We start from the raw sequence: 70260 nt of genomic DNA, 5'->3' as shown, positions 1-70260 counted from the left end.
AGCTAATGTGCATCACTACGCTTATACCAAATGTAGCTAGAACGAGTTAGCACAAGTTTAAGATTGCCCTCTTATTTCCTCTGGTATTTGGATCAGAGACCACAACTATTCGTGATGATTTACCATCGAGACGAGAGGCCAAACGTTCATCTGCTCCTCACAGATGGAAGACACACACGCTCGTGTCCTTAACCAAAGTTCAGTCCGTCTTGAGCTCTCATGGGAGGGTTCTTGTCTTGTGTAACAGACCTTCAGGTAATCAAACCCCGACGGCACCGCCCACCGGTCCCAGGATGCCGACTGTACCGTGGGAACCGTCTCTGAGCAGAGGGGAGCATTGTGCCGCTCGATAAGCAATCGAGTTCATGGGTTTGGCAACGAGCGACTTGTTCGTGTAGCGTCGCCCTCACCGACTGAATCGGGGCTAGAAGCTTCTAATTGTCCCCTCTTTGGTGTCCAAAGGGAACCAAAGATTACTCAACGCTCCCGGCTACAGTGAAGCGTGAGCACAACGACGAGGGAGAATTCAGCTGAGCAATCTCAATTAAAGACCAGAACACAAAACCTACTAATGGCGCTGCTCCTTTGACCGAGAATCTCTTGGAAAAGTCACAACTAGGCTTTTCCTGCCTCCGTGCTGTCCTGCTTGTGCTGACGGCACATTTCTAGATATTCATGTAGTTCCCATGGCCATTCATTCCTTTTCTGTGCTGCTTGTTCCCTTATGGGGGAAGCGGTGGGATGGAGCTTATCACAGTTTCTTCAGGGGACACCCTGGACAGGACGCCACAGAGTATTCCTAACCACAATTTCCCCAAGTTCCCAATCAACCTCTGTATGTTTTTGGACTGTGGGAGAAAAAACCCATGCAACACGCGGAGAACATACAAACTCTACACAAGTTACCTGGAAGCGAACCGGCAACCTTCTTGCTGTGAGGTGATAACCACTGCGCCACCATGTGCCCTTGGCAATCTAGTTATTTATCAGTATGTGTTGGTATGAACCATTTTGCGAGAAGGTGTTCACACCAAATGCAACCTTTGACAGCTGCTGCTTGACGGACACCAACAGGTCGCTGGTTTTTCGGAGACAAATAGAATTCCGGGAAGTTACAAAAGAAGGGAAATCTGGGGAACGGGTTTAAAGTAAGCCGTAATTCAAAATGGCGGATCGGAGAGGCAGAATTGTCGATCTCTGATTAATGTGATGTACGAAAATAGCTCCTAAAGATTTGGACGTAGGCATCTCATGGCCAATCAGATCCTTCATTGGCGCCTCTAGATCTCTTCATACCTCACCCTAAAATGTGTGCTGTGATTGGTTGGTGCTAGCCAACTTGATGCTGATGTTTTTCTTACTCCATTTTGTGTACTTGAATTTCCAAGTATATGACAAACTGCTCCTCTTGGTGCTTCCTTTAAATCCTTTAAATAAGGCATGTCCAAAGTGTGGCCCGGGGGCCATTCGCGGCCTTTGAGCAAATTAAATTTGGCCTGTCGCCTCGGTCACTAAAAGTATTAACGAAACATAAAGTTGTAAAAATGAAAACTAAACGACAAAAAGTGTCATGTCATGATCATGATTCAAATAAAAAATGTTTTTAAAACAACCAAAGTGAAGCTTTTAATGCCGATTCCTCAATATACATTTTCTGTCTGTCCATGAAAAAGTTGATTTTGTTTTCGTAGTTTTTAAATCTGTGTTCTACTTTTCAAGTCTGCTTCTTTAGTTTGTAAATGTGTTTCCTACTTTTCAAATTTTGTTACAGTAGTTTTGAAATTTGTTTTCTACTCTGCAAATGTGTTTCCGACGTTTCACATTTGTTTTAGTAGTTTGTAAATGTGTTTTTACTTTTGAAATTTGTTTAAGTCGTTTGTAAATGTGTTTTTACTTTTGAAATTTGTTTAAGTAGTTTGTAAATGTGTTCCCTACTTTGCAGTTGTGTTCCTACTTTTCAAATTTGCAAGTTTGTATTGTTCTTTTGAAGTGATTACTACTCTGTAAATAGTTTAGGATACTTTGTAAATTGACATCAAGAGTTTGTGAATGTGTTTAAATAGTTATTAAATTTCCTTTAAGGTGTTTATTGATTTGTTTTTTTCTTTTACTGGTTCCCGTGGTTTAATTGGTTTTGGGGGTTTAATTGGTTAAATTGGCTAAATATATTTTTTCTCTCTGTGCATGAAAACGTTTTTTTATTTTGTGTTGAATTGGTAATCCTTTATATTGCTTTATATTGAACTCAATGAGATAACTTTTATAATGATCTTAGTGACATTTGGCCCCGAGTCCTTTCTTTCTGCATGGAAAATAGTTTGACACCCTGATTTGGAGCATATTACTTATATTCAGTTGGAATACTTAGAAAATAAATATAATAAACCATTTTTCAATCTAACACATTAAAAAAGTACCTTTTTTAGTGATCCTTAATCAAAGGCAACAACATTCTTTTCCTAAATGAGGACGAAAATGTGTTGCCTGGTTGGAAAAGTGAGGAAGTCAAGTTCGGCCTCTCAGAGGTTTCCTCTCGTTCTTAAAATAGCAACAACCGTTTGATTCACCAGATCAAAGCTCTTGCTCTCAAAAATTACAAAATGACTGTTTAGGCGAAATCGAGGCGTGTAAATAAAACCCACTTCTGTTTTCAGTTCCTTTTTTAAGTCGTCACACGAATGCAAATTCGAAACATTCCTGACAACGATCGATGTTTTGGTTTCATGGCACTGCTGAGTGTTAAAGAGAATGTGATGAGTCATGACTTTTCTTGTAAATTTGGGTTTTCAGCAGAACTCCTTTGTTGGACAAGAGGAACATGAAGTCATGTTCCTAAAAATAGGTGCTGGTCCTTTTAAGTGCACTTCTTATGTATAATAATAATAATATATCATGTTTTAAAATGTAAGTTATAAAGTCAGAAATGGTCTGTTTTTACTTACTTAACTTAAAATGACAGTTTTCAGTTTTCTGAAAGTCTCGAACTAATCACGACCCGACAGAGTTGATTTGTTCTCAACTTTATCAGCTAGTGAAACAAATTGACTTCTTTGTAAATTCTTTCAAAGTCCGAAACACATTTAAAAAACTCTTGAAACCAATTAAAATCTTGGAACCAAATAACAAACCCCTAAAACAAATGAAATCCCAGAAAGCAATTAAACCCCAGAAACAAGTTAAAAAAAAATAGGAAACAAATTAACAAACTGCTTATAGCAAATTAACAAACTATTTAAACACATTCACAAATTCTTGATGACAATTGACAAAATATTCAAAACTGTTTTCAAAGTAGTGAACAGATTGGAAAAGTAGTAAACACATTTGCAAACTATTGAAACACATTTACAAACTATTGAAACAAATTTGAAAAGTAGGAACAAAACTGCAAAGTAGGAAACTAATTTACAAACTACTGAAACAAATTTGAAAAGTAGGAACAAAACTGTAAAGTAGAAAACACGTTTACAAACTACTGAAACAAATTTGAAAAGTAGAAAACACATTTACAAACTACTGAAACAAATTTGAAAAGTAGAAAACACATTTACAAACTACTGAAACAAATTTGAAAGTAGGAACAAAACTACAAAGTAGGAAACACATTTACAAACTACTGAAACAAATTTGAAAGTAGGAACAAAACTACAAAGTAGGAAACACGTTTACAAACTACTGAAACAAAATTAACAACTCTTTAAGCTAATCTAGAAAATATTAAAAACTAATTTACAAACCAGCGGCACTCGTGGATTTTGTAAATGTGTTTCCAGACTTTGTAAACTCATATTTGACCTTCCCAGCCACCTTATTTCTCGATTAATAAATCAGGGAACTCTCTCATGATGCTGCAAACTTTACCGGCACAGCAGCAGCACATGCTACGATGACCATGTCAGGCGGAGATAGTGAAGTCACGCTCAGCCGAGACCCTCATAAGGAGAAGCCCAAACCAACAGTGACACGGTCACATTGAAGTCGGAAGGCCTTTGTTTGAGACGCTCTGATAATTGGAGCCGGCCCGACTGGTGGTTTATGTAAGAGAGGCCTGTTTATTCATAGGGAGTCCAGTTTGTGCGAAAGCAGTCGGGAGCTCAATGGTTCCATTATTTGGCAAGTGCTTAAAGCCTCTTTCAAAACTTCAAACATAAGAAGCCTCCCGCTCGGGAAAAGCCTGGTGATCTGCAGAAATGCGATCATGAAGTAATGTGCAGCCGGACGAGGGGACATAAAGTTTCCTATCAGGAGGTTTTTTGCGAGTCGTGTCCGGCCTGACACCTGAGTGACAGCAGCTGAGGATTCATAACTCCTTCCCCGACCCATTAAGTGAGTTCAGAATCTACTCCGGCGGGAGGGGTTTCCACACAGCTGGGTCATTGTTTACAAGCATGGGGTGGGGGGGATCTGGGTGTTCAAAGCCTCATTAGGAGCCTGTAAGCCTCTTTGACTGCTCTATCTGCACCGGTAGACACTGAGCCAGGTACAGCACATCTAGTACAGAAATTAAATCCTGGATAACAGACGGCACGGATGTATAATCGCTAACACCAGATCCATAGGTTGTTTCCTTTTAACGTCATTACATGTTTTTTTTAACCATTTCATAGGTAGGGCTGCAGTGAGAAGGTCCCTGGTTAAATTCCCACCCTGGGTTGAATCTGGCCCATTTATTTGTGGTGTTATTGTCTCCCTTTTTTAGACCAACTTCCTTTCAGTTTCTTCCTTAAGAATCAAAAATTAAAAGTTATCTTAAGACCTGCTACCTAAAGTGACACATTTGCAAAGTAGGAAACACATTTGCAAAGTATGAAACTAATTTGTAAAGAAGAAAACAATTTCAAAAACTACTGAAAAGAATTTTAAGATATTTGTAAAGTAGAAGACATAGTTAAAAACTACTGAAACAAATTTTAAAATTAGGAAACACATTCACATTGGTAGGATAGAAATTTGTAAATTAGAAAACAAAGTAGGAAACACATTGATGATTACAAAATGTGCTCATTTGTGCATCTGTGCTTTTGTGTTCCCGCAACTTTTGCCCGATGTTGATGGAAAAGTTTACAGGTTGAAGATTTAAGAGGGCAGAAGGCATGAGAATACAGTTACTCTGATTACGCAGACATTTAAATAAAAAATACATTCAAATGTACATGGTGAGTTGTGTGGGTCATTCTATGAAAGACATTTTGCGTCTATAGCATTAAAGCTAAATGTATTGTTATATTATTTTTTTATGTGTGCCAGCGTTTTGTAAATTTTCTTTAATATTTTTTAGATTAACTCCAAGAGTTAATATTTTTGTTCAGTATTTTGTAAATTGCTTTCAAGAGTTTTTTATTTCGTTTGGTTAGTTTGTAGTTTTGTTTTAGTAATTTTTTCTAGTTTGTAAATGTAAATCCTATTTTGCAAATGTATTTTTTCTACTTTGCAAATGATTTTTCCCTACTTTGCAAAGAAGTAGGAAGGAATAGAAATCATGCGTTTCTGCATACATTTTTTCTTTTGCTTAAATGGATGGAATCTCATGAATATGTTATAATTTATTCATTAAAAACTCAATGGTAAAATATTACTCTTATACTTACTTTGAAAAAACCCATAAACAATTTAAAAAATATATCCAAATTTCCCCAAAAAAATAATTTTCTTAAAGATAGAAGATAAACGGAAAGTGAAAATAGCACCAATTTCATAGAACCCGTCATACGATCTAAATTGCTCCACCGTCGACCTATAAGACGGAGGTTTACGAGCAAAGGTGCGCATTATTGTGTCATTTTCGATAAATCATACACTTCACGATGCGGATGCAGCAGACACTGGTGATTATAGTCGCCCCGCTGTGTGAATGAAGCATCTCTTTATGGCTTCTTGATTACGCTGATCTCACCGTCATGCTGGCTGAGTCACATGGTCCAGCGTATGTCAATCATGGGGTAGGTGACAATGACACCCGGCACTATTATTCTGCCAACTCTGCAAGCTCAAAGATCAGCGACAACAAAACCATTTAGAGATCAATGCCAGAGTTGAACAAAACATTGTCTAAACAGCCACCGAGCGTTAACACTCAAGTCGCTTTCTCGTTCTAAAGTAATACTTCAATGAATGCTACATTTGAGGGTCAGTAGATCAAATTTTAGTTGTTTTTTTAATTTAATTAGTCACTGGTTCTCGTGGAAATAGCTTAACTTGTTGCAGTGGATTGTGGGCCTTCTTGAACAAGCATGTGGGCCATTACAAAACTATCATTGTATTCTGGATTTGGGCCACTGGTTTGAAATACTTAACTGCTCGACGGCACCTCTAAGAAGGATCAGAGGGAAGCACTTTGGATCAGATCTGAGATTTCCTTTTCAATTTCTTGCAGCGGAGGACCATTCGGTGATAGCGAAGGTCACAATAGGCCAGTGCAACATCAGAAGTACATCCGTTTCTTCGCCATCAGACCTCAAACACCGCATATTGCTGACCTTTTTATAGTACAAAACACTTGTGCCGCAACTTTACTACTCACATTTGGCGGATTTTTAGCAAAATATCACAGCCCTGTTCCCAGTTTTACACAGATTACCAAATCAAAACTACATTTATGTCGTCCAGGGCCAAAACTTGGTTCATATGTTCAAGGGTTTTTGGGGAAAGACTCTGCGGACTAGTAACAGACCTAGCAAAAACTACTGTAGAGTTGTCAAGACATAACTGCACATCATTACTATTTAAAATACAATAAAAATAAAAACTGGTTGAGTGGAAAAACCAACAGTAATAAAGCAAAAAAGGCCTAATTTTTCGAAGACGGGACATATAGATAGTTTCGGGCCAAGTTTCAAGGTGTCTACCTTTGACCCTTCATTATAGAGAATTGTATCCTTGATCCTCTTTGTTTCCTGATGTAATTTGAGACTTTGGTGGTACAATAAAAAATAGTTTATTGGTGTAATAGAATGAACTTAACGCCCTTTGACTGTCGTGCCGCAATGTGTGGCTTCAAGATCTCATGCGCCGTTTGAGGTGAATCGCGGTGTGGTTTCACTTAAAAGTATACATCGGTGCGAAAACACCAAAGTGCTGACGCAGCTTTGGCAGCGATGACACGTGAAGAAGCAGACTTCAGACGCCTTAAATAAGCAGTATGTGAGCGTGATGCAAGAGACCTCGCTGTAAATCAGCAGTTTCACTGTCTGAAGGAAACGGCTGCTTCCTTAAAACCACCGGACTCTCGTGTCACCTGTGGCTTCACCTGTAACTCAGGTCTACACGCCAACTTTGACGCCAGTACAGAGTTAGGTTCCCAGCTTCTTGAAGGAAAAAAAAAAGCTTAAACTACTTTTACTACGATTTGACCTTTTACACAACAATGATCTTTTATTGAAAGGCCGGTTTGGATTTTTGCTCTCCCACGTCTCCGTTACTCATCTTGAAGTTTCTGGTTTCGCGCTTTTATTCGCTTCTTTCTCCTCGGTCTGCTCTCACACCCGAAGGAGAACAAGCGTAATCAGATCGCACCAACGGGGACAGCAGTGTTTGTGTCGTCTCAGGTCAGTACCTACCTTTGAAAGAACATAGTGTAGATGCGATAACTGGATTGTGAAAAAACATATTCACATTTCCACCGTCTTACATAAGGTATTTCGACTTTAAGGCCTGCGACTTAAAGGGTTAGTTCATCAAACATTCTACAATTCTTAATTTTCTACTGATTTCTCTACTTTTTAGAGTTATAGACAAAAACGTACAGTATCTTCATTTTAATGTAGCGAATGATGCTCACTTGTCTTAGTCTTCATCTTCATCCAAATACCTCAGACTCCAGTCTATGGTCTACACTGGAGTCGGTTGCGATGTTTACCCAGAGTACCTTCTGTCCCTGTAGGGTGTTGGCCTAGCAGCTAGCCTAGTAATGTCGGCTACAAACAAGCCTGAAAGCCTAAGTTTTTTTGGAACAATTCCTAATGTCGAGCCTTCGATACAAGACGGACATTACAGACGAGCAGTATGGAGGTATTTGGATGTTTTTTCAGACAAGTATGAAAAGGAATGAACATACATTTTTGTCTATAACTCTAAAAAGGAATGGATTCATCTGAAAATAAACCCTACTTTTGTCGACATGAGGCAGAGTAGAAAATGAGTTGATTTCAAATTTTGGGTGAACTGTCACTTTTGGTACCCCGTCTTAGCTCAGATGGTAGAGTGGTTGCTTGCGGTCTGAGAGGTTACGAGCTCAATCCCAGCTCCAGACGAGTTTGTGGCGTTGTGTCCCAGAGCTAGACACTTTAACCGGTTTGCTCCTGATGGCAGGGCTGGCACACTGCGTTGCAGCCTACTCCCATCAGTGTGTGTGAATGGGGGGGGGTCGCATGACTGTTAAAGGGCTTTGTGACCCTAGTCTAGAAAGGCGCTCTACAAATAACCATTCTTGTTCTTCTTCAGTAAAAGGCCACCATCAAACTACAGGTATGCACAGCAACAATTAATGCTTCTACAAACGTCTTTGCTGGTCGGCCTTCGCCACTTTAGTGTCTCACCGATTTTCAACCAACATCATCTCCTTTCTACATGTCCAACCCATCTGGCCTCCCTAATTTTCCCTCAGGAAATGTTTGGCTTTTCCCATTGTCAACGTTCTAGCCTACATTTGACAGTACTACCTTTATACCAATCCCGTTATTCGCCTCAGACAATGTAACTTCGTTTAAATGACGGGTCAGGTTCCGTTTGGTGAAACATTGGTTTGGGCTGTGGGGGTGTCACAACGTGACCATGTGTTGGAGCCAAAGGAACAATCAGTCCGGGTTAAAGGAGGGGTGAGGGGACAATACCGAGGCTGTCCCCCATAGGCCTCACGCCACATAAAGACCTGATTATCCCCCCCCTCCGCTCCCTGTTGGCCGACCCTGCAGAGTGGACACACAGTGAGCTCAGTATTTCCCCCTCCTCTGTTCACCAGTGAGGACTCTCCTCTAGTCCGAGCCAGGTCTCGCAATTTAAGGCAAGCCTTTTTATTGGAGAGCGGCTGTGGGAAAGTCATTAAAGTGTAAAGCATCTCGCTTTCTTTTCTTCGTACGGGAAGAAGTGGGATCCACTCGGGCGGTGGATGGTAATGAGCGCTGACACGGACTGGTCATCTCCAGATAGACGCCGCCACGGCGAACTATCTGTGTGTGGAGAAAATGATGTGGAAGACGCAGAGCAACAGGTGGTCCGTGTCCACCGGGGAGCTCCTAAATCAGGCCTTTTGTCTCGAAGGAAACACTCGAAAGTTAGTGACTGTTGGTTGTTTGGTGTGAAGTGGACATTTGTCTTGGGTCATAATGGGCCAGACATCATTGAACAAGCTTAGATTTGTGAGACTATCGTGTACTTAACTTACTAAAACTCTTCTGGATTGTCATTTATTAGATTAATTATGAGATTTTTAAACATGAAAACGTTTCAGACTTTGTTCTGAAATAACAATATTTAATTCTGGAAAATAAAATAAATAAATGTTTTGATGGGTAATGAAATTGGACATGACAAATAAAATTGAAATGTGAAGCAGCAACCAACTCAACTCATTTTGCAAAGAAATTTGCATTCTTTGTGTAACACCTGCCTAACAGAATATTAATAACATTGCATTGATCCAACACCAGGGGGAGACAGACAATATTTTCAATGTTGCATATTGCCGTTTTGAGCAAGAAAAACAGGATGCAGATCCTAGTTCAGGTCAAGATTAGATTTTTATTTAAAATAACCCTCAACATTTAGCAGACTAGCCAACTAATATGTAATAAAAAATGCCTGCCATTGAAAATAATGTTGTAATAAAACGGAATCTGGAACCCCGTTATGAGAAACCACAGACAGTCCTTTTAAAAAATATCTAAATAAATTTTCTCCTTGATATTCACTTTCTATTTTTATGTAACAGTTTACATTTGAAGCTGCTGTCCTCCTTTTTAATATTCATTTGCTTCGTGCTTGTTTTTTGTCAGCTATTCTTAGATTTAAGATAAGAATTCATTACTTTCATAAAGCCTTCTTGTTAAGCTCCGCAAACAGACTTATTTTATTGTTGCTTGTGAACATATTTATTCAACAGTACATATCAACTGTACATCTATCAATGTGTTCATCCCAGCGTAATGTTCTTCGAGTGTTGGTGCATCTTAATGTCCAGCCTTGATTCATACTCAAATTTCCCGTTCGGGCGTTAGTCAATAATCAAACTATAAACAACCCAGTCTGCATATGTAGAAGGCAGATGACAGCAGTCTAATGTCGTATTTCAGAAAGAGGAACAATCTTAATGTGGAACAAGAGGAACCGGTCTGAGGCAGATCTGCTGTGGAGCAATGTTTATCATTCATTGCACATCGCTTTATTTGAGAAACAGAGACCTCTGTCGGAGACTTTCGGTATGGCATGTTGTTTACCAAACCATCACCACCGTAGGAAATCCCAACACCCTGATCATCTGGGGATGCATGTTCCACAACTTCGAGTGCTTTTAAAAAAAATAATCTGCTAATGAAATCAATCAATTTACAAGTAACACTAAAAGATCAGCGATGGGGTCAAAGAGCATCAGAGAATGGACTTTCTGTGGATCAATGGATCAATAGATAACAAAAAAAATATATTCTTTTTTTCTCTCAGCCATGATGATGATGTTCCCATAATGGCTGCACGTATAGATGTGTGAGCATCGGAGGTTATGCAAGAATTGAATAAAGGAGAGGGTCGTGTTATTGTTAACAGCCCTTGGTATGCAGACCGTTGCACAAGTACAATTAGAAACCAGACCGATGAGAACCTAAGCTTTAGACCCTCGTGTTTGTGTGTAGCTGCAACTGAATCTTCCCCCGAAAAACAGCTGATAAGTGATCGATGTTACTCGTGGTCAATATTTAGGAGGACGGCGGATTTATCTGAACGCTTCAAAAAACGCTCCGGAGTGAGAAAGAAATTCTGCTTCTGTTCAGCAACATTCCAGAGTAAATGGAAAACACATTGACGGTCGAATCATATGAACATGAGACAGTCTTTACACCACGTCGCTCAGGGAACTCATAACCGTTAAGCTAGCTCAAACATTTTGATGAAAACATGACATTTTGCTCTATTATTTACCCTTAATATAACTAAAAACAATAGTTATACATATAGCTCTATTAACTTTATCTTATGTCATAACTATACTATATTTCCTTGTTGCTAATGTTAGTTTTCCCTATGAAATTAAGAATCTTTTTCATTGTCCCTTCTTTTTTTTGGCTAGCCAGCCCCTCGCAATAGTCACAGAATAAAATGTGGCCCCCGAAGAAGTTCACTTTCCCACCCCTGGTCTATACGATCCGTCTACCCCTGACCCTCCTTTAGCACGAAGTCTTAACTTAATGTGTGAACAGTCTCTTGTTGAATGCTAATGTTAGCTTAAAGAATTCCTGTGGTCCGCAACCAAGACGCAAAGAAAAAAAAAATCTTAGAGCAACTCATTGGATTCTCTTCCATTTGCATCAGTAAAAAAAAGTTTATTCAGGGTCTGTTAAAACAATCATTCAAATAGAAACGCTTGAGACTGATCTCAGTGGGTCGCGATAGATACAACTTTATTAATAATTTAGGGAAATTCCATTTGGGACATCTGAGGCTTTGGAATTATTTTGAAGGGTATGTATGTATGCTATGACAGTTTCATAATGTATTCAATATTTTTTGTGTACTATCCTATTTTTATCCTTAAATAATTAATATATTTGTATCAATTATTTAATCATTTTTTTTGTTTGTTTTTATGGTAATGTTCTCAACTCAGAAAATGGATGTTATTATTATAAAAGAAATCCAGCAAACTGACCATCACTACGTGTCATTATGTACTAATGGGTAAAAAAAAGAAAAAAAAAAGATTTCCAATCTGCCAATACAGTGAACAAAACTACGACCAACGTCAATAACTTCATTTAAGTCATTGAATGCAAACAAAGGAAAAATAATGTTGAACACGTCCCTTTAATGGTCGTCACACTGAGAGGCGGTTCAATAGTCAAGAATCCCGTCCTTCATCTCTTCACCTTCACTCTTCATGCTTCCACATCTCTTGGTTCGACCCATGGCTCCCTCCTATACATCAGCCTCACCGGTATGATTCCTATGCTAGCACATCCCACTTCTGACGCCATGTGACACAATCCGTTTATTGGTCCATGAGGGTTTATGATTATTAGTGCAATAAAAATACTTCTTTAAAATGTAACTTGTTCTGGGATTTATATTTGGGGGGTTTAAGGTTGACTTTCCTGCTCAAGTAAACAAAATATTACTTGAGAACGTGTAAGAAAAATCAACCATAAAAATGTATTTTATTGTTGAAGTTGTGTGTTTAAAATAAATTAAAATTCAGATGGACCAGTTCACATTCATTTCCCAGTGAAGCGGACTGAACTGGGTTAACGTTATATAACCAGTGTCTGCTCTGAAGCTCGTCTTAATCGTTTCAGCTTGATTGCACTCTTCTTGCTCGTCCCCTCCCCTGCTACTCATTCATCGCAGTTGGTTCACACACATACAGAGACACACACTCACACACACACACACACTGAGAAACACACTTACACACACACGGAGACACACACATACACACGAGCATCAGGATCCGCCACACTCCGGTTTGGAGCAGCTGAAAATCATCGCAGGTGTGCATGTATGTGCAATAATGATGTCATGATAAGCATGCTGGGTATTTTTTTTTTGTTCATTAACAAGTGTACGAGTGTCTTGTTGATGTCGATGGACGAAGATCATATTGAAGCTCCTTCAATCTATTGATCATTTTGATCATCTATCCTTAGTCAATTAAAAAAAAAACTTGTGACTATTTTTTACATTGGATGGTGGCGTCAATGGTAGCATAACCAGTCAATGCTTTTGTTTTATTTTTTTTACATCTAATAATGCAAAAATGTCATGAAAAGGGAAGTGATTTCAAAAAGAAATGCACAGTCCATTATCTCAGTGGTTCCCAACCACGGGGTTGGGGACCAATACTGGTCAACATGGCGGAAGTGTGAGTTCTTCTACTAGAGCGAGTCAGAAATTTCGCTCCAGAGTTTTGTATCAAACTGTTACAATAGTCTAAACGAAAAGACACAAACGCATGGATTATAAACTCCAGATCGTGTTGTGACATCAAGTATAGATTTCTCTCAGTTGAAAGAAACAGTTTCTGGTCAGTTTTCTGCAGTGTTGAACTAGAGACATGTCGTTGTCAAATACAACACCCAGGTCTCTCAGGCTCAGTTTGACAGACAAAATGGTGAAAAAAAAAAGTTTTTGATATTAGGTTTGCACAAATTACATTAACGTTGATATTGTGACCTATAAATATGCCATTGTTTAAGATAAGAAACGGAACATATTGGTGTTGAGTTCGACAGCCCTGGTCTAGAGAGAATAACGGTTAGTTCAAAGTAAAGATTTTATTGCTTTGAAAAGTCACATTATTTTGGGAAACCCTTTGATGGGGCAATTTCCCAGAAGGTCAAATGACTTTTAATGGTACTGTTGTTAAATTAGACCAATTCTCTTCTTTTTTTTACTGTCTGGGAGAAGAAAGAAAGTAGAAATTAGGAGCATTTACTAGTTTGGAAAACATTTGGGGGGCTTTCCAGATTTTTCTTCAATTAAAAAATAAAATAAAATTGTGTCAGAAAATATGATTCAGCAAAAACATGTGTTAAATATAAAATAAAATATTTAAAACCGTCCATGTATCATGTGACTAACAGACTTTAAAAGAAAAACAGGGAAAGGTTATTATAATTGGAAAAAACATGGTTAATATCAATAGATCAGGTCTTAGAATATTATTGTATTAACTATTTTTGTGGTTATCTTCATATCCGTCCAAACAAATGTATGGTTAGTTGTACGAGGCATTCAAATAAACAGAAAATTAGTTAAAAACAAGAATACTCGTGTTTATTTCCCATAACTCTACATACCTGTACACTTTGAGGAGTAAAAAATGTTTATTTTTTTAATCGTCACTCAGCCAACCTACATTGTAATTAACAATAAATGTTCATGTTGATGCGGTATAATTTAAAGACAGTGTTTAAGATAAGATAAGGAGAGACATAATGGACGTCAACAATTGTACAGAGACTTTCAATAAGAGTAAATCTGAGGTCAAAGGAAAGGAAATTGAAAGAAGCACAAACTCTGAGATGAATATGTTTGATCGAGTTTGACAATATTGCAACAAAACTGGTACTTTTTTTTGGTAATTTCAAGCTTTTTTTTGGCTAAGGGACTTTGACTGATCAATATTACACAACAGGTTTTCAAAGTCTAGTAATGGCCGAGTATATGAATGGCAGATGGCCACATTTGGCCCCCAGGACTTGCTTGTTTGTTGGCGGAAACTCTGATCTCAAGCCTTCATGAGCAGAAATTAATAGATAGAAACTAAACACAACGACAGAGACGTTGCAAACTTTAAAGACCTCTAATTGGTACGTTGCGTCATTTTGCTTAGCGTGCAAGATCGCCGTGACCCAGAGCAATTCAAGTTAACAAGTCCATAAAAGTGGACTTCCCTCATGTGCACATTGTGGTCGTTGCATGACGACGCATCGTCGCACCTGAAACCGTCTTCTGGACAGTAAATGGTCGAAGGTTGCGTGTTTTATGACGACTCGAGGAGAACATCGAGAGCCTGGTTCAAAAGTCATGCATCATAAAGAAGATGGGGGTCAGTGGATGACACAGGATGATGTATGCATTCATTCGCCTTCAAACCCACTCAAAATGTACTTAAAAAACGACGTCATCACTGCAACAAAACTTGCAAAAGCATCAGACTTTCCTCAGATGGCCAACAGTGCAAATGAAAAGCCGGTTCATGCCTGTCTGAGCTGCCCCCGAAACTAGGACATCCACTTTCTGCGCCTTCAGCTTCGCGGGATCCTTCGTGATGCTTCAGCGCAAATCATGAGGAGGATGATGATTCACTTTTGGAAATCAAGTCTTGAAATCTTTGATATTTAGATTGATAGATAAATGATCCCAACATACGATCAGATGCTTCGACACTGATGGAATCAAACATCTTTGGCACAACATGTTCCATTTGAAGTGCTCTGCTCTCTTTCTTTTTAAAGATCTGCTGACACCCACCGGTAAGACTTGGAACTGCACTCACTTTTTATTTATGTAACGCTGCAGCAAGTTGTAGAGTGTGACTACAGCGCCACTCAGCGGTGCTTTACGGGAACGCCAAAAACTTTTTGCTGACTTTTTCAGTGATTGGTCATATTTTTCCATCATCAATAATTCAAGTGTCGTCATTTTTCCAAACGCTTTTCATCTTTCGAGTAAATAATTGTACACGTATGATTAGTTAGTATCTTACAGTTCTTACCTTCACTACGTTTTTTCTTGACCAGTCGATCTTTGGTGATGAAACTTGGTTCCTCCATGTTTGATTCTTCTTTTAAAAACGTTTAACCTGTGGTCACTGTCACCATTTTTTTTATGATTACAAAAGTGCTTTCCACGGTTTTAATCTTGTTTTTTATTATTAATGCAAAGAGGGAAATAAGCTATAGCTAAAACGAATAAACAAATGAGTGTCGTTGGCCACGCCCCTTCCTCGTTACTCTAATAGATATAACCTGGTACTGCTCACCCTCCATTAACAAAATGGCTGAAATATATATAATCAGTTTTGATAATATGATATATAATTTAATACAATAACCTCTTTTAAAAATATATATCCTTTATCGTTTTATTTCAACGCCAAGACATGTGTTGTCAAACTATTATATGATAAATGTACATTAAATGTTGTTCGTGAATATATTTATGTAAATAATATACATTTGATTATATATTTATTTTAAACTAACTATATATTGAGCAAGATTTTTACCTTTTTTTCCCCCAAGTTAAACTAAATTCTCTGCTTCTTAAATAAATATGTCTTGTTCAATTCTCTCATGTTTTGTTTATTTATGTCGAACCAAAAACATTATATAATATTTACAAAACCCGTTTTTCATAAATATGTCAATTAAAAAAATAAATGTACTTAAAAATATATTCTTTTTTCTTTTCTTTTTTTAATTATTCGAATATATATAAAGAAATATTTTATTAAAGTTTAATTTAAAACTTTTAACTAAAAAATTATATTTCTCTTTCATGTTTTTTTTAACCAAAAGCATTTTAATATATCTACATTTTAGGTTTTTCATAAATATTTTTAGGTATAAAAAATATGTTTTATGAAATACTCGTTTATTCTGATTATAAGACTTGTATAATAAGCAATTATTTTACCTGAAACACAATTTTCTGCTTCTACTTCTCGATAAATTCCTTTGAATTTAGTTCACTTTCTTCAGACAACATTGTCTCCATGAAAAACTTCTGAAATAAATGAATGAGAAGAATCCATTCCCACCAACACAGCTGAAGCTGATTCAGATCTCACTTTTATTTTTTTCGTTGTAAAATAGACAAATTATATATTTTTTTGCCAAAATATGTTTTTCTTCTACATTTGTCAAGTGCTACAGAAGTGAACTTACATGGTCAACAACAACAACAACAACACGTGACGTGATCTCCACATGCAAACCAACACGTGAACATAAACAAGAGAAAGATAGTTCCCGACCTTTTTCTTTTTCTTTTTTTTTACATTTTAAACATGTACTTATGGCATGCAATAAAAACCCACAAAAACACAGAGAGTTCCAAACAAAACTTTTTTTTTCTAACTAAATAAATCTCCTGTTCTGTAAAATAGCCCTCATGTGTTGAATCCTGAAGGTCAATCTAAGGCAACGTTCACAGGAAATCACTTGAAATGTCTCTTTAGGCAAATCTGTAGACTGGACGACATCATTTGGACGACAAAACATTTCGGTACAAATCGTTTCAGTGTGATTTATGTCTCGATTTCTTTGTAACATGACCGACTTTTACTCAGCCCTCGAAATAAGTAGATATTTTTGAACCAAATTACCAACGTTTTCAATGAATCTTAAGAAACAGTCCTTTAACTATCAGCCCTTGTTCTGAGAGATGATCTTGTCGATATATGATCAGAATCGATGTGAGATTCTGCAAACAAATGGTTAAAATATCGATATAAATATGCAATACATTCCTGGGATGTTTAAATGTTGGTTTTAAAATGTGTTTTTTGTAAAAGCAATCTGTCTTTCTGATATTATCATTGATTAGCGTAGCGACTTTTTCACTAGTTTATAGTCAATCTTGTCGTACGTTTTTCCCCAAATAAAAGTTCTTTATGTGAAATGTTCAATGGGTTTCGTCCTGGGGAGGACTCTGGTTTCCTCCCACCATCCATATGATTTTCTAAGTAGTCATAGTATTGTTCCATCAATAAAATATCTGTTGTGATATTTGATGTGTACACAGAGATGAGAAGGCTAACGCGAAAGCTAGCTTTCTGGACAGAGAACCGAGCTAGCTAGCTACTTTACACACAACACGTAGCAACTACACAATTAGAGCATGGTTGTGTAGGAAGTGGGTCCAAAACTGTATAGTTGTGTTTAATCTGAAGTCAATCGTTTTCAACAAACGTAATGAATTTCATGCTCTTGTTAGCATTAGCGTCGTACGTCAACATCTGAAAGAAATCACGGCTTTAAAGATGGAGGATTCATTTTTAAAAGTACACAAACAAAAAAAGCCACAAACTATCTGATGTTTATGCTTAAGTCACAATTGAATCGTTGTTTTATTTGCAAATGATAAAATCAAAAATACTTTTTATTTCTATGCTAGTATGGTTAGCGGTCATGTGATCTAAGTGATGAGTTTACACTTTATACTATCATGCTGTTTTCTAAATAAATATATATTAAATAAACAAAAAAAATGTGTTTATTTAATAAAAAATTTGATAACTTTATTATAAGCATCTTCATTTGCATTATCATTAGCATTATTGGATTATTTTTGCCTTATAATGGGTTGTTGTCAGTTTTTTTTAAAACATATAGCTGTGTTATTGTCTTTTGTGTTTGTGTTTATTTTGTTATATGGCTCGATCTACAAAACCCCGTAAAAGTCAAACTAGCTTAGCTAGTCATTGAGTTAAAATGTCTTCCAGTTGAAAAATAGTTATAATAATAATTAAATAAGTTCTTATTTATGTGTTAGGCAGTCATGAAATTAGGCTTATCATTAAAAAAAATTATAAATTATTCACATAAAATAGTTTTTGAGCTGGAGGCTTAACCCCTTTCTTCCGGCAAGGTTTTCAATAACGCCACTTAGAGAAAACAGTCTCTTTGTAGCAGCCAGGCAACATGTAAGTGTGACAAGAATAAATCATAAATATCAAATATAACATTTTGGATCAAGTGCAAAGGTATAAGGTGAAATATGTGTAAATGTAAATATTTGTAGAAAGAATGATAAAATGGGAATTAATTGACTCTCAATACTTCGATTTAACACTTCACATGTTTTTTTAAAGCATCATTGACTACATCGATTGGACACAAAAGGCACCAGTATCTAATATTTTCTCTGGTAATGAAATCTCAGTTGTGTGTGTCGTGCCCTCGTAATAATCAAACCTGTACAAGGAGGAAGTGCTCGGCACAGGGAGGATGAAAATAAGGGCTCTGATATGAACCACATCTTAGATAAGAGAATATTGCTCAGGGACCTCTGCAACCTTTAATATTTAATGCACCCAAAACAAGTTCAGCGCGGGGAACATTCAACGTGGCACATGTCACCGACGACATCTTCAAGTCGTCCATTAACGACCTTTCTACAATCACTGCCGACTGACCTTGAGAGACTCTTTTATACATTGACGTCCTTGTCTGGGGGGGGGCAAGACAGTGGGTGGGGTGCTGATCCTCTTGCATGCTAATAATCAGTCTGACCAGGATTATAGCAACACTAAGGCTGCGTCCCAATTCTACCCCTTAAAAAGGAGTGTCAAGGGCCAAGGGGTGGAAATATTCCATGTAGACCCTCCAATTTGGCACCTTTGGAGGGGGTTTGTCTTGCTAGGTGACCACTTCCTCACGTGGCAGGTTGAGCCTGACCTCTCCTCCGGCGCCCGTGGAGTACGTGCAAGAGGGTCCGTTGGTCTCCATGGTGAAGAGCCTGCAGGCCCCCGGGAGCGTCACGTCGGGGGCCTCTTTCTCCGGGCTGGACGCCCGCGAGGATCCCGGCGAGGACGTCGGGCTGAGCTGCACGGCCGTGGTGTCCTGCAGCGTGTGCTCGCTGGTCTCGATCTCGAACGCCGCCCCTCCTGCCAGCCCACCGTGGCCCATTAGACCCATTCCCCGGCCCCCCGTCTGCGAGCTGTGCGGAGGCGGGAGGCGGCTGCAGACGCAACAGGCCCCGAAGAAGGAGAAGGCCACGAGGAGAAGGATGGGTCCGATGATGATGGGGGGGTTGGCAGAAGGCACCAGCGTGCTGAAGGCGAAGGCGCCCACCAGGGTGATGTTGAGTCCAGCCAGCATGATGCATAGACCACAAGCGCAGCAGAGCGCCGGCGAGGGGAAGCCATGAGGACGAGAGCTTCTCTTCTTCTTCGGCGGCTCCTCCTTTTTGGCGGGAGTGTTTCTGTCCGTGATGACCATCGTGCTTGTCACTTATATGTTGAGTTCACAATGGTTATGAATGTCCTGCGGGGAACACGAGAGTGGTCAGAGGAAACATTCCAGTCGGAAACGCAGCAACTAATTCAACTGCGGTTTGAAGCCCCTCGTTTGGTGTAACTGAGCAGCCATGATTGATGACTTCATTATAAGTGAGTTAGCGCCCTGTGCTTTCTAGTCTTTCAGACCTGTGGACCCGTGAGAGCCCCTAAAGTATACCTTGGCAAAGTGCGGCCCTGATGTCTGATAGCTAACTAACAACTTTGTTTTTTTTATTTTTGTATTCTTAATTTCTACACATGACGTCCCCATAACATGTGTTTTCCCCTTTCTTATTTTTTGTGGGAGTATTTTCTTTCCTTTAAAATATTAAGTTAAAGAAAGCTTTTCATAAAAATCATATTTTATAGCTTAAAAGAAATCACAGAATATAATATGGCCGGGGAGGAGATTTTATTTTCCAGCACATCTAAACCCTAAATAAACATTTAAATTGTGTCGCGTCCATATATTTTATTTTTAAAAACACGTACGACAAGGAGGTCTCTTTTGTTAGCGAAATGAACAGTATACATTTTTTTTAAATGCAATTATTTGGAAATTAAACATGTTATCAAATGTAGGTGTTTTTCTGGACTACTATTCGGATTCGATAGTTGCTGTTTTTTAGTTCTATATTCGAAGTTGTTCAAATAACTTTTTCCCCCACTACCGCCACCTGCTGTCTGATAGAGCTCATTGCGATCAAATATGTTTCCTAAAAACATATTGAATAATAAAATAAATGCATGGTTATATTATCGTTTAAAAAATGTATAGATATTATTTACAATATTATAATAATACATATTTTCCTATATTTTACCTTCAATTTTAAACTTATTTTTATATGAATCGTAAATTATTTTCCTTCCTTTATTCAAAATCTATTATTCATTATCACTATTATTATTACTATTTATTCCAAAATGTCCTTCAAACATCACTTTTTAAGAATCAAGTTTACAAAAGGTTAAGATTTACATTTTCATTTAATTTGATTTTTAATTGTGGTTTTGCTTTCTGTGTTTAAACGTGAGGTACTGTCACATGTTTCAGGTAATTTAATTCTGTTTTTGTAAGCCACCTAAAAAAAAATACGTTCCACTCCCACATTCAACAGGCCCCTCAGGTGCGGAGGTTATTCACGCTGCCAAACAACCTGTGGCTCCTGTGGCGCCGGCTCCCAGGCACCGACCTGCCAAGATACGAGCTTTAGATTTATATACAAACAGATGTCGAGTGGTCTCACAGTCGTGACTCATGTCAAGACTCACAGGCGATCTGGAAGTGGACCTCGGTGCTCATGGCTGCAGGAAACATCACGTGGGATTTATTCTCAACTATTAATGATCGTGTAATAATGTGTCGCTTAAATCATTCTTCTCTAATAGACTGTAACCCCTTTTTTTAATTATTATTTAAATACAACATTGTACAATACATTTATTTATTCTGGTTTATTATAAGAGTTTTACAATTTTCCTTTTTTTTTACACTTTTCTTTATTATTTTCCTATTAAAAACTGTATTATTTACAGTTTATTAAAGAATTTCTGCTTTTAAAAAATGTCATAGAATCCGGTAGAATTGAGATTTAAAATGGGCCAATTCTGCTTAAGATTGAACGTGTTCATCGAGAGACAAGTGTGTGTTTCATGAGATTAATATCAGTAAAAAATCAAGATATAAAATGGTGTCGCAAACCAGTGAAAGAGAGACATCCACAGCATGCAACATCACCCCCCCATAATCCACACTCGTCTTACCCCTGATGTCGACGTGCTCGAGGGTTCCCATCCCTGGATCTTCAGACCCTGGATCTTCCCGCAGAACCTTAGATCCGGACCAGGAGGAGCGACACGTGAGGAGCAGCTTTCGTCCTGGACTCGCTCCTGGGGGCACAAGAAGTCATGACAGCGGCTCGGTTCGGTGAGGCAAGGGGGGGAGGAGGAGGAGGAGAGGGAGGGAGGGAGGGAGGGGAGGATCACTTGGGGGAGACGACGCGGACGCGACACGGTGCGTGGACGCGCGACATGTCACGCGGGGATGAGAGGAGACGGAACATCTGGAGCGTCTGTGGCATCTCTTCATGGTGTGTCCGCATCCTTCTGGACGCTGACTCCCCCCTTTTCCTCCCCTCTTTCCTCCCTCCCTTCCTTCACTTGTGTGTGTGTGTGTGTGTGTGTGTGTGTGTGTGTGTGTGTGTGTGTGTGTGTGTGTGTGTGTGTGTGTGTGTGTGTGTGTGTGTGTGTGTGTGTGTGTGTGTGTGTGTGTGTGTGTGTGTGTGTGTGAGGCGAGTCATTCACTTGAGAAAAAAAAAAAACTAAAAATGAAAAATAACCTCAATAACCTTAAACAAATGTTATTAATAAAGAGGGGAAATCTAATACGCAATACATATTTTACATGACTTTTAACCAGCAACAAGTACATTAAAACAAGAAAAAAAACACACTATAGAGAAATATGACGACAATATAAATGATGATATAATTCAAATTATTTAAAAATAAACAGGTCTTTATGAATAATTCAGATGGTGTGATCTACATCCTTACATTTACTGCTGTTTTGGATCGTCATCATAATTGTAATTTGACTATTCATTTACGTTTAATAAATATGTTTGATTTTTTTGTTGATAGAATGGTGTCCTGTCCAGGGTGTCCCTCAACTCTTGTCCTGAAGAGTAGGTTAAGCACTGAGAAAGGCATTTACATGACAGCTAATAAGACGGAATTATTGGCTGAAATTGTGTAGATTTAATGCAAAGATTTAACCATTTATTTGCTAACTTAAGCTCATGGCCTGGGGGCCAAATCCGGCCCGCCAAGTATTTTTTTGTGGCCCCTCGGATGGTTGCCTCAAAATCAACGTGGATTAAAGTTCATGTTGATATGGTGACCTGTGAAGATGTCAGTGTTTACAATGTGTCAGAATTTGCCCAGAATTTGTTTGGTGAGGAAGGAAAAAAACTCAAAGATAATTAAGATAAATCTTTAAGAGTCAAAATACAATTAAAAGTGATAGTTCACCTAAAATTAAAATTTCACATTATTTTTTACGCGAGTGCTTCTAGTGTAGACTGGAAGTGCTCACGATATTTTTACCCCATACTTCCTGTCAGTGTAGCATGTTAGCCTTTAAGCCTTTGCTACAAGGGAGCATAAAATATAGCCTTGTTTCAGAACAATTCCTTGTGTCAAAGCTTCATTACAAGATGGACGTTACAGACGAGACATATGGAGGTATTTTGATGTTTTTAAGTTTGTCTTTTTGGATGAAGACGAAGACAATCGTGCATCGGTAGATACATTAAAGTAGCTATACAGTTTTGGCGATGGATGTAACCCTTTTGGTTCAGTGTTCCGATGACCAGCAGACCTTTTTGGGGTATCCCGGCGGATGTAAGCGTACGACGTCCGTTGTCGACCAGGAACAAGGCCATATTTCAGGAAAGAGCTAGTGTTGCCAAGGACATTTTTGAAAATAGAAGGGTAAGTTAGCTGTCAGGAGGCTGGATCCACAACCTAAAAGGTAGGTGAAGAAGAGAGTGCAGGCAGGGTGGAATAGATAAAGACAACTGATAGTTGATCTAAGAGAAGGTTAGACTGTTAGAGAAGCTTTTGTTTCAATGATAACATTTTCTACTCACCCTCATGTCGACTAATGTGTGTCTTTTTTGGAATTGTAGACAAAAATGTTTGTTTATTTTAATGTAGCAACCGGTGCTCAGTTGTCTTCGTCCAAAAAGACACGCTTTAAAACTTTTAAATACCTCCCTGGTGTTCGTCTGTAACGCCCCTCTGGTTGTGACACCTATGCTATGTCTCAAAACGCATACTTCTCTTAGTATACTAGTAGTTAGTATGCATCAGGATAGTGTAAATACTAACTAGTACGCAAATTCTCCACAGAGTATGTCTCTAATCAAACACTGTCGCTACACACTAACAGGAAATGACGTGACAGCTTCTTCTTCTACTACTATTTAACGATGTTGCAACCAACTGTTGGAACGCTATCGACACCTTCTGGCAGCACATTTTGCAAGTTTGGAAGAAGAAATAAAGAAAAAATATGAGAATCAAAATATTCGCCAGATATTTAAGCTGGTATCAGCACCGAAGACGTCTCATCCTCCTAGTGCTGATGAAAATGTACCTGTAAGTATATGCATATATATGGATATATATATGACGTGACTTCCGTTTAAAACGTCACTAAGATGGCAGCCGTTAGGGTAGATAATGTCCATCGAACCATACTCAGTTTTGTGGGCGTTTTAGTACGCCAATTTAGTGTGCATGGCGCACTAAATTTCGCATACTATGAATTGAGACGCATTTATGCACTAAAAAATACTCACTTTGAGTACGCAAGTATGCGATTTGAGACACAGCACTAGACAAGAGGAATTGTTCGTAAAAATGGTGAGCATTAGCAAGTAGCTTTTTAGCTTTTTAGGCTAAAAGGTTAACATGCTACACAGACACTAAATATCGAGCTCCCATTGTAGACAGTGGACATACATGTTTGCCTATAACTCCAGAAAAGGTTTGGAATACTCTTAAAATAATCCTAACTCTTCGTCGACACTTTGTTGCGCTACTGGCATCATAATGTTTTCAGGACCGAAAAGACTTCCAGACGTCTTTCAAGTGGCATCTAACAAAAGTAGGTCAATCCGCTTGGGGGAGGGTCGAAAGTTAGTGGAAGGTCAAAATGGCCGTTTTGTATCTGGCTCAGGTATTTTAAGGGGTAGTGTCGGTTGGTTCATCGCAAGCTCCCGCCGCCATCAGACGGGGGCGGGGGGGTCATGTTCGACTTCCTGTCGCCCACCTCACGGTTTTCCGAAAGCCTGGCAACCAAAACCTGCTTGTTGTCATGAAGGCCACGACGAGGGCGATCCATCTCCCGAGATGCGTCAACACGCCGCGGCATTGTTCAACCTCGCCGCAGGAAGCCCTTTTGGTCGGAGCACGGCGTTCACGCATCCCTGCCAGCCGCTGTCCATGCAGCAGTCATCCCCCCGCTGCTGTCCTGAATATTAATGTGTTGTGTGTCTGCGCTCAGAAGCCTGTGTTCGCTCTGATGGATGTGTGAGCGTCGTTTGTTTAACAGCGAGCCAGGGGAACCTGAGCCACGATCACATAACAGGTGTAATCGTTTTTTAATCTGAAACTGAGAACAATGATGATGATGAGGAGCTGCTGAGAAGAAGAAGCACCACTGGGTTTAATTTGCGTCTCGTCGTGACGGGAAGTATCGTCATCCCTTCTTTAACAACCGCCATTAGACGCCAGAGGGTTTTTTTTTTTAAATCATCCGACGTTTATTACAGTCAAACACTGGATGCAGCCTGAACAGCAGAGATAGAACGAATCTGATCGATATCTTTCACATGGGGACGCCCTCGTTTTTCCTCCGCGTCAACACGTCCGGCATGCCGGCCGACGTACTGCAACGAGAGCGAAGACTGGTTGAAATGTAGTAAAAACAATTTGTTTAATCTCACTAAATGCTGTTTTTTACCGAGATAAAGCACAGGTTTATGTGTTGAAGAGATTAAAAGATTCAATTGGGGATCCAACGCTTTTAGTGAGCTCCTAAATATGTAAACTAAAAATGTGTTTAAAAAGGTTAAAAACTGTTAATTCAAGTAAAGTTTAAAAGGAATATACCCTCAGACATCCAGTATTTTTTTTATTAATATAAGCTTTGGAACGATCTTCCTCTCTCTTTGCGCTTGATGGATCTACTGACTCCTTCAAGAAACATCCTAAGACATTCTTATTTGTTCAGGCTTTTCCTTGATTTTCTGGAACTCCTGTTGTGTTATCAGTTTTATCTTGACCTTTAAAGTATATACTTTATTGAATATTGTTTTAATTGTTTAAGCGCTTTGTGACCCTGGTCTAGAAAAGCGCTATACAAATAAAAATTACTTACTTACTTACTTAATATTTATTTTCTAATGAAAACTATAGTATCAAGTATATATTGAGGATATATAGCCATTATACAGCTACTGAAACCAAGAAGCCAAGGTCTCAAGCAAGTCATTTGATATGAATTGTTTACTAGTTTCGGTAGTTAGATACCCCCAGGGAAAGAAAATTCAAAAAGAGATCTCAAAAATGTTTCATTGAACTCAGACAGAGCAAATGAATCTCCAGTGTTTGTATCTCCATTTTATTTTTCAAATGAGAAATGAAGGAGCCATTAAAAACCCTGAATTGAGATTAGCAAGGCATCTCCCTTAAGTCTCAGGTATGACTCCTTCTTATTATTCGGTCTCGCTTATTTCTCCGAGTGAATTTTAGGAGAAACATATAAGAAACATATTAGACTAATTGGAAACTAAAATAAGACTGAGTAGGGCCAGCTTAGCTTTATATTTCCACTACAAGGATTGGTACTCTTGCTAGCTTAGCTAGCCAATGCGAGTTCTAGGTTCATTTATTCTGTGGGTGACATGTGCCACCCCGTAACGCTTATCTTTATCTTTTTTTAAAGGGTAATACATGTAGAATGAATCATCTGCCACTGTACCAGAATACAAAGAGCGTGTAGCATTCTAGCTAGCTTCCTAGTGAGTGTACTCAGGAGTACTTCTTAGTCTTATCATAATAGATTAAAACCCTAATGTCACCCTTCGTCGGCGTTGGGGTCACACATGGCGGAGCCGTCGGCAAAGGTTCCCATTCGACTCTTGGAACGTTCTAGGTTCAGCTGAGTTCCTGCAGAGACCGTTAGCGTCAGCAACGACAAAACTCAATGTTTAATAATTAAAGCACTCGAGAGTTCAGACGAAAATAAAAGGAAATCCGTTGACTTTTAGGTGAAAGCACCAAATCCTGAAACTGGAACACCATGGATTATAAAAATAACAGCGTTATGAAGAGTTAAGACCTTATACCAATGTTAACTAGCAACCCTTAAACAGTTTTGAATTAACTACTGATTTATTTTACTGACTTACTCATTGCAAGTCGATTTATTTGATTGATATGAATGGTTTGTTTGTTTTTGGGTAGTTCTAAACAGAAAGAATAGACAAGTCAGTGATGAATCCTTCAACACCTTCCTGGATACAAATGGATCATCAGCCAATATAGAATCCACCACTAAACTTCATTAATTCAGAATTTTTGAAGAAGGACAATCATGTAATATCCTTTTTATTCTTTTTTTTTATGGTAAAAACCTTTATTTTTTAAACCCACCTTCCCTCTTCAGGGCGTCCACTGGTTGTTCAGCAGCAGGATTGACAGATGTCGGGTGAACTCGAAAGTTTCCTGTAGATACAAAACCGTATAAAAATTAAGATTTTTTTTAAAAAAAGGTGAACGTGTGTCATTCTCACCAAAAGAGGGCAGGATATGGTTGATGTTGAGCCACGCCTTGATGAACGGGTAGATCGATATGAGCAGGCCTGGAAAGTGGGTCAAGAAAGCACAAGTGGATGATGCAACAGATGCTCTTTGTCGGCCAAATTTTGCCTCATTATCACATGATTCCATCTTTGAGTCTACTTTTTTTTAAACATCCATTTTTGACACTCATATTTCCAAGGGTTCATGAAATGGACACAAGAGGCACCGTTGTCTCAGAATAACTTTTGTCGAAAAAAAGGTTTTAGGGCGAGCAGACGGTTTGCACTCAGCACACACAAATCTTTTCGGCGTTCGGCTCTTTGCCTGCTTTTAGCAACAAAAACAGATGGTTTCTATTTGGTCCTGCCTCATCAGGGGATAAATTGCTTGAGGGAAACTCAGAGGTCAGTTAAATGAGCCCGACAGACAGTGAAAGTGAAACAACAACTGGACATTCTGAAGCAAGAAACTACGTCGAAAAATGCTCATTACGAAAAGCTCATTGACTGTTAATTAAACCCCTAAAAACTCGTAAGTTCACATTGAAAATTTGACACGAACATTCTTATTGTTTTGTTTTAGAAAACCCCAATTATCAGGTCAAATGTCTCTTATTTTATTGAAATTATTGAAATTTGTTTCATTTTATTTCACTAGTATTATTACATTTTTATTTCCTGTTAATGCCACAACAATAAATTCCCAAACAATAAATGTTTTATGATTTTGATTCCGATAAAAAAAAGGAATTCCGAGCGTACTGCCACTTTTAGCTTTTAGCGGTTAGCTAGTTACCTTTTAGTTATGAGTGAAAAACAGAAGACACAACTGTCATTTCTTTCTAAAAAAAAAATAACGTCGCATCAAAATAACAAATCGTGGAAAAATGCTCATTACGAAAAGCTAATTAAACCCCTAACAACTCGCAAGCTCACATTGAAAATTTGACACAAACATTCTTATTGTTTTGTTTTAGAAAACCCAAATTATAACATCAAATGTCTCTTATTTTATTTAAATTTGTTTCATTTTATTTTACAAGTCTCTTTTTATTTCACTCGTATTATTACATTTTTATTTCCTGTAAATGCCACAACAATAAATTCTCAAACAATAAATGTTTTATGATTTTGATTCTGATAAAAAAAAAGGAATTCCGGACGTACTGCCACTTTTAGCTTTTAGCGGTTAGCTAGTTACCTTTTAGTTTTGAATGAAAAACAGAAGACAGAACTGTCGATTATTTCTTAAAAAAACATTGCATAAAAATAAACAATTTTGGAAAAAATCCCATTACGAAAAGCTCATTCACTGTTAATTAAACCCCTAAAAACTGGCAAGTTCACATTGAAAGAATGACACAAACATTCTTATTGTTTTGTTTTAGAAAACCCAAATTATCAGGTCAAATGTCTCTTATTTTATTTAAATTGGTTTCATTTTATTTTACGAGTCTCTTCTTAATTCACTCGTATTATTTATTTCCTGTAACTGCAATAACAATAAATTCCCAAATAATAAATGTTTTATGATTTTGATTCCGATAAAAAAAGGAATTCCGGACGTACTGCCACTTTTAGCTTTTAGCGGTTAGCTAGTTACCTTTTAGTTTTGTGTGAAAAACAGAAGACAGAACTGTCATTTCTTTCTAAAAAAAAACATTGCATAAAAATTACCAATTTTGGAAAAATTCCCATTACGAAAAGCTCATTGATTTTTACTTAAACCCCTAAAAACTCGCAAGTTCACATTGAAAATTTGACACGAACATATTGTTTTGTTTTAGAAAACCCCAATTATCAGGTCGGATGTCTCTTATTTTATTTAAATTTGTTTCATTTTATTTTATAAATCTCTTTTTATTTCACTCGTATTATAACATTTTTATTTCCTATAAATAATAAACAATAAATGTTTTATGATTTTGATTAATTAAAGGAATTCCGCTTTTAGCTTTTAGCGGTTAGCTAGTTACCTTTTAGTTTTGAGTGAAAACAGAAGACAGAACTGTCATTTCTTTCTAAAAAAAAAAAAGCATGCACTATTGGATATCAAAAATCGGAATAATTCTGCATCTCAAGAAACATGTTTTCGTCATCTTAAGCTAGCTATGCTAAATGACGCTAATCATTTTTCGTCGTCTCGCCATTTTTTTTCCGCTGCTATTCAAGCAAGTGTAGCTACAATGTTCGCCGTGTCATCAAACCTATATTAACTAAAGATTGTTAAACTATAAAGTTTAAACAAAGTTTACGAGTTTTGCGACTCGGTACCGACTCTTGGGTCGTGACGAGTGAAAAGAGTGTCTGTTGAAGCCCGGCGAGTCCAGAGGGCGGCCGTGATGCACGTTTGTGTTTTTTAACGTCGTGAAAGCGCTGGAGGAGTGAAAACATTCTGCAGAGAACACTCTGTTCATGATCATTAGTCAGAGGAGGCATCAATATGTCCCCCAAACATGTCGCCGTGTCACTGGAACTGTCCTGTGAGTTCGCACTGGACTCAAAAGCTGCCGATCACACATATGGGAATAGACTGGGGAAAAAAAAGGGGGGAGAAAAGACAAGGATTCCTCTCTGGAAAACATGATAAATGAAAGTATTGAAGAGTCTATTCATCCTGGTGGTGATATGAGAGGAGTCCGGTTACACGCTTGTATCATATGATCCAAGAACAAGCCACAGAGATCATGAACCCCCCGGTGATCTGTTCCTTCTCATTATGAAGTGCTATGTTTCCAACATTGGTCAATATAAGCTCTGCATGTCACGACTTGAGTCGAGGGACCTGTTATTTTAATATTCAGTGTTTTTAGGGGGCTGTTGTTGTGGCTACGAAAGCTTTGCAAATGCGTAAAAAAAAAAAAAAATGTGTAACTTAATTTGTTCGCTTTTTAATTCAATGTGGAGGTCATTAACAAACCTGTAATTCAGTGCTCAAATGTGAAGCGCATTTGTAAATCTGTAATTCAGTGCTCAAATGTGAAGCTCATTTGTAAATCTGTAATTCAGTGCTCAAATGTGAAGCGTATTTGTAAATCTGTAATTCAGTGCTCAAATGTGAAGCTCATTTGTAAATCTGTAATTCAGTGCTCAAATGTGAAGCTCATTTGTAAATCTGTAATTCAGTACTCAAATGTGAAGCTCATTTGTAAATCTGTAATTCGGTACCAAAATGTGAAGCACATTTGTAAATCTGTAGTTCAGTGCTCAAATGTGAAGCTCATTTGTAAATCTGTAATTCGGTACCAAAATGTGAAGCACATTTGTAAATCTGTAGTTCAGTGCTCAAATGTGAAGCTCATTTGTAAATCTGTAATTCGGTACCCAAATGTGAAGCACATTTGTAAATCTGTAATTCAGTGCTCAAATGTGAAGCACATTTGTAAATCTGTAGTTCAGTACTCAAATGTGAAGCACATTTGTAAATCTGTAGTTCAGTACTCAAATGTGAAGCTCATTTGTAAATCTGTAATTCGGTACCCAAATGTGAAGCACATTTGTAAATCTGTAGTTCAGTGCTCAAATGTAAAGCTCATTTGTAAATCTCTAATTCAGTGCTCAAATGTGAAGCGCATTTGTAAATCTGTAATTCGGTGCTCAAATGTGAAGCTCATTTGTAAACCTGTAATTCGGTGCTCAAATGTGAAGCGCATTTGTAAATCTGTAATTCGGTGCTCAAATGTAAAGCGCATTTGTAAATCTGTAATTCAGTGCTCAAATGTGAAGCCTGTTTGTAAATCCGAATACAGTGCTCAAATGTGAAGCGCATTTGTAAATCTGTAATTCGGTGCTCAAATGTGACGCGCATTTGTAAATCTGTAATTTAGTGCTCAAATTTGAAGCGCATTTGTAAATCTGTAATTCAGGGCTCAAATGGGAAGCTCATTCGTAAATCTGTAATTCAGTGCTAAAATGTGAAGCGCATTTGTAAATCTGTAATTCAGTGCTCAAATGGGAAGCTCATTCGTAAATCTGTAATTCAGGGCTCAAATGTGACGCGCATTTGTAAATCTGTGATTCAGTGCTCAAATGTGAAGCGCATTTGTAAATCTGTAATTTAGTGCTCAAATGTGACGCGCATTTGTAAATCTGTAATTTAGTGCTCAAATGTGAAGCGCATTTGTAAATCTGTAATTTAGTGCTCAAATGTGACGCGCATTTGTAAACCTGTAATTCAGGGCTCAAATGTGACGCGCATTTGTAAACCTGTAATGCAGTGCTCAAATGTGACGCGCATTTGTAAACCTGTAATTCAGTGCTCAAATGTGAAGCACATTTGTAAATCTGTAATTCAGTGCTCAAATGTGAAGCACATTTGTAAATCTGTAATTCAGTGCTCAAATGTGAAGCACATTTGTAAATCTGTAATTCATTGCTCAGATGTGAAGCGCATTTGTAAATCTGTAATTCATTGCTCAGATGTGAAGCGCATTTGTAAATCTGTAATTTGGCGCTCAAATGAAAATCTTCGCAAATCTTTTGCAAATCTTCACTCAATTGTGTAGCTCATTTAAAAAAATCTTTAATTATGTGCTTAACTGTGTCTCATTTGCAGAACTGTAATGTGGTTCTTAACTGTGTAGCTCATTTGCAAATCAGAAAATATCTGCTAAAGTTTGTGGCTTAATTTGGATTGTTTTCAAATGTGTCTGTCAAGTAAGATCTTATTTTGGACGGAGCTGTGGAAGTAGTGAAAACCAGAGTGACACTTCGTGATACTCACCGAGGCCACCCGCTCCGAGGAAGATGCCGCCCACAGCATCAGCGTCGCACTCCCTGGACACCCCGATAATGATGCAGCCCGCCACGATGCTGAGCAGGGCGGAGCCCACCCGCAGCCCGTGGTACTCCCCCACACTGACCGCGTTCATTCAGCAGACGTGTACGGGTTCGGGTCGGCCCCGGCGAACGCTCAACCCTTTCGCCATCCTTCAAAAAACTTTCTCCCTCTCCCTCTTACTTTAAGACGCCTCATGCATCTTTCAGGACTCGGCTCCGGTTTCCTTTGCCAGGGAAAAAGAGCGAGCGAGCGACTCCGATGACGGTGACACATGCTACAAATCTGATCACAGCCCTTTCACTGGCAGCCGGGGCCGTATCGCGTATCCGGCAAATGCCAAGGGTGCCGGTTCTTTCGGCTATAACACTAAAGATCAACAGGAAGCAGCAGTGAAGACGCGTTACATCGCTTTATGACACGTTTGTGTGCTCGGCTTGTGGAGGAATATTTAATGAAAGATTGAGCAAATTCTCTGGTGAAGGCCCGAGGCCATCCACAAAGGGCCTGTAGTTGCCATAGGGATGAAATATCCATGGCAACAGAGGGGGGAAGAGGGATGAAAGGATTACGACTAAGTAGGGTAACAAATTATGAAGTTGCGGAGCTGTAAAATAAATAGGTAATGGGAGGAAACTTCCGGACGCAGCTTATAGGGATGAACGCTTGTGGAAATGAACACATGGAAGTTCAGAATCAACCGCGGTTGAATGTTGGCGGTGAAGCTTTGGAAAATACCGGAAGACGAGGAAGATTCTCCTTTCCGGTGGTCAATGTTGACATTGATTTTAGAGTAATCTGTTCCTTTTTAGAGTTATGGACAAAAATGTTTGTTCATTTTAGTGTAGCGACTGGAGCTCAGTTGTCTTCTTCCAAAAAGACACATCCAAATACCTCCATATTGCTCATCTGTAACGTCTATCTTGTATCGGGTAAACATTGCAAGTGCCTCCAGTCTACTGTCTACACAGGAAGTGCTCGTGATTTATACCCGGAGTACTTCCTGTCAGCGTAGGATGTTGGCCTAGCAGCTATCAGAGCAGCGTCTGCTTAAAACAAGCTTAAAATACAGACTAGTTGTTATCTCAGGGTCATTCATACATATGTATTTATGGAAGCCAGGGAGATCGTTGACCTTGACCCAGAGACGACACAAAGGTATACCACAAACACATTTGTTTTCAGGCCTCCGGGTCACCTTGAAGGGTTAAGTTCTTCTAGAAGAGGGACGTTGTGGGAAATACCGGAAGACGAGGAAGATTCTCCTTTTCGCTGGTCTATGTTGACGTTGTTTTTAAAGTAATCTGTTCCTTTTTAGAGTTATAGACAAAAATGTTTGTTCATTTTAGTGTAGCGAGTGGAGCTCAGTTGTCTTCTTCCAAAAAGACACATCCAAATACCTCCATATTGCTCATCTGTAACGTCCATCTTGTATTGGGTAAACATTGCAAGTGCCTCCAGTCTACTGTCTACACAGGAAGTGCTCGTGATTTATACCCGGAGTACTTCCTGTCAGCGTAGGATGTTGGCCTAGCAGCTATCAGAGCAGCGTCTGCTTAAAACAAGCTTAAAATACAGACTAGTTGTTATCTCAGGGTCATTCATACGTATGTATTTATGGAAGCCAGGGAGATCGTTGACCTTGACCCAGAGACAACACAAAGGTATACCACAAACACATTTGTTTTCAGGCCTCCGGGTCACCTTGAAGGGTTAAGTTCTTCTAGAAGAGGGACGTTGTGGGAAATACCGGAAGACAAGGAAGATTCTCCTTTTCGGTGGTCTATGTTGAAGTTGTTTTTAAAGTAATCTGTTCCTTTTTAGAGTTATAGACAAAAATGTTTGTTCATTTTAGTGTAGCGAGTGGAGCTCAGTTGTCTTCTTCCAAAAAGACACTTAAAAACATCCAAATACCTCCATATTGCTCATCTGTAACGTCCATCTTGTATCGGGTAAACATTGCAAGTGCCTCCAGTCTACTGTCTACACAGGAAGCGCCCGTGATTTATACCCGGAGTACTTCCTGTCAGCGTAGGATGTTGGCCTAGCAGCTAGCAGAGCAGCGTCTGCTTAAAACAAGCTTAAAATACAGACTAGTTGTTATCTTAAGGTCATTCATACATATCCCATATGTATTTATTGACGCCAGGGAGGTCGTTGACCTTGACCCAGAGACAACCCATTGGGTTACCACAAACACATTTGTTTTCAAGTTCTTCCAGAACAATTGCTCTTGTCGAAGCTTCAATACAAGAGGGACGTTACAGACGAGCGTCGTAACATTTAAAAAAAAGAATTAGATTAAAAGTATTTCAATAGTCAATTAACTACGTATTTGTGATAAATAATAAAAAAAATTGTATCATGTTCATTTTCTATCATACCTGCATCCCGCTGCACCTTTTCATTTTCATTATCAGTAGACGACAGGCTTTTCAATTTAACATTAAGGAAACTGAAACATTGCCTGTCCTTGAACTCAAGAGACTCCTTTTATGCTCTTACCCAGATAAATACAGTCTGAAAAGAAAGAAGTTAAAGTAGTGCTTACCATGAACTCTGTGCTCTCTCAATATCCAGAGCTGCCTCTGAGCCTCGGGTATAAATGGAAGCTGCTTCTGTTGCTGTTGTTGTTGTTGTTGAACTTGACTGTCTTCTTCTGTGCAGCTCCTCTGGTCACAGGGGTCAGATGTGGAGGTCAGTGATCTGCTTTCAACCTTTCCCTCGCTCGTGAGAAATGTGCTTTCAGAAGCATAAATGCAAAACTTTCACAAGCAAAACACTTTGTTTTCCACTTGACACATTGAAATCTAAGTTTATACCTAAGTATGTAATCTAAACAGTTGATAAAACAACCTTTTAATGATGTATTTAGAAGACTGTAAATACTGTGATCAGGTGTGGCTCGTTTTCTTCTGATATCCGAGGAGACTAGCGCCCCGTTGTGGAGGATCCGTGCATTGCATGATCGTGGACGTCACACTGATGACGTAAGGAGCTTCAACAATGTATTAAAATATACCAAATACTTTTCGGTTTCAGTTCAGTTGAGTTTAAATGAGCGAAAGGTACGGTGGCTGGGAAGAACAAATGGTACAAACTCTAAAACAAATCTACAACGAGTTTGTAAATTCGTTTAAAGCAGATCAATTTCTTTTTTAGTTTTTAGAGTTTTTAAATGCGTTTTGGGGAAATTTCTGGGGGGGAGGGTTAAAGAAAATCCGTGTTTGCGAATGGATTTTTTAAAATGTGTTCTGTACTTCCAGGCCACCGTAATATACTGTAAATATTTGCTTTAGCTAGGTTAGTATAGGAAAAGTTGTCCATCAATGCGATCAGACCTCGTGGCGCAACGGTAGCGCGTCTGACTCCAGATCAGAAGGTTGCGTGTTCAAATCACGTCGGGGTCAAATTGTATGTTTTTTTTTTTTTAATGGATGGTGACGTAAATCTGAACCATCACGTCATAGTCGTGACGATCACAGGTTTAGTTTGTCTTTCATTTACATCACTTCCGTGTTTGGCTTAAAAAGGTTTGTTGTACTTTTTTGACAGAACACTGAGCCACGAGACCCTTTGGAGAAACTACCGCGTATAAAGTTCCGAGGATATATTATGCGAAAACGAGAGGATGAAACGTGGGGCGCAAAAGACAAAAGGTGGGGCTCGTCCGGGATTTGAACCCGGGACCTCTCGCACCCTAAGCGAGAATCATACCCCTAGACCAACGAGCCGCTGCGAGCCTATAACCGTAAATAACGGCTCACAAATTATTCAACACGGGCAAACTTTTTTTTAAATAATATTTTTTAGTTAAGTTTATTTAAAAGCCTGTCGATATAATGATCCATCGACAAAACATTAAAATTTAGTCGCTTAAATTATTTAAAAAAAAATAATAATAAAGTAATCGCTCATGGAGGACAAGAACCGGTTGTTTCCCTTTCACCTGCAAATAAAGCGCACAATAGCTATCATTAATAATAAATAAATTATATTAAGTTTACATAATCCAATATGGTTTTCTACCCACAAAACATTTTTTATAAATGCCCCCTTCAAACCTAAATGTTCTAGCGTGACATTGTGCAATAATAGCAGGCAATAATAAATTATTATTAATTTTAATTTGGATTAAAAAAAGTTTAACTGCAAGAATAATGTTTTCTCTCGTTTGTGACAAGTCAGCAAATCTTCACAGGCCATACGGGTTTTACGTGTAGTCATGTGACCAGCTCACAGCCATCTTGTGGAAATCGAAGAGAGAGAGGGAGCCCAGCGAGAGACATCCAAACCTTGTGCTGTCACATCGAGTTGAGGTAAGGCAGCCCAAAGTTTGTGTACCACCAACAAAAACACCCCACGTTTACTCGGGGCGAGATGTCACGGGTGTCTTTTTGGGGGAAGATGGACAGTTTGGAGAGGTTCTGTGGAGCCTCCAAGTCGACCAGGCCCGACATCCCCGAGCTATAGTGGCGCCGTGTGTCCGCGGGAGGCGCGCCGAGTCCCGGGCGCTCTGACTAGGGAAGAGTCGCGAGCTACATGGGGAGGCCGCATGTAGCTTGGTTAGCATTCTTAGTCAGTGGATTATGTACGGTTACACTCGTTAACAACAGCGCGTTGCATTTAAACACCGAATCGTGCATGTTCGTTTTTTGGCGATAATTCCCACATTTATCTTATTTGGAGTCAAATCTCGCAGGCTAAAGTGTTAAGCTAACATGCTAGCAGGACTTGATCACATCTAGGACGGTTACCGTTTGAGATATGGTGGGGCCCCCAGCGTGCAGGGAGACCTTTAACTCTTGCCCTTTTTAGTACAATTAAATACATCTTCCATGTTTCCAGCGATGTTATGGAAATGCCATGTCATACATCTTATGTTGTGTTTATTTAACGTGTTAGCTGTGCGAGTTAGCACAACTACTGTTGATAACTCACTAGCAATAGATCTAATATATATACAGTTGACGCTTATATCCTGTTTATCGACGGTGCTTTTTACGTTTAGAACAACGTCAGGTTTCGATCAGTTCTAATCGAATGTACACGATTGACTCCCACAATGACATCAAAACATGATACGATCGGTTTGTCGATCCGGAATAAAAAGAAACCGATTGTGAAACTCGACGAGTACTGTAAAAATACAGTACCTGTATCGCCACACAGACTCGTATACACATATTAATATGTCTTAAAAGTGTGACCCCCCCAATGAAGGGTTTGGTGCAGGTATTTGGTGAAGTACTGTCTTTTACACGTGGCTTAACGACACGACTTCCATATGGCCACTGCTATTGTCATCGACCCTCGCAGCATGTATTGACTCTCTGTTGCGACATCTCTCCTCGTCGATGGGCTTTTATTTGCTGACGGATTGTGTCTCTGTCCAGTTGTACTTCTTTTTTAAGAAACTTGAGCAAACCCCCCCACACCGTTGTCAGCTACAGGTGTTACTACTCCCGGGCTGGGTCTCGACCCAAAATAGCTTATGCGGGCTGAAACTGAACACTGGCTCTGTGCCTGTGGGCTGGGCTGGATCTCCAGGAAGACGGAAGAATATCAAGGATACCATTTGTTTTACTCGCTGTCGGGTTCGATTAATCCTGCACGGATGGCATTTGAGTACAAATACACTGCAAAACAAGGCTTTGTTGTGGTTGTCAAATGTTGTGTTTAGCAGAGCCTGAAAGAAAAAAAAGAAGGGAGTTTTGCATTGCAAAATAAACACACCCAGGGTGAATTTCCTTTTAGTTTGGTTCAGTAGACATTGTTATGGAACATTTACATTTCATGGGCTCATTATTTACTTGATGTTCCCTTTGATATGTGGCCATAGCAAATGTATTATTATTCTTTGAAATCTTTTTTCTATTTAGTTTTCTTCCCCGTCAAATTCGTAATGGATTTGTTAACTATGAATCAAATCAATGAATACAGAAATAATTTGGCGTAACTTCTGCTTTGACATTATGCAAATAACATTTTGCAAACATTATTTCCTTGATTATCCCTTGATACGTGGTCATAGCAAATGCAAGTATTATCTTTTCTAGAATTATTGTTTGAAATCTTTTCCCTCATCAATTCTTAATGAAGTTTACAACTATGAAGTGCATCAGCGGATACAAGAAGAATCTGACATGAGTTCCGCTTCAAATAACATTTCGGGACATCATTTATTTATGTGACCATACCAAATGCATGAATGAGTTAATCTCAAATTATTCTTTGAAATCTTTTATATTTTGTTTTCTTCCATATTAAGTTCTTAACGATGGGAATAATATAAACATGAAGCCAATCCATGATAGCAAAAAAATTGACATGATTCCACTTTGAATATATATTTTGCGAACATTATTTACTTTGCGTAAGCTATATTTTAAAATCCGTAATATTTAGTTTCCTTCCACATCAAACTCTTTATCAAGATTACAATGTATACAAGGCAAATCCATGACTACAAGAAGAATTTGACGTGAATTCTTCTGCTCTTTGCAGAACTTCAAGGAATAATGGCAGATATCCAGACACTTAACTTTGGACCTGAATGGTAAGTTGTTTTCTTTCGAGGGCCCTTCTTTGCTTTTTGCCGACATGTACAGACGTGTCACTTCCTTTATGGTGCTGCGACTTACTTCATCTTCTCTGTAGGCTCCGTGCTCTGTCTGGAGGGAGTGTTGGTAGTGGTGGGGGTAGTGGCAACAATGTTGTTGCCTCGCCACCTCTCTCACCTGCGTTGCCAAAGTATAAACTTGCAGACTATCGCTATGGGAGAGAAGAAATGTTAGCACTTTATGTAAAGGATAACAAGGTGAGTGCATCCCTTCATAAACACACTTGTCAAGATGTGTTAAGTGGCTGAGAGTTGAATAATATTCTCAGTAAATATAATCAAACATCAGTCAACTATAAAATTTGGCTTTAGTTCTTATTTTGTCCTTTGGTTAAAGGCTTCGTACATTTAATTAAAGTATGTTTCTTGCATTTGCCCAGATTCCTATCGACTTGCATGATAAGGAGTTCTTGCCCATATTGCAAGAGGACCCCTTGCCGCCTTTGGCACTTGTTTCATTTACAGAGGAAGAACAGGTACTTTATTGTTCTTCAAAATTGCAACAGCATCGTGAGAAAGCTTATTGTGAATGACACAAAAAGCCAGGAACCAACTTACACCACTGTTTGCTTTGCAGAGAAACTTTTCCATGTCTGTAAACAGTGCAGCTGTTCTCCGGCTGATGGGGCGCGGAGGTGGTCCGATTGTCGGAGCACCAAGGGGCCGAAGTACCTCAAGGGGTAGAGGTAAGAATTTTTTTTAAAGGAATTTTAGTATTTTTTTAGCAGATTGTATCTACAATTTGATTGTTTTTCTGTCGGTTATCAACTTCATATAAGTTGTAAAGTTATCTACAATGCTGATCATATTTCAAAGGGTTTTACAGATCAAGATTGAATAACTTTGTTTGTTTTAGGCCGGGGAAGAGGAGATGGAGGGTTTTACCAAAGAAGTTTTGATGATGTGGAAGGTTTCGGACGTGGTGCTAGGGAGATGCATCGTTCTCAGAGCTGGGAAGAAAGGTACGGAATAGTGATTCTATCAATTATTGACAGCAAAGAGAACAAGTGTGTTGATCTTGACTGAAATATTTTATGGTTTCTTTCATTCTTCAGGGGGGATAGAAGGTTCGAGAAGCCAGGAAGGAAAGACCCAGGTCTGTACTGACTTTAATTTCATCATGTCAGAGGATTGAAGTGGCAGGAAAGTGACGAGCCTGTTGCACCATATGTTTTTCAGAAGTTGCCCAAGGACACTTTCAGATGAATCATGGTGAATTAAGCCTTTCTGTCGATCTATCTTGAGAGTTGCTGTGAAGAAACTCTAAGCTAAATGTGTGATCCTCCTCTCACAGTTCGAGGCAATTATGAAGACGGAGGGACCGGACTGCCGAGGAAGCATGAATTCACCAGATCAGAGAGCGAGAACTGGCGCATGTTGCGTGACGATCAGAATGGTGAGGATGATGAGGGGGGCTGGCGCCTGGCAGGTTCTCGACGGGAAAGTGACCGCTGGTGCCCCCCGAGCCCAGGTGGGCATAGTCAAGTGCATCATGAGTACTTAAGAGATGATTGCCGGGGTCCAGGTTTAGTTAATAATCGACCTTCATGTGCTTGTGCGTATGTTATTGTACTGTATTCACTAGACGGTCCTCGGTCAGCAGGGTGGCGGGAACACCCGGATCAGCGTCGCCGGTTTCCATTCGACGCAAGGGAAGACGAGCGGGGCTACAGGAGGCCACGCTCTGGCAGTGGGAGCCTAGAGGACGAAAGGGACAGTCTCCCCGAGTGGTGTCTGGAAGACACTGACGAGGAGGCCGGGACCTTTGACTCCTCGGGGGCCTTCCTCTCCCTTAAGGTGCTTAACAAAGCAGCGCCGAGTCGTAAAACATTTCCATGGTGCAGTTATGAGATCGGGTTTCTGACTTCACAGTACAACTTTTCTGCCTGTTATTCCAGAAAGCCTCAAAAGAGCCCATTCTTGAAGAAGCGGAGCTCGAGTTTAAGCCCCTGGAGGAGTGCGACGAGGGCCTGGAGCAAGAGGACAGTCAGCCTAAGCAGACCAAAGACTCCGAAACTAATGCCAAGCGGGAGAATGAGAGGAAAGGTGAGATCACTACAGAGCTGAAATATGTCCTTATAATAAACATCCCAATAATATAAACAAGTGCAGCTTTTGGATTTGTGAGAGCATTAGGTTCAATCATACTTGAGTATCTGGGTTTTTTGGCCACAGATTCAAGTATTGCTTCAGGGAAAGAGGGAATTTGGCCGCGAAAGCCTTCTTATAAAACATTTTAGTTGTAGTTGGTTTCAGTGGTCGTGTTGAGATGCAGTCTTCTGTGTGGGCATCATGTTTGTTTCTAGTGAAATCTGATCTGAAAGCTCAGCATTTTTTTTATGTCCAACCATACAAGTCGCCTCCCTTTTTCTCCACATCGACGATCCCAAAGACCTGATGGTTTAAGATCTGCACATTTTTAATAGTCTCATCCCTGAATCACATTTTCTGTTGTTGCAGATTCATTTCATTGCACCCACTCTTTTTCCAATATGGTCCTGATATTCTTATTAATGGGACAATTATTCTTTTTGTGTTCTCAGAGATTACCAGAGTGGCAGAGGAGGTGTCGCCTGCTGCTCCACGAGCTTCTCCTCCCAATTCGGAGGCCCAGAATCTACCACAGTCTCTCTTACCCAGCCAGCCTCGAAGAACACCAGAGTCTGAGAAGCCAGCGGAAAGGCATCCGCCCCTGGAGCTCACAACCAATCACTGCAAAGCCCCCACACACAGTCCAATGGCCAACAGCATGTTGAACTCGTCACCCATGACCCACATGTCCTCCTCCCTTACAGGTGAGTCATGTTCCTCTCTTCCATCGTGGTGCTTTAGATACTTAATCTAACTTTCCTTCAAGTTTCCACGTCGTCGCCGACCATTCACCAACCTCAACACAAGCCCCTCCAGGCGCCTTTACCAATGAAAAACCACCTTCCGTTCTCGTCGAGTCTACTAGCACATATAGGTCGACCCACAGCTGTGCTACCCGACACCGACGAGGATGAGGGACTGAAACACTTTGAGCAGGTACATCTCATTTTCAACGTCCCATGTTCAACAATGATCACACGTATGTATTTTAAAGAGTCCTGCTAATTCATAGTTGTTGTGTCACGTTCAGGAAGCGGAGAAGATGGTGGCGTACCTGCAGGACTCCGCCGTGGATGACGAACGACTCGCGGCGAAGACTTCAGAGAAGCTCAAACCTGCCGGTCTTTCTCTGACTCACGAGGCCGCCCTTAAGTGGTTCTACAAAGACCCACAAGGGGAGATACAAGGTGAGACTTTGTTCTTCTATTCGAACAGTCACAGCTTTTAGTTTGTACTTCAACGGTCCGTTCTTTCCTCTCAGGCCCTTTCAGTAACCACGAGATGGCCGAGTGGTTCCAGGCCGGCTACTTCACGATGTCATTACATGTCAAACGAGGGTGTGACGAAGTTTTTCAACCCTTGGGCGATATTATGAAAATATGGGGGAGAGTACCGTTTTCTCCAGGCCCTGCACCCCCACCTCTACAGGTTTGTCCTAGTTGCAAACCGCCACCAGGGGTCGCTGTAGACCGCATCAACATAACTGGTATTCATTGCAGGGTGATGGTGACCAGGAACGGTTGAAACGGCAGCAGGAGCACACAGCACTTAACCTCTACCAGTTACAGCAGCTACAATATCAATACCTCCTCAGGTGAGCTGCACCCCCAGATTAAACTTTGATTTATGGTTATTATGTGACCTGAACTTTTCTCTCTCACCATGTGCAGGCAGCAGTATGCTCAGGCTTTAGCCCAGCAGAAGGCTGCAGCTCTCAGCTCGGCTCCTCTTCAACAGCAGCAGCAACATCAACAGCAGATCAACATGCTTCTACAGCAATATCAGACTCTCAAGCTGAGGTTTGGATATTCTCCATTTTATGTTTTGTTTGAGTTCTTATCGTGGGCTGCTTGACGCTTCAATGCATGCGGCAAACCCCAAAAAATGTTTTCACCTCTGTTATAGAGACGCTGATTCATTTATCTTTAGTCCAAGATGGCTCGGTGCAGAATACATGTTTGACAATAGAATGAAATTAAATGGCTGAACTCAAATGAGGGACGAATAAATGTATTATCATTGAGCTTCTCTCATGATAATATGTGCACATCCTTTTCACATAGATCAGGGGCGTCGACCCAAACAACAAAAGGGCGCAAAAATATTTTAGAGACAGACAGAAGGTATTAGTCTGATTTTTGATATTGTCTTTTAATTATTTGAGGCTCAAATTATCTTAATTATCTCTGTTGTTTTTTTTAGCCAAATTCCAGTTTAACTCTTATTTTTAACATCCATAAGTCAATGGCATCTTTATGTGACTTTATCAACATGAACTACAATCGACATTGATTTCAAGGCATCTAGCGGGCCACATAAATGGACTCGAATGGGCTTGAGTTTGACACATGATGTAGCTGTATGCGTAACATAATCTGTTTAAAGCTATAGTTCTGGAAGTTTTGCCCACAACTGTGCTTGAAAGATGAAGGAAAAATCTGTGCAAATATTAATTTGAATATAAATATATATTATTCAGTATATATTCAGTTACGGCTCTGTCAGCACAGCTGTATCTTTTGAGATGGCTTAATGCATGTTTAATGTTTATATTTTAAGACATTTTATCAATGACGCCAAAACTAAATAAAGGCACCTAAATCAGCTTTTATTTTTTGGTTTACTAAGATCCAAGTATGGACCGGGACCATTATGGAGTGTCTGTACAGATCCCTATGTTCATGACTAGCATATATATCAAAGTTATTCTGCTAAATAAAAGGTGTCCTGTTATTAAACTGAGTGAGATGCGTAACTGCCACTAAGAAATTGTATAGTCTCTATTCTTAAAGAGGATTATTTTCTTTTCAAATGCGTGGTATCTTGGTTTACTCTGTCCTACGAGCCGACTATAACTGATGCACTTTCTTCTTCCCCCTCAGAGCTTCCGATAGCCCTCTACCTCCCGTCAGCCGTTCTCTGACTGTACCAGACTCTGGTTCTGTGTGGGAAATGCAGAACCATTCTTCTCAAGCCTCGGTCCAAGCTAGCCTGCAGCAAGCTGCTCCTAACAGTACGTTTACAGCCTTCTTATGTAACAAGTGATGAAACACGACTGACCAACATTTTTCTAAAGACATCCGTGTGTCCTCAGCATGGGACGGCAGCAGCGTTTGGGATCTGCCCATCGACTCCATGGCACAAGCGCCAACAATAGAGCAGATGCAACAGTTTGAGAAATCAAAGTCTGCGAAGGTAAGAAGTGAACGTCATACAGTTTTTTTTTTAGCGTCATGTACGCAGCGTGGCGATTATTTATAGTCGGTCAGAATGGCGTTGTTGTCTGAAATAAAGTCGTCTATTTATATCCCGGCCCTCAGTTGGAGCTGGAGAGGCGCGACGCGGAGATGAGAGCTAAGAGGGAGGAAGAGGAGAGGAAGCGATTGGAGGAGGCGCTGAGGGCTCGGCAAGAGGAGGAGCGAAAGCGCCTGGAAGAGGAAGAGTTGGCACGAAAGAAGCAGGTCAGAGCGTTTGTGCGCCGGCGGACTCACTTGGCAGGCGAGCGCTGACCAGCTGCTTGCGACTGTGTAGGAGGAGGCTCTGAGGAGACAGAGGGAGCAGGAGGAGGCGCAGCGGCGGCAGAAGGAGGAAGAGGAGCGGCTGGCGCACGAGGAGGCGCTCCGGAGAATAGAGGAGCAGCGGAGGGAGGAGGAGGAGCGAAGGAAACGGGAAGAGCTGCTTCGCAAACAGGTAAAACCATCTGTCAATAATGACACATGAGTGGAAATAAAAACAAACGGTTACAAAAATCAAACACAATCTTAAGATATGATGAAATATTTAGTGTAATTTCCAGGAGGTCAGATATCGATCAGTGCCATCAGAGTATTATTAAATTTAACATTCCAAACGTTGACACTTTTTTATTTTAAATAATTAGCTACAATAATTTCTATATTTTCATAAGATTTTAATTTTATTTCTCAAACAAGGTTTATATTGTATCAATATTTTAAAAAAAAACAACAATGTGTAATGGTTTTTCATTTATTAGCTTCTTATTTAAATATAAAAATATTTGTATAAATGTCACCTCAAGATTATGCCATTGCTTGTAATCTGCGTCGATTCTCCGTTGTCATGTGATCATCTACGTGTCACATGATTGGCTTTGAGCTTGATGGATCTACTGACTCTTTTAAGAAACATCTTAAGACGTTTTTATTTGTTCAGGCTTTTCCTTGATTTTTCTGGAACTCCTGTTGTGTTATCAGTTTTATCTTGACCTTTAAAATATATACTTGTATATATTGTTTTGATTATTTAAGCAATTTGTGACCCTGGTCTAGAAAAGCCCTGTACAAATAAAAATGACTTACTTTTATATATTTTATTATTTAAAAATCCGATATAGAACTCTTTTTTTTCTTCTTTTTTTTAATCTTTCATTTTGAACGAGCAGGAAGAAGATCGCAGAAGACAGGAGGAGCTGGACGCGTTGCGTCGGCGGGAGGAGGAGAAGCGAGCGGAGGAGGAGGCGGCTGCTGCCGCGGCGGCTCTGGTGCTACAGCAGCAGCAGGAGGAGCAGAAGCGGCGGGAGCAGGAGGCGCAGCGGCAACAGGAGCTGCAGCGGCAGAGGCAGCAGCAGCAGGAGGCGCTCCGTCGGCTCCAGCAGCAACAGCAGCAGCAGCAGCAGCTCGCACAGATGAAGGTTCGCCTCCCGAGCAAAACGAGTTTCAAGTTCAGATCATCATTCAAATATTAAAACCCTCTTTTTCATCCTTGTAGTTACCGTCGTCGTCCAAATGGGGGCAGCAGACGGCAAATAACATCAACCAAACTCATAACGCTCTGTCGTTGGCGGAGATCCAGAAACTGGAAGAAGAGCGGGAAAGACAAGCGCGTGAAGAGGTGAGGAGGAGGGAGGAGGGAGGTCTACAAAGAGTTCTTTGAAGCATAAGCTTGTTTGTTGTTGTGTATGTGTGGCAGCAGCGACGTCAGCAGCAGGAGCTGATGAAGCTGCAGCAGCAACAAGCGCTCCAGCAGACGCAGCAGCAGCAAGCCAAGTTGTCCAGCTGGGGTCAAGTGGCCAAACAGTCCGGGGCCACCAAGTCTCTGCTGGAGATACAGAGGGAGGAGGCGCAGCAGATGAGGCAGAAGAAGGAGCAGCAGCCGCAGCAGCAGCAGCAGCAGCAGCAACAACAACAACAACAACAACAACAACAACAACAGCCACCACCGCAGCCAAAGCAGCAGCAGCAGCAGCAGCAGCTACAACCGCAACCTGTAGCTCCCCAGCCGACTCGCTCGCAGAATAGAGCGGTAAGTGACGAGATGTAGAGTTAAACCACTCGACACTAGGGCAAGAATCTGGCGATATGTGTATCATGAGAAAGGGGCAATTTAACAATATGTTGCGATACTGTAGTAACAATTTGTAGTATTGTGGAGTACTTGACTCATGAGGTGAATTTTCAGATCACATGACTCTTGACGAAGTCGTAACTGCTTTCATTAGTTTTGCAACCAAAATATGTCCAAACATCAGCTTTAAAAGCTGCTGAAGTCGACTGTATCCTCTCGTCCTCAGTCATCGCCAGGAACTTGCCGAATTTCATTGTTCCTTTATCTACGACTCTATCTCACACCCCTAGTCAACACTCTTGTCTGGTTTTCTGCCCCTACAGTCCAGTTTTAGCAGCTCGGTTTGGGGCGCGGTCACATCCAGCAGCTGCTCCACCAACTGGGGCGGGGACTCGAGTAGCATCTGGGGGGACACCCACAACTCCAACATGGGCTTCTGGGACGAAGCGGTGAAGGAGGCGACTCAGCCTCCGCCCCAGCCCCAGCCCAAGAAGGCAAACGCCCAGAAGAACAACAAGGGCAACGCCAACCTGAGGTACCCAAAGACACCCCGAGTCTTGTTTTGCTGAATCGGCTAAACTCTTCCCTGTGTCTTGCTTCAGCAACTCTGTGGGCGGGCGAGCCAACAAGAAGGCGGAGGAGGAGGAGAAGCTCCTCAAGTTGTTCCAGGGCGTCAACAAGAGTCAGAAGGATGCGTTCATGCAGTGGTGCGAGCAAACGCTGCACACCCTCAACACGGCCAACAACCTGGACGGTACGATCGAAAACCATCCTCCGACAAAAGTCCCCTGAGCTGACGTGTCCCCTCTCTCTCTCTCTCGCCCCATGACAGTTCCCACGTTTGCATCCTTCCTCAAAGAGGTGGACTCCACGTACGAGGTGCACGACTACGTCAGGGCCTACCTGGGTGACACTCCGGAGGCCAAAGAATTTGCCAAACAGTTTGTGGAGCGTCGTGCCAAACAGAACGCCAACCAACAGAAGACGCCCCCGAACCTGCAGCAGGCCCACAAACAACAACAACAACAGGTGAGGATCTCAGACAACATGTTGGTCTCAGCGTTTGTAACAATGATTTAAACTCTGGGCCTGCCAGGACTCTGTGTGGGGTGGAACGGGATCTTCATCGCTCTATCAGTCGAACCACACCAGTGGTCTGCAGCAGCAGCAGCAGCAGCAGCAGCAGCAGCAACAGCAGCAGCGCTTCGAGACCGTCACCTCAGGGAAGAAGAAGAAGCAGAAGATGGTCCGAGCAGACCCCAGTCTTTTAGGTAGGACTGACTTCATTTTATCATCCTAAATATAATGTGTTTATTTGCAAGAATCAGATGATGCATATGACAAAACAGGTAACGATGCAATATATTGCAATACTGTAAGTAAGTAATTTTTATTTGTATAGCGCTTTTCCAGACCAGGGTCACAGCTTAAACTGTAGTAACAATACATGATATATGTGTAGTACTGTCGAGTACTTGACTCTGGTGTTGCAGAATTTACAGACCACATGGCTCTTGACGAAGTCGTGACTTCTTTCATTTGTTTTGAAACCAAAATATGTCCAAACATCAGCTTTAAAAGCTGCTGGAGTTGACTGTATCCTCTCATCCTCAGTCATCGGATGTTGCAGGATTTCAATGTTTCTTAAACCGTAGAGGATGTAATTAATAGTGATGTGTATTGGCAAGAATTGAATACAATACCTATCCAGGATACAGGGTCAACAATATGATATATAATGATACTGTAGTAACAAGGATATATTTGTTGTATTGTCGAGTACTTTACTCTGGTGTTGCAAAATTTACAGACCACATGACTCTTGACGAAGTCGTAACTACTTTAGTTTGTTTTGAAACCAAAATATGTCCAAACATCAGCTTTTAAAGCTGCTGGGGTCAACTGTATCCTCTCGTCCTCAGTCATCGCTAGAATCTCGCAGAATTTTATTGTCATTTCATTGCCAGCATTGTAAACAAAACACATACATTTGTTGTCACTACAGAATCAAAAATAAATGGGTAATAAAAATCATTTTTAATAATTATGGGGGAAATGAGAGATTTCTTAAGAGTGTTGTTCTAGATGAAATAAAATTAAAATCGGTTGAGCCCAAAATATGAAATGAAGCAGTTTAAGAAATTGTAAAAATATCATTATAGTACCGGTAAGTAGTAATGTAATGGTAAATCAAAAATAGATAATTAAGTGGTTCCATATGTTTATTCTACCCCTAACAAACATTTAATTAAGATAAATAATTAATTTCCCAAATAAGTAGGAAGAATTTGAAAAAAATCTTTAGCGTTGTGTAATAAAAAATGACGTTTATAAAATCTGTTTTGTTCTATGGCAGGTTTTTCGGTGAACGCTTCATCCGAGAGACTGAACATGGGCGAAATAGAGACTCTGGAGGATTTTTAAGGGACTGCAGCCGAGCGAACTTCGACCTGCTGTATCGGAATTGAACCACAGCTGAAGAACCCAAAAACCTGCCCGACCCTTCACCCCCGAAACCATGACGTCATCATCATCATCTTCTTCTTTTTTTTTTAAACACCGCCATGATCTGGCAGAGTGCTGGTCCTCGTCAGGAAGGGAGAGAACATGGAGCTCGGACTCGCTGGATCAGGATTATCTCAATTTGAACTTCAATCAGGAACTCTATGGAGGAATTTTGGGGGAATCAAGGGAAAATTGAGATTACATTGAGAGAAAAAAAAAAAAAGGTTTTATTTATTGAAAGTATCTTCTTATCTGCGCCTCTCCCCCCCACACCCCTCTCTCTCCCCCCCGCCTCTCCCTCTGTCCAGCTGGGTGTTCATGGATAACGCTGGTGACGTAGAACCCAAGGATTGGTGCCCACTTATGTCCTGTTTTAAGGACATGTTCAAAAGTTCCAAGTAGTTATCTATTGTAAAATACTAGGCTGTTTAAAGAATAAACTTTCAATTCCACATCTGTATTATAATATATGAATATGACCTGCTGGAGTCGTACTTTTTTCTTTTTTTTTATTGACCATGAAATAAAACAGTCTGATGGCTGTTGACGCTTGTGTCCGGTGCCCCCCCTCCTCATTTGACACAATAACAACGCTGGGGTTTTCAAAGACTTGCTCAAAGGCTTCCTTGCCATTAAACTAGTGAGCAAACCTCTGCCAAGCAGCTCATTAAACAAGACACGATGTGATGATTGAAATAACGTCAATGGTGCTAGAATTGAGTTGGATGCAGCGAAAGAAACGAATCTCCTCGCAGGGATTCAAACTCGCACCTCAGGGTTTGACACGAAGGTTCAAAACCACTGTGGCATTCTGGTGTCACTAAACCTCTCAAAACGAGACACGGCAGATCGTAAAAGCCGAGGTAGAAATGCAGGTGTTTTTATGTATTTGAAGCTATGGACACGTGAGCAGCAGCAGCAGCGGTGTGAAGCCATACAAGTGAATGATTCACGCGTCAAAACCTTCCTAAACATGCAGAACATCTACTTACTATGAACAAATCCTACAAATCTCATAAAAACCATCAACATTTAAAGTTAAGCTTTTCAATAATCGAACAGAAAAAAAAACTACTGTTGCTAATCCTTGAAAATATGCTAATAGATGGATAGAACTTTATATTTATTTTAGGGAAATTTCCTAATTTAAGTATTTTGTATGAATACTGCAACGTTCTAAATGAAATGAAAAATTTAACAAATGTCAAAGATATCCAAAAATGCAACAAAACAGATGTAATATATATATATATATATATATATGTATGTATATATTCTCAGACACAATATACTGTATATTCTAGGGTAAAGAAGAAAATGGATGAAGTTAAAATGGATGCTTGAGTCCAACCAAAATATATTTAGTAAAAAAAACTGCAATGTCTTAAATATTTGACCCATCCTTGACCTTGTGAGGCCAAAGGTCAACTTCACTGAGTGTGGGGGATCAAGATCTTGACGTTAATTTGCTATAAAGTTTTCACCGACCCGTCTGAAGGTGACCCGGTCTCTCTGATGGCTCCCCCCTGGTCTAACTGGAGTGGGTGGGCCCTGTGAGGATGACAAAGTCCACACTGTCCAGGACCTCCTGTAATTCCTCCTCCTCCTCCTCCTCCTCCTGGAGCCCACCTTTCCTCCACACCGACTTGTCACCCCTGAGGACTCGGACGCTCCTTACCCTGCTCTCAACATCTCAACATCTCAACATCATCCCACCATGACTGGCTGCAGCTGCGCGCGGAGGTTCCTCCTGCTGGTGGTCCTCGGAGCTCTGGTGGTCTTCACCTGCTCAGGTACGCTTATTGATTACTGCACGGAGCGTGAGGATCAATCTGAAGGTGTGTGTTGACACGCACACACACAGACTAGAGGTGTGTGTGTGTGTGTGTGTGTGTGTGTGTGTGTGTGTGTGTGTGTGAGTAAATGATGCAGTTGTGCGAGCTGTGAAAGCTTCTCTTTGACGACTCACTTGATTTAATGAATCGGAAAAATCACGACCAGATTACGAGAGTTTAGTTTTGAAAATTACTCATTTTAACAGTGGAAAAAAAGTATTTTTTATGTTGTATTAAATACCCCAAATAAATAAAAATACATAAAATGATATATGATGTGACATTTAATCCAACTGTTAAAATTAAAATTCAAAATTAAGGGGTTTTTTTTAGCTTTTTTTCCCCCCCAAGTAAAATCAAGGGGCAGCAGTACGAATCAGAGCGCCCTCTGCTGGCAGTTCTTCCATCTCACAATAGAGATGTAATAGTGGATTCTATAAACTTTCTTTTTAACTTCTTTATCACGTACATCAACAAAATCATCCATCTATTTATCCATCTTTATATCACTTAATTTACCATTGGTTTATCTAACATCTGTATACCATCCATCCATCTATTTATCTGTCTATCATCCATCTACCTATCCACTTTTATTTTATCTATACATCGTTCCACCTTCTCTATCTATCCATCCGTCCGTCCATCCTTCCATCCATCCATCCATCCATCCAACCATCCCCTATCTATCCACTTTATCGTTCCACCTATCATTTATCCGTCCTTTCATCTATCCCTCATCCATTCATCATTCAACTTATCCATATATCTATCGCACATTAATCTATTTATTAATCTATTTATTGTCAATTCATCCATCTATCTATCATCCACTATTACTACTTCTACTTATCCATCCATCTATTGTCATTCATCCATCCATCTATTTTTCCATCTATCCATCGTCTTTTCGCATCTATTTGACCAACTTTCCATCCATTCATCAACACTTCTCTATCAATCTAGCAATACATCCTTCCACCAATCTATCCATCCTTCCATCTATATCATCGACAATTCATCCATTCAGCCATCTATCTCTCCATCTTTCCATCCACCCATCCATCTTCCATTCATCCACCTGTCCAACTTTCCATCCTTCCAGCAATACATCTTTCTATCTATTTTACCATCATCTATCGATCATCTTTCTATCGATCATCGTTAATTCTTTCCATTGAGCATTTATCTGTTTTTCTGTCCAGCTTTCCTTCCTCTATGTGTCCATCCTTCCATCCGTCTATGATCTATCAACCCGGATAAACATCTGGATGGATGGATGTATAGCGAGTAAAGTCTGTTTATGATGTGAGACGGTGACATCATCCACGTCCGGTACTGTCTGTACTTCTTTCTGTTCTCAAAATCTCTTTTCACACTCAGGCGTCACTTCAGTTTGTCGTCTCTCTGGCTGGTGAGAAAACCCGACAGAGCAGACGGAGCGACCAAACAAATGTTTTTTTGTGAGTCTCGGGAGTCTGCATGCAGCATTCCCGACAGCTGTCTGTGATGTAATCGTCCCGACAGACTTTAACGTGAACTCGTTTAACAATCTGTAGCTTCAGCTTCACAGTCTCCCTTTCCTTAGTCTCAGAATCCTTCACTACCATTTCATTTTTCTCAATTAAAAACCCAACTTATTCAGATGGTTCGGCACCTTTTTAGCATTTGAAATATGGCTGATGGCAATGAGCTCGATCGGACAGCAGGTGGAAGGAGTGTTCCGGAATTTACTTTCAATCTTCAAATGACTTGTGGATCCAGATGGTGATCCAGATCACAACTAACGTTTCCTCATTTGCATCACGATACACAGACAACTATACAATATATTGTGACTATTGTGATACTGTAGTAACGAGGATGTATGTGTAGTATTGTCGAGTACTTGTTGCAGAATTTACAGACCACATGACTCTTGACGAAGCCGTAACTGCTTTAATTTGTTTGGAAACCAAAATATGTCCAAACATCAGCTTTAAAAGCTGCTGGAGTCGACTGTATCCTCTCGTCCTCAGTTATTGCGGGATATTTGAAGTTCCTTTAGCTTTGGAGGACGTGATGACTGCTGCCATCCAGCAGCCAGTTTAACTGCAACATAAAAATGAACACGACCTGAAAATATGCTAACTGTAAATAACAAATATATTATAGTTATATTATAACTAGTTATACACCATAAATCGCCATATAGATATTTTCTATCATCCCTAAAATCTTATAAATTTCCAACGGTCGCTTAAAAAATGCACCATATTTTAACCTCGGTTGGAAATGTTTTGCCTCGAGTCGGTAAGACAAACAAACAGCAATCATCACATGGAATCGAGCTCCAACGGAAAAAACGGCAAATTATTTTCTGCCTCCAGGATAAATCAGGACTCCTAGAGGACACAGACTTTTCACACACGACGTCTGGTTTCATAAACAAGTTTGTTTGACTTCCAGTAGTGGCCGTTTGCAGCAGGCCAGTTGTTACTGGTCGATGCCCGCCGCTCTCCGGCGCCGGACAAGCTGCCCTTTGTGCCCCGGCTGCTCAAGGCCTCATTGATGGCCGGGCTGGCCACAGGCCCGGGACCCACCTTAGACCCCCCCGACCCCCACCCACCCCCACACCCGCCTCTGCGACCCCTAGCTACAGTGCAGGAACACAGCTCCAAGTCAACACGTCGCATCTAAATACCTGCTCGCAATCAGCAAAGACGGAAACATCAAACCTCGACACAGGAAGAGAAGATTTAGGTTGTCGGCGGTGGCGGAGCTTGCCATGTGGGTTCAGATACCGCCTCAGCAGAAGATCAAACCTGATAAGACAAAGATAAACTGCTGCCTCTGCTTCCTGTAGGGTGACTAAAAAACTCTTCTTCACCATCAGAAACTCAACAACGTTCCAGAGATCGTAAGAGCCAGAATTGGGAAAATCGAATATTTATATTTTTTAATTAAAGAAAATAAAAATCTGATATCATACTTTCTTCCATCATGATCGATAAATTAACCTTTTTTTTTCTTTGGTGGGATATTTGTTGTTTTTTTGCTCATACCGTTCACTAAAACAATAAATTTTTAAAATGTAGATTTAAAACTATGAAAAATAATGAGTAAAATTGTGTTTTTCTCCTTCATTTTTAAAGAATCGATCAACTATTCAATACCTGAAGGCAGTCATTTCCTTCCAAGGGTTCCTTCATAGGATTTTTAAATCACATAAAGGGAAAATAAAAATTTGACCCAAAAAAACAATCAAAAACACATTTTGCTTAAGAAAATTATTTTAAAAAATAAAATAAAATCGGGAAATGCTCCACTCCAATTCCCATGATCTCACACAACTTATTTAGATAAACATTTTTTAAATTATTTGAAAATGAATATAAGAAATGTATCATAAGAGAAAGAAAGAAATAGACATATTATATCAAAAAACAAGAAAATAATTGCTAATAATGACTAGAACAAGAGAACGCAAACATCCAAAACCACTAATTTACAATTATAATTCCCATTTTTGATTATCCGATACGATTGCCTTCCCGATATGTTATCGATTTAATACAACGCACAATAAATTGTTGATAGCAATGAGCTCATAGTGACACTAGGGGGCAGCAACAAACTCACGCTCCTTCTCCACCACATATAGAGTGACAAATCCTTCAAAAAATGTGTGGATCCAGATGGTAATCACCTCCAAATCCTCTCCACAGTTAATCCTTTAAATTGATTCATGGGTGATGATCCAGATTACACGAAAAAAAAAGGTATATTTTGCAAAAAGAGCTTATTCTAAACCTCACAAAACGTTCTGAGCTTCACTTTCTCAAAAACCATTGAATTAATGATCAAAACACACCATGGAATTGAAATACTTTCATTTTTTTGCCGTGTAAGTCACTTAAAATAATAAGAATAAGTAGGTTTACGGAGGGCGTCGGAGGCTACAGAGTCAACACGGCGTTCTAAATGAAGAGTAAACATATTTGGTGGATGGTTTTGTTGGTATGTGAGCAGTGGAGGGAACACGCGTGTGAAGTGAATGGGAAGGATTGTGTGCAGATGTTCCGAGTGAAAGCTGTTGCTTCAGAGGGAAGAATCATCACGACTCAGAAATACTTCAGGAGAACCGTAAATGTCTAAACGTCTAAAAGTAAATGATTGTTGAACAAAAACAAGATGTAGATGATGATCATCGTAACTTGACGTATCATTTTGATTAAAAGTTAGAATTAGATTTAAGTTGTGAATTAAGCATAATTTAAAGAGACAAAAACTTCCAAAAAGTATTAACAAGGTGACATTTGAATCCAGAATTCTGACTTTTTGATATTAATAAAATACATTAAAACTGTTTTAAAGTTTTCCAATATTATTTGTAATTAATTTTATTGTATCAAATTATAATACGTGCCAGGAATTTCTATCTAAATAATATACTTGACTTGAATATTTCGACGATATAATTAAAAATCGAGCAACTAAGTTTGAGCTGCATCAATTGTCGCGTCGCTGAATCATCTTCCTGAATCAAAAGTGGTGAGGAAAGTGTTACAAGTGTTTAAAATAACCTCTTTAAGCCTCAGTTTTTGAAACAGCGGTTGTTCCGACCTTTGCCTCGGGTGATCCATGTTTGGGTCGCGGGGACATATCTCACTCTTGATTTATATTCCTTAAATGTTTGACTTGGTCTGCCCCAGGGCCTCCTCCCAGTTAGACACACGATTCCTAGGACCTCTGTTCTACTCTGAGTCTCTATCAGATGACCAGCCAGTCATCGACAGCGACTTGTGAAGCCACAACTGCATGATGTCGTTACGTTTCATTGATTTCTGGGCCTGCAGAGACGGTGGCAGACCCGTCGACGCCCACCAGAGACCACCAGGAGACCATGTCCGGAGAGCCCCCCAGTGACATCACCACCAAAGACCCTTTCCACGGAATGACGGAGCAGACGTACACCATCGACTACGAAGACGCCACGCACTCCCACGCCATCGAGGAGGAGGAAGGTAACGTCACTCGGACCGTTGGCGTATTTCGGGGGGACTCTAAACTAAATGTGTGTGTCTAGGGGTCCTCGGGCCAGGGGCCATCACTGCCATCGTGATCGCTGTGTTCCTGGGAGCCTCGGTCCTCCTCGCCCTCATCGTGATCACGCTCCGGAAGTTCACTGCCTCCTAATGTGGGAATGTGTGTGTATATTTGTGTGTTGCTATGATGTCAGTGTGTGTGTGTGTGTATGTGTGTATGTGTGTGCGTGCAGTGTGACTTCACATTTCCTATTTGTCAACTCCTGACTCACTGTTTATTTTTGGGGTCCCTAGTGTCAAATGTGGCAGGTTCCCCTCACTGTAACGAACGGCTGCTGAACTCACAGTGTCGCCCTCCAAGAATACGACTCGTCTGCTCGTGTGTTTAGAAGCTGGCTGGCTCTCCCAGTGGAAATTACTCTCGCTTGAGTTGCTTTTTATTGCGTCTACACTCCAGGAAATGCACTTAACGCGACCGTCAGGTTAATGTAGACAAACTTTTAATGCAACTTCTGTGTCAAATAAAAGCAAATGGAAAAAAAGAATAAATGTGGTGAACTCAAATGATTGAATTACGCCTCTTTAGCATTTTGTTCTTTGTTTTCCGTCCGTCCATCCATCCATCCATCCATCCATCCATCCATCCATCCATCCATCCATCCATCCATCCATCCATCCATCCATCCATCCATCCATCCATCCATCCATCCATCCATCCATCCATCTGTCAATCCGTCAATCCGTAAATCCATCCATCCATCCATCCATCCATCCATCCATCCATCCATCCATCCATCCATCCATCCATCCATCCATCCATCCGTCCATCCGTCCATCCGTCAATCAATCTATCCATCTATCCATCTATCCATCCATCCATCTATCTATCTATCTATCTCTCTGTCCGTCCGTCCGTCCATCCATCCTTCCATCCATCCATCCATCCATCCATCCATCCATCCATCCATCCATCCATCCATCCATCCATCCATCCATCCATCCATCCATCCATCCATCCATCCATCCATCCATCCATCCATCCATCCATCCATCCATCCACCCATCCATCCATCCATCCATCCATCCATCCATCCGTCAATCCGTCAATCCATCTATCCATCCATCTATCCATCTATCTATCTCTCTGTCTGTCCGTCCGTCCGTCCGTCCGTCCGTCCATCCATCCATCCTTCCGTCCGTCCATCCATCCATCATAAATCCATCCATATGCCATATCCCAAAAATTACCAAAACTCCCGCCTGTGTACTGACTGGAATTTTGGCTGGACCATGGATTCAGGGTGATTCACCAAGATATACGGTAAAAAAAAAAGAAGGTATTTTAATAATATTTGATCAAAATGTTTTATAAGAAAAAGGTCACAAGAGTGTAATTAATCATATCTTGCCAACCTGAACTTAATGACGCTTTTGCGAAATAAAATAATTTAAATGGCAGAGATACACACTTATCTTTAGTATCATTAAGGTCATCAGATGTTTTCAGTCACACTTGCAGTTTGTGGTCAACAGATAGGAAGTAACAAACAAGCTGTGAAAGCAGTGGTGTCAGTCAGTCTGACACTCTTGGGACCGACGACTCACTGCAAGGTGAGTTTGATTTTCTTTTGGTATTATATGATGGAAATTTACTAAATCATTTCTGCAACGTCATCCTTCAAACTTTTAATTTAATCTTATATCGTGTATCAATTTCTTTCAAGAATTATTGCAGCCTCGCCATAACAATGACTCGGACTATGATGTCGACGGATGTTGTTAACGTGATCCATTTAGATCAATTGATCTTGTTTTTTTGGGGATTTGTCTAACGAACAAAGAGCTGCTGCGTTGATAAGAGAAGAGAAGAAGAAGTGTTTCTGCATCAGCTTCTGCATTGCAAAGATGTGTCTGGCGCACTAGAGGAAGTGGGGTTCGGTGTAAACCACATTAAAATTACAAGGAGTTCATTAAATCTGTAAAATGTGGAAGATAAAAAAAAGCCTGTTTGTCTCTTTTATAAGAGAAATAAAGCTGTATGAAAGAAAACTTTGACGATGAAACCCAATAGGAGCATTTAGATCAGGTGTCAAACTAGATCACATATCGAAGTGTCTCTGTATACGTACTGACACATGACACACATTTAAAAACATCAATACAAGATGCACGTGACAGACGAGCAGTATGGACAAAGTTTTAGACAAAGACGAAGACAACTGAGCACCAGTTGCTAAATTAAAATAAACGTACATTTTTCCTTAATAACTGTTGAAAGTAACACATTACCAACCATTAGTCGACATGAGGGTGAGTAGAAAAAAGGGGAATTTTGGTTTAACTATCAATTTAAACTGCGAGATAAAGTGGTAAATACAACTATTAATGAAAATACTTTTGGGGAAATTATTCCACCAAGGTCTTGAGTATGTGTCAGTGGAAATCATTGTCAATCTTTTTTAATAATTCAGTTCAGTATGAGACCTTCTGGAGAGAAAAAATATTTTGTGAAGCCGTGCACAGTTACAACTAAACAGACCAGAAACATCACTGTAAAGATGTTCTAAATACAAAGAATACACAATAGTATATCTGACTCTCATGGCTTCACACTGCTATTGTTTAAATATTAACTCATACAACTGTTGTTGTCACGAGAATGTGTTATTTGTAAATAAAGCTCATTCAAACCTTTACAGGAGGAAGCAATAGGAGAAGGACTGTATTGAAAATAAGGTTTTTTCAAGGACCAGCAGAAAGGGAGCGAGCAAGTTATTTATTCTTTAATACATAATATCAACATTGTACGATGCTTTAAAGAGACTTATGAGGCATGAAAGATTTAGAAAATCCCTCTCGCTCACTTGACGCCAGCTCGACGCCGAATAGTTTCCGTGATAATAGAATCAGAGACAATTTAAGTTTGATATTTATTTCAATATCATATTTTTATTTCTGCTGTTTCATGTTGTTGTTGTTTTGTACGGGAGACGCTCTTATGTTACCTCCGCTATAATCTCCGCTGTAATATCCACTTTGAAAATCACCCTGAAGCTCATTGAAACCTTCTCTGTTCACTGCAGTACATTTTAGTTAAAATTTTATACACATTTCTTATAGTAATCCGATTAGTTATTTTGATTTAATTTTTGTTTTTGTTCTGTTTTTAGTATTTCATTAAAAATATATATTTTTGATGATTCCAAAACAAGTTGTGAAGAGGTAGGGATATATTTCTGCTTCAGATTCTCCCTTCATAATTTGATGGATGGATGGATGGATGGATGGATGGATGGATGGATGGATGGATGGATGGATGGATGGATGGATGGATGGATGGATGGATGGATGGATGGATGGACAGAAGGAGGGATAGATGCATGGATAGATGGATGGATGGATAGATGGATAGATGGATAGATGGATAGATGGATAGATGGATAGATGGATAGATGGATAGATGGATAGATGGATAGATGGATAGATGGATAGATGGAGAGATGGATGGATGGATGATGGATGGATGGACGGACGGAGGGAGAGAAGGAGGGAGGGAGGGAGGGATGGATGGATGGATGGATGGATGGATGGATGGATGGATGGATGGATGGATGGATGGATGGATGGATGGATGGATGGATGGATGGATGGATGGATGGATGGATGGATGGATGGATGGATGGATAGATGGATAGATGGATGGATGGATGGATGGATGGATGGATGGATGGATGGATGGATGGATGGATGGATGGATGGACGGACGGACGGACGGAGGGAGAGAAGGAGGGAGGGAGGGATGGATGGATGGATGGATGGATGGATGGATGGATGGATGGATGGATGGATGGATGGATGGATGGATGGATGGATGGATGGATGGATGGATGGATGGATGGATGGATGGATGGATGGATGGATGGATGGATGGATGGATGGATGGATGGATGGATGGATGGATGGATGGATGGATGGATGGATGGATGGATTGGTCGATGTTCGTGACATGTGAAAAGATGGAAAATTTATCAAATTAAGGAGAAAAGCCAAAGGGCTAAATGTTGACCTACTTTTTTTAGATGCCACTTCAGAGACAGCAGGAAGTCAACTAGTCGCAGAAAGGGATCACGTGAGTAGTGTTTGGTGTGAACCCGGATTAAGAATAATCATTCGATCTATCTCTGCCTATGTAACAACAATTCATCGCGTTTAGGTTTTAGGTGCCGTGTTAGAACTTCCATTAATTAACTAGAAGTTATGGCTTTAAATCTATGGCTGAAAGAAACTCACCTCTTCTTCCTCTGTGGTTCGTAGATTCAGTCATCATGGCGAGCAACTGTTCTTTCGAAGCGGTCGATGACGTGATGAAGAACCTGGTGCTGGTCATCTACGTTCCCATTTTCATCATCGGTCTGATTCTCAACTACGCAGCTCTGGTCGTTTTCTGTGTCTCCCTGCCCAAATGGACCGAGTCCACCATCTACATGACCAGCCTGGCTCTCATGGACCTGCTGGTCCTTTTCCCGCTTCCCTTCAAAATGCACGCCGCCAACCACCAGTGGCCCGGCGGCCTCCAGCCGCTCTGCTTGTTTTTGGAAATCCTCTATTTCATGGGCGTATACGGCAGCATCTACACCATCATGTGCATTTCCGTGGACCGCTGGCTCGCCATTTGCCACCCGTTCAGAGCCAAACAGTGGCGCTCGCCGATGGCGTCCCTGGCGACCTGCATGCTGGTTTGGGTCTTGGGCTTTACAACCGTCTCCTTCATCATGAACGGTTTCCGGCAGGAGGGGCCGAAGGACTTTCACTGTTTTCAAGGGTTTTCCAAGAACTCCTGGCGTCCTTCCCTGATCATCCCTCTGCTGGTGTTCGGGTTTCTGGTACCGGCTCTGGTGCTGGTCAACTGCTCCGTCCAGACCGTCTGGACGCTCAAGAAGTCGGAGCAACAGAGCAGCCAGAGTTGTGTGAAGTTCATCTACAGCAGTCTCGGGGCCTTCCTCGCGCCCTTCACTCCCAGCAACCTTGGCATTCTGCTGCAGTTCCTGGTGAGATGATGAGATGTTTATGGATCACAAAATGTTTTGATCCGAAACAGGAGAGATATGCAAACACAATGAAGTAATCAAAGTGGAAAGATAAGATCATTAATGGTTCCTTGCACTATAATATAGACCAAAATGCTTATTTAGTCTGGTCCAAATTTCTTCATACATGTATAAAGCAACTTATTTTTTGACATGTTTCCTGACTTCAGGTGCACCAGGGAGTGATCAAAGACTGCCGAGCGAAAAACGGAATCAGCATTTTCCTCCAAGTGACCATGTGTCTGTCCAACGTCACCTGCTGCCTGGACGCGCTGTGCTACTACTTCATCACCAACGAGGCCAGGAGCTCCAGCAACATCTTCAAGAACCAGCGAAGTGTGACAAGCAGAACCTCAAAGGTTTGAAAGCGATGATATTGAAACTCGAACGTGACATAACAGCTGACAGGAAGCCAGTGGTCGACCATAACTGTAAACTACTTTTATACACATGTTGCAAGATTAAAAGCGGTTCATGCACGACTTTTAAGGTCACTGTACTACCACTTTTAAAGTAGCATTGTTTCCTGATTAAAAGTCGCTTTATTAAGACTTTTTATAGACGTAATGTTGCGAGATTAAATCATTAAAACACGACTTGTAAAGTCCTAGTTTTGCTGCGACTCTTAAAAGTCACTTCACCACAACTTTTGTTGCAACAGTACGATTTTCAAAGTCGTAATGCTGCACAGTTAAAGTTATTCATCCACGACTTTTAAAATTGAAATATTGCTTGATTAAAAGTCGCTATACTACGACTATTGAAGCCCAATGTTGCAAGAAATAGTCGCTGTTCTACAACTTTTAAAAGTCGTATTACTACAATATTTAAAGTCGTAATGTTTTATTATTCAACCACGACTTGTTATTTCTCGTTCTTTCTCTTTATTTCTCTTTTTTCTTGTTCTTATTTTTATGAATAATTGCTGTATTGCTGTGTCTAATTGGAACAAAACAACAGGAGACCTCCTGAGGGATCAATAAAGTTCTACCTAACCTAACCTAGATTGAAAATCGCGATACTATGACTTTTAAAGTCGTAATGTTTCAAAATTAAACATTATTAAACCACGACTTTTAAAGCCCAATGTTGCAAGAATAAGTCCACAACAAAGTCTTAACACAACAGTTTTTAAAGTCGTTATGTTGCAAGATTGAAAGTCTCAAAGACTTTTAATGCTTGAAGATTAAAGATAAAAAAAAGTCCTGATACTAAAACTTGTAGAATCGTAATGTAGTCGTAATCAAAAGTCGTTCAACCACGACTTTCAAAGTTTTAATGTAAGATAAGAAGTTGTGATACTATGACTTTTTAAGTCACAATTTTGCAAGATTAGATTTGTAAATCCAACTTTTGGAGTCGTAATGTTTCGATATTGAAAGTCGTGACACTAAGACTTTTAAATTTCTACTTTTACAAGATTAAAAGTAATTGTAACTTAAAAAAGTCATAATGTTGAGAGATTTAAAGTAATTGTAGTGTGACTTTTAAAGTCATTATGTTGCAAGATTAAACATCCCGATACTACACTTTTAAAGGTCGTAATGTTGGGAGAATTAAAGTCATAATACTACAAGTTTTAAAGTCTAATGTTACTAGATCATAATTTAAATAAATGTCGGAAGAGGAAAATAAAATGGAGCAGGAAGTTGATGTCAACCTCCAGGTCTCTGACAAGATGGTGGACCAGTCATATATAACAGCTTTTAATCTTGTAATGTAAAATTGAATAAATACATCTGTGTGCTGACCTTAAGCTCTACTGACAAAATCCCAAGACAAATAAAGTTTGAATATTTATTGTGAAAGCAGCAAAGTATCATAAGAACCGACTGTACAGCAAAATATGTCTTCTCGGACTGTGAACGGATGTCATGACAGAGATGTTATCGGGTACAAAAAGACAAACTTTGTATTCCAGTGAAGACACAAATATTGTGAAGGAAAGAAACATCAGACATGAAGGAAGCGCGAGGCAAGATAAGTGTGTATCGGATTTACAAAAGCTTTCCTGCTGTCGTTCTGACATTGAAGGAGCAGATTGTCTTTCCTCCCGTCACTCTGAAGCGCTGCTACTGAATACAGTCTAAAGCCGTTTATGTCTGAGGACGAGAGACGGGCATGGTTCACAAAACAAGTCGATTTCAGATAAAAATCCGTGTATCTAGCATCTATATTGCTTCTGAACAATCGGAGTATGTACATGTTTCTAGTAATATACATGAGGTATTTCTGCTGTACACCTAAATAAACAATAAATACAGACGACAAACGAGTATTCAAGTGTGCAAAGTGAATCAACAAACTTAAAAACAAAGGCATAAATAACATTTATACCAACACAAAGTGATCCAATACAAGTTAAAATAACTTAAAATGAAAATAAAATGTAGAATAAACAGTAATAAAGTGCAGTTGACAGATAAGAGGTATGAGCTCAGGTGGTCTTCCTCTTCTGATCTCAGAGTTCTTCGCAGATTGTGGTCTCCATTACAAAAGTGTTCTCGAAATGACGAATGCTGTGACACCTTTGAGTTTCACGTCTCTCTGCAAATGAAAAAAAAAAAAGAAGAAGAGTTTAGTTCCTTCCGTCTTCAGTCAAATCCATTTTTTCCACATTTCATACGACGCGTTTGTGACGACTCTGGTTATCCCTGACAAAATCGCATCCATAAATGGACTCTGACGCATCCCATCGGAGGCTTCCTGCACCAATCAAAACCAAGAGCGTCTCTGCCTCCTCCACAGTGTGTGGAAGTTCACTCCACTATGAGTGACTCACATAGCAGGAGGTTCCCTGCTTGTGAACACTAGCGTGAAAGGAGAGCGATTAAAAAAAAAAAAAAAAAATCTGGCTGCCAATCACGGACCACTTGACACCAAAGAGGCACAAATTTGTCCATGAGGGAAGTCCATATTTGGTCGTGGTCCATTTCTATTTCGTAGAAGCCCAGAGTCCACCTACACCAGACTAAACACCGGTGACTCACGAGTGAGAATCTTTCCTTCTACGGCTCTGCAGCGTCACGACGACGCGTCACACCCCGATGGTGTGAAATATGATAATAACTTAGCAGATCTGACGCCCCGGGTTTTATTAGCAAGCTTCTCTGGCAGAGGTTGATAAAAAATGATGACTTGCTACTTACGCCGGCGGTCGTGGTGGCTGCGCCTGAGGCGGTACGTCTCTTTGCCGTGACATAGGCGGTGGATGTAGGGGCCCAGGGCCCGGATGTTCCTTATCCGCCCCGTCACCACCATGTCCTCGTGGATGATGTAAGTCTGCGGGAGGTATGTTCCGAGCTGTGCGACAAAAGAGAACCCTGTGAGTCAGTGTGTGCGGGAACACGCCGGGAACATTCACCGAACAATCGTGGCGCATTTCAATTGTGACCCTGATTTAATCACTTGGTATGCTGGTTCCTTCTTGTGATTAGGTCTTTATAATCAGATTTACATTAGATTTAGATTTTTTACCTTAACGCCATGAGCCATTGGGATTTAAACCCATAAGTAAAGAATGGAAAACACTCTATTTTTGTCTAAAAACGTTATCTTTAGTAGGAAATATCTCTAATCTCGGGACAAATTAAACTTGTTTTTCATTGTAACAAACTGTGTTTATGTTCTGTTGATTGGTTCCAAGAGAGGTCGAATAAAATCACTGATTCTAATATGACAATATAACGTATATATCTGTATTTTTCCGGATATGAAGTCAGAATCAGAAACTTTTACTGCCAGTGTTGTATAGGATTTTTTTTGTGGTGGCACACTAAAACTAATATTTAATTTAGACCAAATTAATCTGAAATAAAGTACTGGAATCTGGTGACTTCAATTAATGTCGATAGATTACTAATAATCTGAACCAAAACGTCATGTTTCAAGATTAGTTCTAGTCATCTACTGTCCAGACCTGAAGATTTTTTTTTTTATTGTATTCAATTTAATAATAATGTAATTGTATTACATTGTGTTTGTTTACTCTAATGTAATTGTATTGTATTTTATCCAATGCACTTTATATTGTTTATTTCCTTCTATTCTATATTCTATATTATATTATGATATATATTCAGCAACAAGAAAAGTCCCTATGTTGTGTTTACACTACTAAAGAAAAAAGTTTTTTTGATAATAACAAAATGTATTTTTAATAAAGTCCTACTGGTATAAAATTTCAAAGTGCACTACAGCAGTTGAAACTCAATTTTAATTGATTTATATTTTATGCATCAAACTAACATAAAGAGCATAATGATGCTGCCTCACCTGGATGTTGATCAGAAGCTCCCACAGGCTGCGAGGAGGCATCACCAAAGTTGTGTTGAGCTCTGTGATGTAGCATTTGTCCAAAGAGAAGTCGTAATAAGCCGTGACTCTCTGGAGGAAATTTTAAAAAAGAAAATTAACACCTGCTGTATGAAGAACACACAGATTGTAGTCGAAAGACTCGACGTACCCGCTGGAAATCGTGGATGATGTCTGCGGGGTCACACCCTCCGAAGCGGGGCACGGGAACGCTGATGTGCTCGTAGTTGTCCTCCAGGAAGATGCCCACGTTCTCCTCCAGCTCGTATCGACCTCTGAGCTGATTGTAGAGCGAGTCTTCGAACATCACGCGGCAGTGGAACATGCTGTCTTCTGGGGTCGGCTGTGGACGGGAAAAAAAGAAGATATTAAACAATCTGCCGTTTGTGGGGTGTTTTCTTGCAATTTACAGGTGATTTCTGGGCGACGAACCTGGGGTTTGGAGGAGAGCTTATAGCAGGTGACGGCCAGGAGGGTCCCTGATATGAGCAGCAGAGGACCAAGAGTGAGGCCGCACAGGAGGAACGGGAAAGGCTTTGGGGGCTTCTCTTGGGAGACTTTGGAGGTCTGCGAAGAAAAAGAAAACGAGCTTGATTATAAAACTTTTTTTTAAAAAAGTCACGTTATATAACCGGAGCAAGTTGCCAACATAGTCAGGAGTAGAAGTGGTTTCTTCTACTAACAGAAATGGAGCGTCGCTTGCCAGACACCCACCTACAAGTCTCTCAGGCAATCTGCCGCCTCGCTCTACAACTGTTGCCATGGCGACCAAGGATAAGGGATTGTGACAGATGATGACGGCACGTGGCTGTCTGGGTCTCTTCACTTCCCTATTCTATATTTAAGTTTTGCCCCCCCACCCCACAGTGCACCCTCACAGTGGGAGCTGGGCTTTAGGTACGAGTGCGCACGAGTGCGCACGAGAGGAGTCCCACAGCAGGCACGGAATATTAATAGATCTACAAACATTGACTTGTGACGCCTCACTGAGCCTCTGACTACCTCATGTTACGTACTGGTGGTGCGTCATTGGAAGGGCAGAGCATGAGCCTCTGCAGCACAACAATTACAATATTATTAACCACTAAAAGTCTAAAAAAAATGACCATCAATTATATGACAGATTCAAATCTGCTTAAATTCTTTTTCCAGCAATTTTTTATTATTATTATTATTATTAAAGCATTTAAATTAAGTTGTCAAAACTTAAAAATAACCCTATAATCATTATGCAACGTTATATGTGTCATACTTTTGCACAACAATACATCATTAACAAAATATATGTAACAATAAAATAATAAACAAATAACATATGCATCCTTTAAGTGTGTAGTCATAGGAATAGATATACATTAAATAAATACATGGTTATAATCAGGCAATTTGACAATTGTCATTAAATTAAATTATTTTTTGGTTTAAACCACTTTGCAGGTCAACAAGCTTAATAATGTTCATTGCACTGATCATAAAATAATAATTTAATGGCAACAATCATGTACATTTAATTGTATATTACCTAAAATATTCCTGTAATTAAAAGTCGGAAAAAACGCACTTGCAAAGTTCGTATTCTGCTGATAAACATAATCATAAATAATAATAATAAATATCATAATAAAGTGTGCAACTCACGTCCGCCTGAGGAACGACGACTTTCTCCTCCTCGCTCGTCTTCTCTCGTTCTTTCTCGGGCTTCTGCGCCGAAACGGGGTGGAAAGTTATCTTCACCATGTTTGCCTGTTTGCTTTGGGTTCGGTACCAGACTCGGTTCTGATGCTGTCCTGCGGCGGGCGGGCGAGATTATATAGCAGAAAAGGAGTCTCGCCCCGGGTCTCAGTGACCTCAGAGGAGCGTCTTCTCTGACGAACAAGAAACGTGTGGGTACCAAGGTAAAGCCTCACTGGCGCTTTCAGAATAAGAGTCGAGGTGCCGAAACCACGTTTTTATCCCGCGCTGTCACGCCATTTAAGCGTGTACCTCAACGCCGCATACTATTTTTTTAATATTCGGAAGTAAATAAATAGATTAAAACACGATATAGACTTTATACATCGGTGATCGAATAATGCCGGTCTTTTATTGTGAAGGGCGCCACCAGATATGGTCATTCCGAGTTTATTTCAGGCTGGCAATCCTCCTCTCCTCGCTGTCAGCCGGAACTGAAGGGATGTTACAAACTCCATCAAGCTGCAAGTGATATCCAAGTGGGAAACTTCTATTTTAGTTCCAAAGAATATGAGATAATGATGCCCTTTTTTTGTCTTTTAAAACATGTACAAGTTTAGCAAACGCATGTTTCTTTATCAGAATCAGAAACATCTTTATTATCAGTGTTGTTAGACCAAAAAAATAATTTGTAAAAACAAAAAAGGATTTTTTTTTTGTGGTGAAATGGAAAAAGCGAGACAAACAAACAATCAATAGGTTCTAACTAACCTAAACACAAAAGCAGAAAATGTTATAAAAGTTATCTTGGAACTTTGGTCACCTTGATCTTTGTCTAAATTAATTCATTCATTCATTTTCAACCGCTTTATCGCGGGGTCGGGGGTCACGGGGAGAATGGAGCCTATCCCAGAGTCATAGGGCGAGAGGCAGGGGACACCCTGGACAGGACGCCAGTCTGTTGCAGGGCACACACATAGACAGACAACCATTCACACACGCTCTCATACCTATGGACAATTTCCCCAAGGTTCTCAATTAACCTCTGTATGTTATCATAATAACAATAGTTATAATGTGGTAATAGTTTGGTTGTTATTTGCATCTGCAGAAAAAAGAATACAATAAATCATGAAGGTCATAGGTTATATAAAATATAAGGTAAGGTAAGGTAAGGTAGAACTTTATTGATCGCTCAGGAGGTCTCCTTCGGGAAATGTTTTTTTCCAATTAGCCACGGCAAATACAGCAATTTTTCATAAAAAATAAATCAAAATAAAATAAGAACAAGAACAAAGAGAAATAAAGAGAAAGAACAAGATGATAAAATCTAAGTCTAAAGATAAAGATATAGATCAAAGAAAAATAAAAAAGACAAAGGATACAAAGACTAACATAGAAACATATATACATGGTACATGTTCTATACAATTAAGCGAGACAAAACATTTGCCCCTGAACCAAATGTTCTTCTCGAGGACCGGATGACAAACTGACGATTCCATATCTCCATCCAGAAATATACATTTTTCCGATCACGCGTGCCAACGCGTCACGCAATATTCAAAAATCCATGTGAAGTGACAGATGACATGCAAACGAGAGCGTGGCCAAATTGCTGTCCGTGTTTCTCTGCTGACTCAGAAATACTCGTTGTTAGACTCCTTTCACTTTTTATATTTTTAGACGTGACAAGATATTTCCACTCGCTTCACATCTTTGCTGTTCTTGACAAGTGTCGCGTCGCCTCGAACTCTCCGCCACGACACTCAAGTCTCATTTTTTACTAGTAAAAATGAAATAAATAGACTTTTGTAGCAGCCGCCGAAAGAAAATGTGTTTCATCAAGTCATTAATCAACTAATAAACAACAGATTTAAAAATAACTTAAGTATAAAAAGTCCGTATTAAAATAACAAGTGGCAGCATTATAGTTTATTATTTTTAGTGTATAATTAAAACCTGTTCCAAAGCAGTATTCCAAGTTTTAGTTTATATGACCCAAGGCAGATCATACTCACAGTACAAATTAATATTTTTAATTCCAATTATTATGGTGCTTTAAAAAAAATGGAACATTTTTGGAAGATCTAAAGATATTCTTCTGCCCACAATTGTCATCAATGTGTGGTATCCCACTGCAACTAGAACAGAAAATTAATAATGTATGAACTATAGGTAATAGTAGGGGTACATTTATTGATTGGTGAAGTACTCGTTGTATAAAGAAAGGGGCATCATTACAGCTGGCTGGAGGAGGAGTGAAGAACATTATTATGTCATAATGGACTCCGCTCTTGTAACCTCTCGTTCGCCAAGATTTCAGACAGGGGAGATATTCACAAGAAATAAGTTCAAAACATGGTCATGATGAGGGACTTCTGCATCTTCGAGAGGAAGACTCAACATTTGAAAGAATGTGTGAGGAAAGTTGATGTTTCACATAAGAAAACTCTCATAAGATCTGAACAAATCTTATGTGGTGTATTATACGTCACATGATTCCATGCATTCATATAATCTATGAGTCATTCAAAAGGTAGCATGGAAATAACGGTGCATAACTGGCGTCTCCGGCTGTCTCCTTGACACGTGACGTCACACAGGAGGCAACCGACGCAGAAGAACAGTTTGTTCAGATGAAAAATGGTCAAGGCTGCAGAAAACGGTTCAACAATTTCAAGGTATCAAATTAAATGTGTGACTCATGAATCATTCCTGATATTGAAATACAGCTGAACCTTCACACATCAGTCACCATGTGAACACAATATGACTCAAATGCTTCTCTTTCTTACTTTTGAACGTTTTCTTTTTCTATAAAGCCTTTTGACTGTACTCACGCGACCCTTATTTTCATCATTCATTACACGTTCATTCTCAATATGTTTTTTCTATTTCATTTTTTATTTTGAAACTACTATCTAACTCAAATTAAATATAAAATAAAATGATTATAAGCATTTTTCGCACAATAACACATCCTTTCATTCTTTTTTGTTCTGTGTTGTCGTTGTCACATAATCACATTTCCCCATCTTGTCTTTTTCTTTATTCAAATTAGCTTGACGACCCCTCATAACATGTTTTATTATTATTATTATAACTTATTTAATGTGGGCATATATGAAATTGAATTGCAGGTAAATTTGAAGAAAGAAAATAAAGACACTAACAAATTTGTCTAAACTAGAAGGAGTTGTCTCGCCTGCAGTTAATACAAAACTCAGCGAGAATTCTGACCTGCTCTAGTAGAAGAACTCACATTTCCCCGATCCTTAAAACTCTTCACTGGCTGCCAGTTTCTTTCAGGATCAATTTTAAAATTTTGGTTCTTACTTTCAGATCTATTCACGGTCAGACTCCTCCTTACATCAGGGATCTGATCCAGACTTACACCCCAGCTCGGGCTCTGAGGTCTGTGGATCAGAATCTACTGATGGTTCCTGAACACGGTTCAGGACCAGAGGAGAGAAATCCTTTCAGACTGTTGCTCCTAAGCTTTAGAACGATCTTCCTCTCCCTCTGTTTGATGATCTACTGACTCCTTCAAGAAACATCTTAAGATATTTTTATTTGTGCAGACTTTTTCCTGATTTTCTGGGACACCTTTGTTTGTCTTATGTGTCTTTTAAAGTATATATTTTAACTGTCTATTGTTTTTGATTGTTAAAGTGACCCTGGTCTAGAAATGCGCTTAACAAATAACCTTTACATTACTTTACTTTACTTACAAATCATACCCAATTGATTTTAATTTTTGACGAGTAGTTGATTGTTTATGGGGTACAGTTAGTTGGTCTGATGTTTAAATATCATTCGATTTTGTTATTTATTTTGTATTCTTTTTACATTTTTTATTCATCATGTGTTTCTGATATATAACTTATTAACGGTGTTAGCAGTCTGACGTATTTTGCAGCTCTGAGTGAGTTTT

The 70260-nt window shown here is 39.8% G+C and overlaps 6 protein-coding genes and 2 non-coding genes across 20 annotated transcripts; 4 read left to right on the top strand and 4 right to left on the bottom strand.

Moving 5' to 3' along the window:
• Positions 1-16503: 16503 nt before the first annotated feature.
• Positions 16504-21782, bottom strand: tmem275a (transmembrane protein 275a). 3 transcript variants are annotated; one of them, XM_087811850.1, is made up of 2 exons: positions 20797-21782; positions 16504-19697 (listed from the first exon to the last, which is right to left on the bottom strand). In XM_087811850.1, exon 2 carries the CDS (start codon positions 19650-19652, stop codon positions 19071-19073), a length of 582 nt encoding a protein of 193 aa, XP_087667976.1. In that variant the 5' UTR covers positions 19653-19697; positions 20797-21782; the 3' UTR covers positions 16504-19070. The 3 variants fall into 3 exon arrangements, with proteins under 3 accessions (XP_087667976.1, XP_087667975.1, XP_087667974.1); XM_087811849.1 differs by having other exon boundaries at positions 16504-20907; positions 21479-21782; XM_087811848.1 differs by having other exon boundaries at positions 21479-21782.
• Positions 21783-25079: 3297 nt separating this feature from the next.
• kncn (kinocilin) lies at positions 25080-32028 on the bottom strand. Its single transcript, XM_087811976.1, has 5 exons — positions 31814-32028; positions 27082-27150; positions 26942-27013; positions 26368-26455; positions 25080-25173 (listed from the first exon to the last, which is right to left on the bottom strand). The coding sequence occupies exons 1-5, from the start codon at positions 31959-31961 to the stop codon at positions 25113-25115; spliced, it is 438 nt and encodes a 145-aa protein (XP_087668102.1). The 5' UTR covers positions 31962-32028; the 3' UTR covers positions 25080-25112.
• A 3177-nt stretch (positions 32029-35205) lies between these two features.
• On the top strand, positions 35206-35277 carry trnaw-cca (transfer RNA tryptophan (anticodon CCA)). The gene has a single exon. It is a non-coding gene; the product is annotated as a tRNA-Trp (tRNA).
• Positions 35278-35529: 252 nt separating this feature from the next.
• Positions 35530-35601, bottom strand: trnap-agg (transfer RNA proline (anticodon AGG)). The gene has a single exon. It is a non-coding gene; the product is annotated as a tRNA-Pro (tRNA).
• A 445-nt stretch (positions 35602-36046) lies between these two features.
• On the top strand, positions 36047-48642 carry gigyf2 (GRB10 interacting GYF protein 2). Of its 11 annotated transcripts, none has more exons than XM_087810477.1 (29): positions 36047-36186; positions 38375-38426; positions 38528-38687; positions 38870-38965; positions 39067-39175; positions 39346-39451; positions 39545-39585; positions 39669-39701; positions 39784-39885; positions 40075-40286; positions 40388-40535; positions 41033-41284; positions 41347-41516; positions 41611-41767; positions 41842-42008; positions 42080-42174; positions 42251-42379; positions 43463-43593; positions 43657-43775; positions 43901-44041; positions 44112-44270; positions 44980-45231; positions 45309-45431; positions 45510-45842; positions 46208-46419; positions 46487-46638; positions 46717-46913; positions 46981-47155; positions 48241-48642. In XM_087810477.1, exons 2-29 carry the CDS (start codon positions 38389-38391, stop codon positions 48306-48308), a joined length of 4077 nt encoding a protein of 1358 aa, XP_087666603.1. In that variant the 5' UTR covers positions 36047-36186; positions 38375-38388; the 3' UTR covers positions 48309-48642. The 11 variants fall into 11 exon arrangements, with proteins under 11 accessions (XP_087666603.1, XP_087666601.1, XP_087666599.1 ...); XM_087810475.1 differs by having other exon boundaries at positions 39784-39960; positions 40093-40286; XM_087810473.1 differs by having other exon boundaries at positions 39784-39960; positions 40090-40286.
• Positions 48643-50042: 1400 nt separating this feature from the next.
• On the top strand, positions 50043-55804 carry snorc (secondary ossification center associated regulator of chondrocyte maturation). The gene is made up of 3 exons (XM_087811327.1): positions 50043-50182; positions 55063-55230; positions 55293-55804. The coding sequence occupies exons 1-3, from the start codon at positions 50107-50109 to the stop codon at positions 55400-55402; spliced, it is 354 nt and encodes a 117-aa protein (XP_087667453.1). The 5' UTR covers positions 50043-50106; the 3' UTR covers positions 55403-55804.
• Positions 55805-56836: 1032 nt separating this feature from the next.
• Positions 56837-61986, top strand: LOC148063799 (G protein-coupled receptor 55). Its single transcript, XM_087811610.1, has 3 exons — positions 56837-56862; positions 59566-60299; positions 60509-61986. The coding sequence occupies exons 2-3, from the start codon at positions 59577-59579 to the stop codon at positions 60701-60703; spliced, it is 918 nt and encodes a 305-aa protein (XP_087667736.1). The 5' UTR covers positions 56837-56862; positions 59566-59576; the 3' UTR covers positions 60704-61986.
• A 135-nt stretch (positions 61987-62121) lies between these two features.
• Positions 62122-66538, bottom strand: itm2cb (integral membrane protein 2Cb). Its single transcript, XM_087811611.1, has 6 exons — positions 66291-66538; positions 65085-65219; positions 64804-64995; positions 64614-64724; positions 63488-63641; positions 62122-62885 (listed from the first exon to the last, which is right to left on the bottom strand). The coding sequence occupies exons 1-6, from the start codon at positions 66387-66389 to the stop codon at positions 62800-62802; spliced, it is 777 nt and encodes a 258-aa protein (XP_087667737.1). The 5' UTR covers positions 66390-66538; the 3' UTR covers positions 62122-62799.
• Positions 66539-70260: the final 3722 nt, after the last annotated feature.

Source organism: Callionymus lyra, chromosome 16 (assembly GCF_982586985.1).
Source record: "Callionymus lyra chromosome 16, fCalLyr1.hap1.1, whole genome shotgun sequence".
Classification (NCBI taxonomy): Eukaryota; Metazoa; Chordata; class Actinopteri; order Syngnathiformes; family Callionymidae; genus Callionymus; species Callionymus lyra.
This window is presented reverse-complemented; position numbering and strand designations above follow the sequence as displayed.

Coding starts and splice junctions, on each gene's coding strand:
- kncn (XM_087811976.1), bottom strand. CDS start 31,961: ATGAACGCGGTCAGTGTGGGGGAGTACCACGGGCTGCGGGTGGGCTCC. Junction 27,014..27,081: donor CCATATCCTGCCCTCTTTTG/GTGAGAATGACA, acceptor TTGTATCTACAG/GAAACTTTCGAGTTCACCCG. Junction 26,456..26,941: donor GGACGCCCTGAAGAGGGAAG/GTGGGTTTAAAA, acceptor CGGTCTCTGCAG/GAACTCAGCTGAACCTAGAA.
- itm2cb (XM_087811611.1), bottom strand. CDS start 66,389: ATGGTGAAGATAACTTTCCACCCCGTTTCGGCGCAGAAGCCCGAGAAA. Junction 65,220..66,290: donor TCGTCGTTCCTCAGGCGGAC/GTGAGTTGCACA, acceptor TTTTCTTCGCAG/ACCTCCAAAGTCTCCCAAGA. Junction 62,886..63,487: donor CAGCCACCACGACCGCCGGC/GTAAGTAGCAAG, acceptor TTTCATTTGCAG/AGAGACGTGAAACTCAAAGG.
- LOC148063799 (XM_087811610.1), top strand. CDS start 59,577: ATGGCGAGCAACTGTTCTTTCGAAGCGGTCGATGACGTGATGAAGAAC. Junction 60,300..60,508: donor GCATTCTGCTGCAGTTCCTG/GTGAGATGATGA, acceptor TCCTGACTTCAG/GTGCACCAGGGAGTGATCAA.
- snorc (XM_087811327.1), top strand. CDS start 50,107: ATGACTGGCTGCAGCTGCGCGCGGAGGTTCCTCCTGCTGGTGGTCCTC. Junction 50,183..55,062: donor GGTGGTCTTCACCTGCTCAG/GTACGCTTATTG, acceptor CTGGGCCTGCAG/AGACGGTGGCAGACCCGTCG. Junction 55,231..55,292: donor CGCCATCGAGGAGGAGGAAG/GTAACGTCACTC, acceptor GTGTGTGTCTAG/GGGTCCTCGGGCCAGGGGCC.
- gigyf2 (XM_087810471.1), top strand. CDS start 38,389: ATGGCAGATATCCAGACACTTAACTTTGGACCTGAATG. Junction 39,702..39,783: donor ACACTTTCAGATGAATCATG/GTGAATTAAGCC, acceptor CTCCTCTCACAG/TTCGAGGCAATTATGAAGAC. Junction 44,042..44,111: donor AGTTGGCACGAAAGAAGCAG/GTCAGAGCGTTT, acceptor GCGACTGTGTAG/GAGGAGGCTCTGAGGAGACA.
- tmem275a (XM_087811850.1), bottom strand. CDS start 19,652: ATGGTCATCACGGACAGAAACACTCCCGCCAAAAAGGAGGAGCCGCCG.